The 72,089-nt window shown below is 32.6% G+C and overlaps 2 protein-coding genes across 4 annotated transcripts in view; one reads left to right on the top strand and one right to left on the bottom strand.

Annotated features, from left to right (window-relative positions):
• Positions 1-31,434: 31,434 nt before the first annotated feature.
• Positions 31,435-53,568, bottom strand: Kl-3 (dynein heavy chain 8, axonemal kl-3). Its single transcript, XM_072903834.1, has 66 exons — positions 53,440-53,568; positions 52,914-53,136; positions 52,646-52,797; positions 52,280-52,478; positions 52,020-52,183; positions 51,773-51,949; positions 51,301-51,522; positions 50,999-51,100; positions 50,755-50,901; positions 50,387-50,661; positions 49,957-50,296; positions 49,498-49,724; positions 48,920-49,410; positions 48,679-48,838; positions 48,331-48,542; positions 47,970-48,097; positions 47,710-47,890; positions 47,207-47,544; positions 46,903-47,066; positions 46,471-46,725; positions 46,156-46,396; positions 45,863-46,062; positions 45,458-45,629; positions 45,240-45,385; positions 45,026-45,164; positions 44,594-44,824; positions 44,213-44,418; positions 43,893-44,113; positions 43,522-43,807; positions 43,227-43,365; positions 42,833-43,053; positions 42,558-42,741; positions 42,250-42,390; positions 41,812-42,159; positions 41,540-41,729; positions 41,092-41,237; positions 40,807-41,005; positions 40,540-40,658; positions 40,106-40,442; positions 39,765-40,035; positions 39,495-39,695; positions 39,173-39,418; positions 38,614-38,932; positions 38,263-38,489; positions 37,957-38,179; positions 37,691-37,867; positions 37,428-37,595; positions 37,109-37,324; positions 36,751-36,888; positions 36,385-36,681; positions 36,140-36,295; positions 35,849-36,004; positions 35,647-35,782; positions 35,332-35,483; positions 34,992-35,245; positions 34,417-34,845; positions 33,912-34,188; positions 33,627-33,813; positions 33,261-33,522; positions 32,945-33,184; positions 32,671-32,838; positions 32,356-32,497; positions 32,088-32,277; positions 31,890-32,008; positions 31,648-31,809; positions 31,435-31,560 (listed from the first exon to the last, which is right to left on the bottom strand). The coding sequence occupies exons 1-66, from the start codon at positions 53,566-53,568 to the stop codon at positions 31,435-31,437; spliced, it is 13,791 nt and encodes a 4,596-aa protein (XP_072759935.1).
• Positions 53,569-58,113: 4,545 nt separating this feature from the next.
• Positions 58,114-72,089, top strand: part of Vps13b (vacuolar protein sorting 13B) — a 16,330-nt gene continuing 2,354 nt past the window's right edge. Inside the window, exons 1-33 of one of the 3 annotated variants that reach the window (XM_072903028.1) lie at positions 58,114-58,333; positions 58,856-59,150; positions 59,452-59,629; positions 59,711-59,789; positions 59,925-60,100; positions 60,205-60,308; positions 60,400-60,649; positions 60,724-60,911; positions 61,000-61,209; positions 61,283-61,421; positions 61,502-61,619; positions 61,692-61,834; positions 61,997-62,169; positions 62,251-62,427; positions 62,500-62,788; positions 62,874-63,032; positions 63,141-63,520; positions 63,709-63,844; positions 63,922-64,089; positions 64,196-64,413; positions 64,502-64,718; positions 64,829-65,033; positions 65,159-65,336; positions 65,445-65,771; positions 65,852-66,055; positions 66,206-66,321; positions 66,394-66,742; positions 66,825-66,947; positions 67,031-67,150; positions 67,262-67,525; positions 67,601-68,224; positions 68,291-68,386; positions 68,463-72,027. In XM_072903028.1, the coding sequence (XP_072759129.1) occupies positions 59,064-59,150; positions 59,452-59,629; positions 59,711-59,789; positions 59,925-60,100; positions 60,205-60,308; positions 60,400-60,649; positions 60,724-60,911; positions 61,000-61,209; positions 61,283-61,421; positions 61,502-61,619; positions 61,692-61,834; positions 61,997-62,169; positions 62,251-62,427; positions 62,500-62,788; positions 62,874-63,032; positions 63,141-63,520; positions 63,709-63,844; positions 63,922-64,089; positions 64,196-64,413; positions 64,502-64,718; positions 64,829-65,033; positions 65,159-65,336; positions 65,445-65,771; positions 65,852-66,055; positions 66,206-66,321; positions 66,394-66,742; positions 66,825-66,947; positions 67,031-67,150; positions 67,262-67,525; positions 67,601-68,224; positions 68,291-68,386; positions 68,463-72,027 (9,760 nt within the window). In that variant the 5' untranslated portion in view covers positions 58,114-58,333; positions 58,856-59,063. Of the gene's footprint in view, positions 58,334-58,855; positions 59,151-59,451; positions 59,630-59,710; positions 59,790-59,924; positions 60,101-60,204; positions 60,309-60,399; positions 60,650-60,723; positions 60,912-60,999; positions 61,210-61,282; positions 61,422-61,501; positions 61,620-61,691; positions 61,835-61,996; positions 62,170-62,250; positions 62,428-62,499; positions 62,789-62,873; positions 63,037-63,132; positions 63,521-63,708; positions 63,845-63,921; positions 64,090-64,195; positions 64,414-64,501; positions 64,719-64,828; positions 65,034-65,158; positions 65,337-65,444; positions 65,772-65,851; positions 66,056-66,205; positions 66,322-66,393; positions 66,743-66,824; positions 66,948-67,030; positions 67,151-67,261; positions 67,526-67,600; positions 68,225-68,290; positions 68,387-68,462; positions 72,028-72,089 lie in introns of all 3 variants that reach the window. The other 2 variants (XM_072903027.1, XM_072903026.1) reach the window with 2 other exon arrangements.

Below are 72,089 nucleotides of genomic sequence, written 5' to 3'. Positions count from 1 at the left end.
CGCACTATTTTTTTAAGCGAAATGTCGATACTTATTGGAAAACCTACAGCGGATTCCGGATTTCCGCAAGGCATTTACAACCTAAGAAATATAAGAATAAAAATACCTTTGAGAGATCTCTACGGAAATATATTAAATAAATTGAAAATATATATTTTCAAAGATATAGCAAAATTTGAATTATTAATGCAATAATAATAAATTATAAATTTAATGTAACATTTAACATAATATAAAATTGAATAATAAATTTTATGTAAAATCGTATAGCAAATAAGAGTCGGTGGATAAAATTTGCAACAATAATTTATTAAAACAATCCTCTCAAAATTTTCTATTTGAAAATTTGATAAACCGCTTACGAATCTCTTTTCCGAAATTACTTCTTTAACTATGTGCGCATAATTCTTTTCAATCGAGAAAGAAAACAGTTATATGACCGAAAAGATAAATTGCACCATCGGGTAGGATTTTAAGGTCCTTGTAAGAACTCACTTCGAAATCTATGTCCAATCTTTATCCCAGTCGTTACCATCAAAATGTCGCGGTCAACAATGAAGAGGATGAGTCAATAAAGTGAGAGAACAAATAGATGGTAACAAAGGACTTTCTTGAAAGACAAATAACTTTGGTAATGAAATAGCGGCTCGTAACGTGAAGAGCCATCTACCTACAAAGAATTCGCGTGTACTTGAATTGGCAGAGAAGAACGCGGGACAAAAGAGTAAAAGTATCTTAAGATATTGGATATAGTTGGAGAGCAGACGCAAACATCATTTTTCAGATGTGCTACACTAAACGCGACATATGAATTGAAAATTTTATGTATTAAAAAAGTAAAATAATGTACAATCTACCTGGTGTATTGTAAGTCACGCTCCCATCTCTGGTGAATGAATTGACGAAGTCAAAAATAACTCGAAAATAAAGAATGACGAAATTTGTTACGTTTAAAGTTTCTTTAAAAAATTACAATCAAATGGTCAAAAAATTTATTTAATTTATTATTTTAATAACAATAAGTTGAGAATAATTAAGATTAATTAACTAACAGGTAGAAAGTAACATTGGAATTGCAGGTGTTAAAAAATACGTATTATTTAAAACGCATTATTTTGACTTTCGTCAATTCATTCTCCAGAGATGGACCGTGACTTACAGTACATCCTGTATGATGTAACAGACGGGATAACGTCAATATTTCGCAATAAAGTTTATGTTTAGATAATCTCTTTTCCAGAGAACCTGTTTCTTATTTTTTGTACAACCCGTGCAAAATAAATAACGGAAAGTACCCACTATTGAAAATTTTTTTAGATATCCTTTCGCATAGAGAGATTGTCACGATCCTGTACCTCGATTAAAATAAATTGAATCCATTGAATCAACGAGCGGGTGGACAATTTGCGTAGACAATGCAATTGGCGGGACAAAAGCGCGTTGAGAAAGAAACGAAATCGCGACGCAGGCATGTTATTAAAAGCGAAACGATATGGTATTCCTGAATTTCCATTGAATCAAACGTGTAATTTTTATTCCTTTTACGTAAATCCGTCAGTCGAGTGTCCACATTGTAGTTCGTTGAAACAGAACGAGGACGGAAATTATTCTATCAATGTGCTATTCTTTCGCGAACTCTTCCTCTTTCACAATAACCTCAATTTCCATATTTTTCTTGTCAAGCTCGATCCACGTTCATTTGCAACAACACGAATAATAATTTTAAACTTCTTGCTCAAACGTAGTCTATATTAATCAGCTATAGTTGACTGTAATATTTTTTTCTAATACATTAGGTATAAAACATCAAATGTTTTCGAAAAACAATCGACTATAACAAACTCATGTTTATTCCTTTTTCATAAGAACAACTTATGGAAAAGTCATAAGAGTTAATGGTGAAATCATACACGGTAAAAAATTTTGTGTTAAATTTAACACATTTCTCGTGTTCCAATTTATCCACTCTAATTTTAATGTTAATTTAACAGAAGGCAAATATGTAAACAAATAACACAAATAATATGTAAAAAATTAACACAAAAACGTGAATTAGTGTAAGATTTACTTGTTAATTGTATTGTTTTAACTCTTAGAAACGGTGAATATTAACTCAATGCAGAAAAGTTAAAATAACATAACGACAGTATGTTTATTATCGTGTAAGAATCATAAGAATTCACTATAAAATATTTAAAAAATACATGAAATAAGTAATATATTAAATTTCTAAATAAATCCACGAAATAATACTCTTAAATCAATTCTATAATTTAGATGAAAAATTAATGAAGAGGATATACATCTTGTGCAAATGTATAAATCTTAGGATAATACAATCGATGCCGTCTTGGCATCGATTGTATTATCCTAAGGATTGTATTATCCTGGTTCTAACGTGCTAGGTATACGTTTCCAGTCGCGACAATTACCATCGTTATCGCGACATAAACAACGGCTTTACGGTCGAAGTGCGAGAACAATAGCATATTCGAGATTTAATGGGACGTATATCATCGTGTCAAGACCCATTAGAGCGATCGATACATGCGCTTCGAATCGCTGATAAATATTCCCGACAATTGCTCAAATTGCTTGGACAATTCGACGAGACGTATGTCGCTATATTCTGAAAAATTCCAGCTGACAGCGCTAAAACGGACCGGTCGAGAAGACAAACGAGAATGGGGAATCTTTGCGCCAATGCTAGTAGAATGACTGCTTCATTATTGCGCTTACGTTTTATCGCGACGACTACTCGTCCTACTACGTCGAACATCGAGAGAGAGAGAGAGAGAGAGAGAGAACGTCTCCTTTCGGCCTCCTTAAACTTAAACTACGCTCCTTCCATCGTTGCAAGTCGAGTTAAAGCTGTTTATAGCGTTTAGCAGCAGATGCTACGCTAGTAACAGCTTGCAAATGAAAACAATTCCGTTTCGCTTCTCGGCCTATACCTTTACCTCGGGGCCCTTGCGAAAATGCCCTTTAGCGCGAATCGCGCGCATAATCCCTTTTATTTACCATAGCCTCGCCCGCAATTACGATGGTTCTCATGCCCTTTTACCATTCCTCCTTTCCCTTTTCATCCTCTCTCCCTATCTCATTAGCTTCTCTTGCTTTACCTTCTTCCTTCGCGTACGCAAATTTAAACCATCGCCGATTAACTCCGCGTGTAAGGCCGCTAAGGTCATTATCGTGTCGTGCTCTCCGCCGGGAAATTGTTTCACGATCGTCGCGCTAAAATGATACGGTGCTTCCGCACCGACGGTTGATGAGATAAGAACTCAATTAAGGGAAATCACTCGGCGGCGAGTGTTGATATTAAAACGTATAAATGCGCGCGATGAAATATGTATATATGTTTAAATATATTTTAGAAATCCTGATGCACAGCCAGTCAAGGCGTAATTAAAAACGCATTGTCCCTCCTAATTTGCATGCGTACAGTTTGCAAAAGGAAATTTCTGCAACTGTTACGTAACTAACATCACTGAGAGGGCAAATCCTTTTTGCCATAAACTACCATGATTAATTGCGTTTTATAAGGTACGAGTCTCTTTGTTAATTCTTTAATGTTTCATTTCAAAATACATTTACCATGATACGCGGGACTAATGTAAGATAATGTTAAAAAGAGATGTTAAAAGCATGTTGTAATATGCAGCAAAATATGCGGCATTTAAACTAGCTTCCTTATCGATCGTGGGCTATGGGTCCGACGAAATTTATCGTAAGTTTATCCACTAATTTATCGCGGTCCGCAATTTTATGTATACGCGCGCGTACACAACTTAAAAATATCGACGCTATTTTATCGGGAGTAGAATATTTCATTGGAATATAATTAGATGCGTATCGGAGGCTGTATCGTTCGTGTTTTATGCAAATGCGCAAATAAATCGGCTATTTGTTTCTGCATTTTAGTAAAAGCGTCCACGAAACACGACGTAATTCGCATTGTAATTGCGCGACGAATGTGCGTAACGTTATAGTATCGCGAACTAATCCACCTAGGTTTTCTCGCAGACAGCCAACGGAAAAAGTGATATTTTTATATACATAATTTCCTTTTTTATTTTATCTCGCTTTAAAACCGAAAGAATAAACCGCTGGCGAGACTGCAAACTAAATAATGGAGAGGTGCAAACACATTTAAATCTTCTTAAACCGAGTTAAAAAAAAAAAAAAAAAAAAAAAAGAGACCAAAAAATCTAGTTAGACTAACTTTCGCGAAATAAACTCTTAAAGGCGGCCTCCCTTTCCCTCCTTTTTGACCAAGTAGGTGCATATCTCATAGAAGCATATTTCCGGCGATAATATATTTTATGGAAAATTCCGAAAATACGCTTCTCCGCTAAGGCGGCTCGAAGGCAATCGCGAAATGTCGACTGGTACTTCGCGGTACGAAACAAAAAAGTAATAAAAACTTGGCGGAATGTTTAATGACTCCTAGTACAGCTTGGTATTCGTTTAATTTGTTCGAAACTTCCGTTAAGTGTTTAATTAGTTAACTTTACGTACTGTGCAGGCAGGTACGCAAACACTTAGTAGGTAAATTACAGGTCAAGCCCATTCCATAACTTTCCAGGATCTCCGCAAGTAGGTATATTGTCTCACTTCATGTGTACAGGACAGTTAATAATATGCCGAGGCTTCGAGACACTAAATGAAAATCCCCTAAATTTTTCACTTCTTTCTACCGAACATTTTCGAAATTTATCTCTCTACGAATTAAGAGCAGTCACTTTTTAGTGTCGTCATTTTGTTTAATCCAGAAAGATTCTATGGAAATATACGTTATATAATATTTATAAAATAATTTACGTCATTAATAATTAAAACTGAAATAATGTATTGTGAGCTTAAAGCGAACCAGTCATAAATTCGCAATTAGTCATAATTCAATCCTAATTTCTTTTGTTGCCATCGACACATTACACGTTAATGCAGAATACATTTGCGTACACAAAGTAATACATCGATTAATTAACTTTTTAACTGCGCACGCACACACTTTCTCCTTTGTAATCCTTTATCATTTAACTTTACGCTCTCATTTTATATCAAAAGGAGCTTTATATACTGCTATCTATGGTAAAACTTTGTTATGCCTCGTATAACGTTTACGTGAACTGCATTACTGGATAGTTATTATCCAGTTATTATAACAAGATACTTAAATAAAAACTCATTAAGGTTAAACAGTTTCAATATATCACTGTTTTAATTCTATTTATTTTTGAAAAAGTTACTCAACTAATCTAATATTTGATAATATAATTCCGTGCTACAAAGTAGTATTATAAAAATGACAAATGCTCTCATGTAAAATAATCAATATTAAAACAAATATTAATATTACAAATAACTATACATTTTCAAACTGTTTACACTTATATCTTACGATATTCAACTATACCGCTGCCGTGGACCTAACTTTTCACAATCCATAAACGCGTTTTATCCAGTCACGTTCCGCATTCCTACCATCGAGTATTGTCAGCCCTAAATGTCAACCCTATTGTCTCAAAACTCATTTATCTTGAAAAGCCATCGCCAGACGACAATACCTGCTCGAGAACGAGGCGGGTAATAGAAAAGTGAGGAGCAGGCCGCGCGGTATTATGGAGATCCGTTATCTAGCCTCAATAAAACAGATCCGGACGCGTCCGTCAATGCGGCATTCTCAACATCGTTCGATTGTAAGCTATGTGCAAACCTAGCCATAAGCTTGACAATATAAGACATATGTCTGTTTTTCATCGTCTAGACTAGGCAGAAAATCCTTGTCCCTATAACCAAAATGTGTGTCCTATATTCTTCTCTCCTAAGACTTGAAAAAATTATTTTTACAAAGAAAGAAACATTTTCTAAATTGAACGTATCTCTTGTGAAATATATATTAATTTATAATTTTGATAATAAAAAAGACATTTGAAAATGTTTAACCCCAAGTTTATTAAGTAGCGCATATATCTAGACTTTATGTCTTAAAGGAAAAGTTGTTTCAAAGAAAATTTGAATTTTTATTTTTGCATTTTATTCAAGTTGCGATTCTTCTACTGTGCTAAACTTCTTTAACGTATAATTCAGATTATTATCACAACTTTTATAATAATAATAATAATGATATTATATTTTGATATACTTTTATAAAAATGTTTCTTAAATGTCTATTGTAAAGTCTATGCGATTGCAAAAATTTTTAATATTTTATTATATTAAACATATTAAAATATATTAAATATACTTGTAAAATTTAAAAATCTATTAAAAGTTTTATACTTCGTCCACACCTGCACGAATCCTTATAATCGAAAAATATGTGTTTCTATATTCTGTGTCTCAAGACATGAAAAATTATATTTATAGACAAAGAAAGTTTTCTAAATCGGATGTATTTCTTGTGAAATATATTATTTTTGTTTTGCGTTTTATTCATGCTTCAATTCTTCGACTGTGATAAACTTCTTAACGTATAATTCAGATTATTGTCTCAACTTTTATATTAATAATAATAATACTATATCTTGATGTACTTTTATAAAAATGTTTCTTGAATGCCTGTTTGTAAAGTTATGCTATTGGAGAAACTCTTATTTTATTAAATATGTACATTAAATATATTTGTGTGTTTAACTCTTGAAAATCTATTAAAAGTTTTATACTTTGGATGCGTGTACAATATGATTAATGTTTAGAGTAGGATGTGCGCATTTATGTCGATTCATCGTTTGTGTGTGTTCGAGATCGTTCTGTTGCGTGTATCAGTGACAGTAGTAAAGCTCGAGCACAAGTGCACCTCGAGGGGAGTCGAGGAAGTCAAGAACATCGCAAATTGCCGACGTGCAACTCTTGGAAACTGGATTCGCTCTCCCTCGAGGTGCAACGCATCCGCAGCTAAAATAACAAGCAGCGAGTTAATACGTTAAATAACTTCCGCGATTCTCCGCCGTGACAGCGGCACGGTGTCGTCCAATTTTGTGATGGAACCGGGCGCTGCTCTGCTACCCTGTCTGGATTAGATCGTGTCACATCCGCTCCGCGAACTTGCTATAACATCTGCCGCTACTCGTTTGCCTCTTCGATCGATAAACAGTATTAGATGATGGAAACGTCATGTTTACACGATGCAGCAGAGTTCCAATCTTTTTTTTAATAAAAAAAAATCGTATACAATACACAAATGTTATCATTTCTTTGAGCGAAAACTTAATGATTAATTCAGAATTTGCACCTAATTCAAATTATTAATACTGATATCATAAAAAAAAAAAAACTCAGTAAGAAAGTTAACGTTTCTCATTAAATATTTTTCTGAAAATTCTTTAAAATATAAAACTATTATTTTTACTTGGACGAAAGATTCAATTATTTGGAGTATACGTGAATTCCCACCATACTTTTTAATTACAAGTATTAATCAAATTTTTCTTCAATTTTGTTCTACGATGGAAAAAATTACTTACAAAAGAAACAAGAATCGAATTAAAGTCGAATAATAATTAATGTTAAACAGAGACTTTGCAATTTAATCCGGCGAATCGAAATCGATCGAAATTTCTAAAACGCAACTCGTTGAATAATCGGTACATATAGGTTCGAGATCAATAATCTCCATTTGTATGAATTCTAGAAGATTTCTCGTTCAACAAGGAAGTTTACTACCAAATAGGGTAGCATTAATTAACTAGTACTTCCGCAAGGAAGTCACTGTCTCCACATACAATAAACACCTACATCAAATTTGCATATTGCATAACATCTCCTAATTTGATAGTACTAACCGTATCGTATGTACACGTGTACGCGATTTGATTGAAAAATTGTTTTGACATTTCAAGTAATATATAACACATGTACATTTTCAAAGTTATAACTTGTATTGTTGAAGTAATACATTAAAATGTTAAAACAAATTTCCTTCATAATTTACAATATTTACTTGCATCTGGTATGGAATGTATCCAAATAATTTTAATTAAAATCTTTATCATATGAAACAGATTTCCTGAATTTTAATATATATCGAGCAGTTGGCAATCAGATCAATAAACATTTTTTAAAAATTAATTTCGTATAGTATACATATTATGCAGTATTTACATTAAAAAGGAAAAGGATTTATTTGAGAAGAGAGAAAAGATTACGGTTTAATAAGCATTGAAGGTAGCGTGAATAATTTTCTTTTTCTATATATCTTTCACTGATTACGCCACAGTCGACAATCAGTATTAACAAATTCAATAATTAATTATCTCAACAAGATATCAATGTGGCAACGTGCAAGCAATGTAAAATAAGGATTTCGGCAACGTTTGTATCGTTGGATCGGAATATATACCGTCACATTGCACCTAAACCATACCATCTAAGCTGTTGACAGACGATTAATTACACAAATGCGATGTTAATTAAAACGGAAATTAGTACCAACCGTGATACGTGTTCCGTCAGTTTAACCTCTAAGCAAGCATGCGTGTTAACAGCCATCCTATATAATGATCAATCTTAATTTATTCACATCAATCCTCATCTTTTGATTTTCAAATGCATGAATGTTTGCCACGGGCTTGATTTGAGTGATATCATTAAATGTGACAGAGTCGAGTCGTAAAAAGAGTAAAAAAATATTCAATTGCGAATACAAGAGGATAAAAACTACGATTTAAACTCGTCACGACCTCGTTCCAATTTGAAATTTTTGGGTATGCTTTACAGGTCTCTGAAAATTTACCGTTGTGTTACGCATTGTACGCAATCAGTAAACAAATAGCGCAGATATTCTATCGAAATACATCATGACTGCATACTTTTTGTCATAATTAAAGTAACAATCTCTCTATAAAAGCAGAAAAATAACTTAATAAAAAATTAAGAAACTATTGTGTACTGCATGTGATAAAATATTACAGAATTATATGCTATTATACATAAAAGATAATAATTACATAATTTTCACTATTTGCTGACGCATAATAATTATTATTTAATAGATTATTTTTAATAGCTTAAACGTGGCAATTAATTATCAATATAAATATAGAGATATATTTTTCATTCTCTCCTATGTAAAAAATACTATTTATACCAGAAATTGTAATATTTAATTAATTTAATTACTCTCTAATCGCTAATTACCTATTATCCTAATTACATAATTACATAAAGAGAACTATGACTTATCTACACATATTGTTGGCTTATTGTTAATAATAGCATTTATATATTTCATAAGCCAATAGATGCTAAATTCACATGTTGCACATATTTGTTATAGATCTCCTATGTCACGGAGATTATCCTCATTAATTAATAATAACTATATGTAGTCAACAGTTGGATAATTAATCTCATTAATAATAATTATAATAATAATAATTATAAAGGTAAAAAAGGAGAACAGATCTCTTTGTTAAGAAAAAAAATTTATATTTCCGAGAGAAATATGAGAATAATTTCCAAGAAAAAAATAGAAAAAGAGAGAAATGCCACATATGTACCTTATATATTGTTAAATTATCTTTTTTTTTTAAATATTATTATCATTTGATGCTATAAAATATATTTAATGCATGACGTTACTCTCAATGCGGATACGATAGTTGCTACATCATCACGAGATATTTCCTGACTTTCTACGTTCAAGCTAACCGTTAGAGGCAAGTCGCAGAATGCGATGTCGCATTAACCGACCGTTAAAAGTTAACGGCATCCTTCCTGCATGGGAATGAAATAAGGCTGAATACGGAAACGCGCACTGTGGCGCTCCGAGCGTCGCGCGAACTCGCGCGATCGATCGTCATAAAATGTGAATACGTCGCGTCGGTTCCAGACACAAAACGTGATTCACAGTCCTATGAAAATCCGTGGCTTTCGCAAAATCGGTCTGTTATTTTTGTCCGGCAAAAATATCTCGTACAGAAATTAAACTACAGACTCGCGAGAATGCGGTTTATTTTCGCTTAATTGCGAATACACTTTAAAAGGAAATTTTGTTATCAAAATACATAGATTGCAAAAATAGCGGCATAAAATAGATAAATAATTTGTAATCATTACACATTTCTCATGCATTATTTTATTCTGACAAAGAAACTTGATTTATTGAATAAAAATATATTCAAATTATATTTTTCGATATTCAATTCTACTCTCGCTGTATTTCAACAAAATGTACAAATAATCGTTATATGCATGAAAAAGTTTAGCAAATAATAGATAAATAAAAGATAAATTTACATATGCTTGCTCACTCATGTCTGAAATTATTCTAATTTTATGATGTGATGTAATTTGACGGAAATAAAAATCTCGATAAAATGCCATCTTTCACATTTTATAGAGATAAAAATCATGTAGGTAATTATACCAGCAAACCAACTATTCGAATATATGTAATAGTTTTAAAATCAAGTGATCATTTATAAGACATATTCTTTTATGTATAATGTATGTTCAAAGAGATAAAGAATTATAAATTTCAATTTATAAAAAAAAATTGTTTTCAGAAAAATTTATATTTAAATATTAAAATATTAAAATACATTTGCTTTTTATGCTCTAATGTTATATTTTAAATATTAATTAGATATTTAACTTATAGATAATTAAATAGGCAAAATCTCAAGTAATGAAATATCTGTAAGAAATCATTTTTCAATTAATTATAAATTTTTGCGTTTGTACAAAATTTTGCATATCGTTGATAGAGAATCTCATCTTAATTGAACACGCTTGGTTGGATTATCCCTTAAAATATGCAATTACATATATTCGCGAAATCCCATACGGATAATCAGCAAGAGATATGATGTTTAAAAGAGAATGGTTTATAGCGTTTCCAAGAGATATCTTTTCTCCGATTATTGCACTTTACGATTTCCGAAATACGACCTCAAAGTACTAAAAACGCTAAGTATTACGAAAATAAAAGGATTTCGATGGCTTTATTAGCGAACCAGCCGATTAATGGCTTTCCAGCCGTCGCGTGTATTTTACCGATAGCGAGTACGATACGCATCCAACAAATCGCAACATTGAATCTCCGATATGCTACTTAAGGAGCAAAAAATACCACGATGCAATATAAAGGCGCTGTCAGTGTCGCACGATAGCTAACGCAGCGCGAAAGGCTTGTGAATGGCAAGGACATAAATCGCGTACTGACGTGTCCTAATAAACTGGAGCTGCAAAAATGTCGATCTAAAGACCAGGACTTTTACCTTGCGCTACGTAATCAAAACAGAAAATATTGGAAAAGAAATTCGATATCGGAAATTTTTATGCAAGTCCGATGACGAATTTTATTATCGTCGCATTTATAAAAAGAATTGAAATAAAAGATTATAATCTCGCGACACTCATGATGTAATTTCGATATTACTCTGAGAGAAAATTCTAAGTGAAAATTAATCTAATTTAAATCGTTCCATTGATTTAATGGTAAATATATTAAATCTAATTCTCATTTTTATCGTATTCATCTCTGATCGTATCATATAAACGTGACAGAAAATTATTCGGAGCCAAATGCTTCGAATATCGTACATTGCAACGCGCGTAGACAATATTATTATTAAAATTTTACAAAAAGAAAATAACATGGTATAGAATCCTTGTATAGAATCTTGTCTACTAGTAGTTTCAGAAAATAATTAAGTGTCTAATCAGGAAGAATCCCAAAGAATGCAGTATATCGTCTCGCGTAAAAACACCACTTTATACTCGCAAAATGAAATCTGAAGTTTACCGTGATATTCACGATCAGGCCTCTCGGCCGTTTAAAGAGTCGCTTTGACTTTTATAGAATGTTTATGCTAATCGCTCTGGTTTAATCTCGCGAGAAGTATACAGACTGGATCTGGGGCAATAGCGCCGAGAAGTCGTGAGCGAATCGCTGGAGCGATGAATAAAAGACCGTATGCAATTGAGGTGCAAATTTCTCTCGAATATGGCCGAGAGGACGAAGTGGTCGCGCTTGACCCATCGTTAAAATGATTAAACGGAGTGGATATCCGAACTACGCTATACCAGTCGTATTAAGTATTGAAAGCAATTTAGGTACTTTAGACGGCTGTTAATCGTATTTTCCAAGTCGGATCGAGTTTCGCGAAACTTATTACATGTATAATCGTTTACTTGTCGATCTCTTATGTACACGAAACTGTGCTTAAGTAACGAAAAGTTTTCTTATGGAGAACGGAAAGCGCAAACGCTATAAATATTTTCACGCTCTAATCAGAATTGATATTCTTAGATTAGATTTGCAGTCAGTTGCAAGCATTAATAAAAGATTATCAAGTACAAACGTTACTTGAAAAAGCATTGCTTCTTCTATTTTGATTCCGCTTTTTTATGTGTGTGTGTGTGTGTGTGTGTGTGTGTGTGTGTGTGTATGTGAGAGAGACAAGTACAATACAAATGTGGACGGCAAACAGTTTAATTTCGTAGCTGATTCATGTATAAAACAAAGATAAGACGGAGAGAGAGAGAGAGAGAGAGAGAGATAGTTGGATCCGACTTTAATAAAACCATCACGAAGGTGAAAAGAAAATTTTATCCTTAGAACTTAATGATGAAAAGTGTTTATAACAAGAGTTATTATAAGAGAGTTATCCAAGTAAGTAAGGTAAAGTAAGACAATAATGGCAAAAGTTAGATGCATATAATAAGACGTTCAGGAGAACAAATGTGGTAACAGTAAAAGAGAAGAAACTAAATAATTTATAGCTAAAACCGGACATATATTTTAATTATAATTTCCAAATTATAAGACTTGTAAATAACTAAATATTGAATATATTATATTAATATGGAAATTATTCTACAATTTATCAATAAATAGTCAAAATAATGCTGTATAAAGTGTTCCTGTATTTAATGAAACAATTTAGATAGCTCTCTCCTTTATTCCAGAATATTCAATCGCAATTATATTTTCACGATTATCCTCATTCTCCATTAGGAAAATCTACTTTAATATTATTTGCCGCGATGTATTCTCATCTATGACGATAAATTCCCGCCTGCGAGTTTAGTTCGCGTCAGCTTTGAAAACTGGAATTAACCGCCGAACAAAAAGGCAAGCATAATTGCAGTACGAGTTGCTCTCTGTTTCTCACCGTTCCGCGCTTTTTCACAGCATCTCGAAGTTTTGTGTGGCTTGCAGTTTTCTCCGCTTTGCCGATATATACCCCCGTAAGCGCTTACGCCGCTGAACGTTCGGCATGTCGCGTTTTGTGCTGACAATTACTCAGCACAAGTGTGAAATGAATACTGTGTGTTGCGGAAAATAATCCTAATATATTTAATTCTAATTTATTTTAATGGAAACACACGGTGTACAATATAACACATCTTTCCTAACAAAGATTACTTGTTTTAAAGTGTAAAGACACTCATAACTTTAAAAAGTATTTTGGTATTGGTATAAAATGTTTTGTAGTCTTATAAAATAATACGCTACACTCAAAAAAATATTTCGCTAATGTAGAAAGATTTCTAGATGTCTCAATTAATTTGTTGTTACTTTTTGTATCTGTTAGAATATTGTTTGTCACGTATAGAATTTATAACAGCAATATTCAGCAATACCTCTAGAAAATTTAGATCCCATTGCTAATAAATATTAATCATAAATATAATTGTCCTCGACAATAGACCTTAAAGATAGGCATCACAGAAAAATTTTCTGTCTAAATTACACTAATAGTACATATATAAATTCAGTCTCTGTCATTTAAATGGATTAAGTGCAAAATGTATGTAGTATCGCAGTATTTGCTAATAATTTATCTGTTTCAGTTAATTTTTTACACCTAGAAAATTTTTGTTAAAGTTGTAAGATAATTTTTTTGAGTGTATGATATTAATTACTTGATTTCTACAAATGTTGCAAAATACAAAATTATATATTTTTTTGTCACATTTTTATTAAATTTACAGATTTTTCAATCAATGTCAAACAAGAGAGAAGAAACACATGAGTTAAAAAAGAACGATTTGGATGATGGCCTGCGGAACAACCATCTCAAAAAGATAACTGAGCGAAAGCTCTCTGAATATCAAAAACGGTATGGTGATTACTATGCAACTTGTATATATCGAGGTCGAAGAGACTGCCAACAGAATGCGAAAGAGCGCACAATCAAGACGCGCTGTTTACTTGTGGAACCGCCAATGCTCTCTCTCTCTCGCTCTTCCTTTTCGTTTTCCAATCTCTTTCTCACGCGGTGCATCGCTCGAGTGAAGTCTACGGCGTGCATCGAACGGCTTGCATTGTCGGCACGTCACGTAAGATCCAAACGACGACTTTCCTTGGCTGCTGTTTGCTCCGGAAAAATAGGAGCGCATTAAAGCTCGGTTTGTGCCCGTATGGTCTTCTTATTACGATCGGGATAAAGTGTAAAGAATGCGATTGCGCTGAATGATTGAGACAGATTTTGCAATAACATTTATTCGTCTAATGCAAAAGCGCTGTTACATATATCCCTAAAGATTAAAGGGTGGAAACGCGTGTAAAGATGAAATGTGAAAACATATCACATGGGAAAAAGAAAAGAAAGACAGAAGAAAATATAGTGCAAGGCCGAGAGCATGAGAAGAGAAATTGAGAGGGTGAATTGCCAAGCCGCGAGAGGGGATGAGGTCAAGGGAGATATGGCGAGAGAGGGCAGTGGTATGCCAACGAGAAGCTGAGACTAAAGTGGCATTAAGTTGACGTACAAAGAAGAACGGACTTAACATCTGATAAGCTGACGAGCAAACATGCTTTTTGTTATTCGCGATACAAAGCCGAGTATAATATGTTAATGTGCCGTGAAATATGTCGCGTGAGATAAATGTACGTGCGGCGGCGGCGCGTGTACTACTTGCACACGCGACCCACGCGTCGAGATACGCGCGTTTTCCGCGACTGTAAACCGAGCAAGAAGATCCAGCTCGCCAGCCCTGTAGGGGTGAAAGTTAAAAATGGAATCCGAGTCGGTCGAGAAACGGTTTTACTCGCGATGGCTCAAGGCACCCGTTGGATCAAAACCTGGCGCAATCTCGTAATAGAATTCTACCGCGGCTTTGGTTCCCGGAAAGCCCTAACGCTTTCGAGTTTCAAGCGAGCTCAGCGGATGAAGCGCGGATATTTCTTGCACTGAAAATGATTTTACGGCCTGGATTATTTTTGTCTTTAAAGCTAGAAATATGACTGCGAAAGTAAAGCAGATGACGTGAAATATGTTGAATAAAGTTTGATGCGAAATTTATAAAGGCAAGCGGTGAAATTTTGAGACTTGTCAAATAAGGAAGAAGTTTGGTTTGCACGACTGTGAGTTATGAATATAATTACTTGGAAATTATAATAATAATTACAAACGTCCGGTTACGCAAATTTAACAAGAAACGAGCCTCAGAAGGCACGCTAATCTATCTAGGATGGTTAGAGCACGTGCCAGCGATTCCCGCGACGACGCTCGCTAATGCGTTCGAGCGCGCCACTCGCAAATTCAGATTTCTCGATGTACTACACGCTAATTGGCACGATAGTCTCGCATCTTACGCCAAGACTGGTTGTGAAAGATCTTGTGGCGTGATAAACGCGCTCGCACCCAGTTTCAGTCAGCTTTCTTGTTGGAATTATCGAGGTGCGAGATTTAATTATAACGAATTAAATGATACGTAAATTAAGAACTACGATTAATTTCAATGATAAAGCAGCATCTTTACATTAGTGAATGTATGCCACCAAAATTTCAACTAAACAATTATATAAATCATTTTTCTATAATAAATCGATAATATAAAACATCGATACTATTAATTTATTGATATTATTAATAAATAATATGGACTCTATGGTCCATATTATTTAGACATTCATTACTAATGTTCTGAAAGATATATTTACGAGTTATTTTCATAAATCAACATAAATTAATCAATTATAATCAATTGTTACGATAATCATAAGGCAACATAATAAATCTCATAAGTCAAACATTTTTAATGATTAGTCGATTAATCGATTTTATTAAAGTTTTGTTTTGCACACATAACACGACCGATATTAGATTCTGCCAATTGTCGAAAGCGTTGGAATTCTCGTATCGAAAGCAGTATATAAAGAAAATTGTCATTGGCGTCCGTACTTCGACGTCAGGATAGATACATCAATAGATCGTTGTAAAAAAAAAAAAAAACTTAATCACGATTCTCTCTTCCATTGTGCGCGAATGCTTTCGCCGATCTACACGCAGTTGTCGTCAACAATTTTATTACTTGGGTTTTACGTCTAAACGAATCACCGGAGCGTGCATTCATCTCTGTACCCGATGAGAATATACGTGCATCGCATGGGCCGCCCTCGGCATATTACTCGGACAGGATGATAAATACGCGACGCAAGGAAGGAGGAATGTTTATGGGTTATTGTAGCAAAAGACACCTAATTCACTGTCATCCGCACAATTCCGTAAGAGCAAGGACGCATTTCTCACGGGTCATAACCCGCGCTCCTTCATCCTTCGCGTTTTGTTCAGTTAAATAAACAATAAATCGGATAATCATTATCACGTACATCGTACAATTTGAATTGTATTACATCGTTTATCTTATATTGTTTCTCACAATTATCAATACGAAATGTTTCGCAATTCAAATACCTCACGAGTGTACAATATTTGCATAAATATTTATAAGCTCTCTTAATAGATTTTCTTAATGAATCAACATATTTTCTTCTTTATGTGATTTTTCTTGGAATATTTTTTTTACTTATAAATTAAGTTCTAAATATTAATAACATCCCATTCAATATATTCATATATTAAGAATATCTAATTGTGAGACTACTGTATTTTTAGAGACTTATTCTTGTATACTATATGTAAAAGTATCCTTCGGCACTTGTTTAAAGATAAAAGATATTATAAAATAAATGAAATATTCTTAAAATAAATATATTTTTTTCAGTAATATTATTAAAAATAACAACAATTTAAGTAATGCTTTTCTGAGAAGAACGACATGTTACAGCTTTATGCATAATAATAAAGACTAATCCATTTTTTTAACAAGGGGGAAAAAGCAAAAATAGTTACTTTTCTCTTTAATTAATTAATACTTTTGGATTATAATTTTACTGATTTTAATCTGAAAGTTACAAATCACTCGAATTTAATCGATATAATAGAGAAATTTCTTCAAATATTCTTTCCCTTATTTTTCAGATATTGTCACAGATTACTGCAACGGAGATTATGCAATTTATGCGCGATTTATACCATAAGTCGTCGAGATGAAAACTGGGATAAAGACTGGTCGCGCGCGATTAACGATGTCATCGGGAAACATAATGACGATTGATATTTCCCGGCTAATTCAAAAGTAGAACTGACCATCTCGAATTGCTGCGCCTTAAAGGTCATAAATTCACGGCCGCAGGAAAGAGTTCGCCATTTGATACGGAAATCGGAGCTCGGCCCGGAAGTCTCACGCCAAGCAGCTTCCAGGTTGCGTTACCATAACGATAAATTCCAAGAGGGGAAGATAGCGCACGCGACCTCGGATTTGCGATGCTGATATTTTCGATTTCACGAATTGCACAGAACTGCCGTGGGATATCGCAGATGGCGTACAACCGGTTTGAATCTTGCAAAAGCAAGATGCTAATAACTTACCTCGCGGCATAAATAAAAATATTGCTCTCAAGACACAATTGAACTTTTTTATAGCGAACACTTGATATGACAAGGGAAGCTTACATTACGAAAAGGCTGAGCAAATTCGAAATGTTGCTCGGTTTTGCTTTAGTCTTGCTCTTAAAGATAAACAAAGTTTACGAATATTTTAAGATTGTGATAAAGTTGTATCATTTCTTTACACATTTTATATCAATATTAGTGTTGAATCAATATCAAGAGAGTACAAAATTAATATTATTTGAAGAATGTAATATAGCTATACATAGATATAATGTGTATAGTTATAATTCATCAACTTTCCCGTTTACTTTTTTTCTGAAAACTTGAAATTGTTATTAACAAATAAGTCTAACTGGTTATATAAGTTTAATTTTGATTTTACAACTTGGTTTCATACTGTTCTGTAATATTCCTAACCACAATCTCGAAAGCTAAAATCTCCAAGGTGCAGAAACTCAAAAGGCATTATCTTCAAACCACAGATCTCAAGGGAAGATTAGGATTTCAGAATTTACAACGTTGATAGGAAATTCATGGCGCTACATAGCAGTGCTATGTATCAAGTAAGTTATCATGCACAAAACTTTATCGAATAATATTTTTCCGGCATTTATTCAAATAAATTCTTTCGAATAAAATTTAGTTTTATTAATTTTTCTGCAAAATTTGCGATATCTATTTTTAAACTATCAAATTTTTCTGTCTAAAAAGTCTCAAAAAAATTTTCAAGTTAAAATTGCAAACCTTGTAACACGATATATTACATTATTAAATGCTCAAAAATACCATACATATTTTTAGAGACAAGTATTAACGTCATCTTTCGTGAAAAAAATAATAGTAATGATTTTTCTAATAAAACGCGTCCTTAGAGTCTTCAATTTGATAGCTATACCCGTAAAACTATTTCGTCTGTCAATAAGGTGGAAACAGGATGATAATAAAATTGCGATCCGCGTACGATTTAAATGCATACTCGTTCGATCGCGATTTAAAAGAAGGAAATATCCGAAGAAGGTCTCTCGGAACGATTTCAATTTTCATTCCGTGCGTGAACAACGTCTCTCTGTCGACTAAAGAACCAGACCTCTCGATTCCCCTCACCTCCCTCTCTCTCTCTCTCTCTCTGTTCCCCAATATCCTTTCATTTCCGTTCGGACTGACATAACAAGCACCGTAACGGCGCGTTATATTATCGCAGAGGCCGTCATGGAAATTGCACGTTTTGTCACAACAACCGCAGGCACGAAGGACAGTTTAGGGGACGCGCGTACGGCGATCAACGATCATTTCCAGCGGCTCTTCGCCAGTGACGAATGCTACCCGCACACGCACCATGCGTGGGCGAAGCGGGAAAGAGAATGAGAGAGAGAGAGAGAGAGAGAGAGAGAGAGAGAGAGAGAGAGAGAGAGAGAGAGAGAGAGAGAGAGAGAAAGATAGAGGGTGAAAGGAGAGCGAAACCTGCACGCGTGACGTTATATAGTGTCCCCCGAGCCGAGCAAAATTCCAAAACAAACTCCTTTATTCCGCGAGTATAGGCGGCGGTGCGCATCGCGCGAAACCACAATCCCCGCACATGTATCAAGCTGTCCGCGACCCGCGCTCTAATTTGCATTTCAACGCTTGCCTCTCGTCCATTATTACCAACGGAACAGCTTGGTTGAATTTCACAGACGCATACCGCGCCCTTGCCCCACATCCTCCCTCGCCCTCTCAGCACCGTCTCGGCTTTATGCCTTTATAGCGTTACGTCCGTACCGCCCTCTCTCTCTCTCCCTCTCTGTTTCTCTTTAGCTATTCGAGTTATTTGTCTCTCGCTCGCGTTTTGTCCCACAACCCTGATGTCCTGCTCAAAAAATCGCGGGCAGATATAGGAATGGAAGTTTTAATTACATTATGTATACAAAGGGTGTATATATAACCCCCGAGCGTTGCGCATAATTTCTCTTAATGCTATTAAACATTGGAATTATCGTTTACCGTTGAATAATTGTCACTTAATTTTTATTTCTAACTCGAGCCTCTCGTCAGAGCAATCTTATTTCTTCAACATTATATTTTCCGACTCTTATAATAAGATATAAAGTATATACAAAGATATAATATAGTCAGATGTCTACTCAAATCTTGTAAAAAAAAATCCCTGAAAATTCCCTGATTTTGCAGGTATTTTTGTTTAAAATTCCAAGTAAAGAAAATATATTCAAGATTTTTTAATACAGTTTTCTCTAAAATAAATTTTTTTATTACATGGTTTTTTTAATATTTTTAATTTACACAGTAGAACAATGCAAAGGGTTTTAATTTGCAAAAGTTTCAAGTGTCAAATGCTTTGTAAATGTACTAAAAAAATTGAATAACTTTCATAAAATAAACATTTCATAAGTGTATATATATATATATTTAATATAATGTATTTTAAACGCATCATTTGTTTGACTGGTTGGCTAGTATGTGGTCTCAATTCGTGGAAGCTAATTGTTAAGAGTTCTGGCTCTTTAATAGTTCTGAAATATTTTTACAAATTAAGCAAATAATTTTGGCCATTAAATCTCTCAAGTGCTTAAAATCGAGTAAGAAATACTTAAAAAATTGTCGATAGACAAAGTAAGACGCAGCATGAATTTGGCATCTCAGTTTGTCCCGAATTTTTCCTGAAAAATTCTTTTTGACAGGAAAATGACAGGCGCTATTTATTTAAACTGAATCAAGATTTCTAGATTTATTAAAAATAAAGTCAAAACTCTCAACAATTAATGAGTTTCCACAAAGTGAGACACCAGTTTCACGCACACACCCAAATAAAATTACGAAATATACTATGCGTTAATCAGGACAAAAAAATTAATTCTGCGAATAATATGTGAAAAATTACCTGATATGTAATTGGCTGATTATTCCTACAAAACTCGATGTCATCCCAGATCTGCTCATCTCCTGGTCCTTCGTTGATGCATCTTCGAAAGCACTCACTCGCGTGACATTTTGTACGACACTCCCGATACATACAAAAAATTCGGTGTGTACTTTTTCGCGAATTAATAGACATGTATAACGAAACGAACGTTCATCTTTCAAAATTGAAACTTTCCTGATTTTTCCAGAAAAATCCTTAAGACTTCTAGGTTTTTCGAGTTTTTCCAGGAAGTAGACATCTTGATAATGGAAATATAATTTTCCAAAAAAAAGATTTTCAGAAATAACTAATTGATCGGGCATTGCCGTTCACTTTAAAGACATATTTTATATCACGTATTAATGATGTAGAGAATTTCTATTCGAAATTTCGAAGTAGGAATATAAGAAAAAACGTTTGCTTTACATTATCTCGCTTATCTTTCGAAAGAATAAATGTGATACGATATTTTGGAACTTTTGTATGTTAACGCTTATCCTTATCAAGCGATTCCCTAAATTTAAAGTGTCTCATGGTGGTATCACATATTGAAATTTAATTCTCGTCATCCACGTTTCGTCTTTCGAGCTCGGTAAGGCCTTTCACGCGCTGTTATCGTAAAATCCTCTATTAAATTTCTTTCGATCCCGAGCTGTCGAGTTTGTCATCTTGTTGAAGCAATTTAATGGAGGCGAAGGACTAACGATATTTTGTCGTGTTAAAGCGGCACTATTATCGCAACCGCCTTCGAGTGATTTGCGAGACCACGATGGTATGCTGCAAAAGCACTTAGACTGCCATCACCAATGTTTTTCTCGAAGGTGTCTCATCGAGTTATGTTATTAAACTCACGCACACACATATATTTTAATATAACAAAATAATGATGAGATGACGAAAAAGTCTATTAAAAATTCTACTTGTCAACGTCATGCAAAAATGAATAATAAAATTTATTTCAACCAAAGATAAAAAAAACAATTATTATAGCACAAAATTTTTCCTATTCTTATTCAAACGAATAATAATAAATTCTAATAATTTTTTAGTTTATTATACTTTATATATATTTAATTATTTATATTTATTTATATTTATATATATATATATATTTCGTTAATCATAATGATTTCGTTTGTACGGGATATTATTTCTACAAGATTATTGAGCAAATTAATGTCAAACCATCCGCTAATAGAAAAAATTTACGACGTATTCGCAGGGATAAGTTTCCTTCCGCAGCCCTTATGACAACTCTTTTTATTCCACGGAGGAACTTCCCTTTGCTTCCCTTCGTTCCCCAGAGAGTTCCGAGAAATTATTGTCTTGTCCGGTTTCAGGAGTGCAATTTCACTCCTATCCTCGCTGACCTCGCGGCCAACGATTGCCTAAGTCCGCTGAGGTAATTCAACGAAGAAAAAAACGAGCGCAAAATCCATGGTGGTAAACCAATCTTAGAAAAGAAGAGATTGCAAACGGAGATTGTATACGCGACAGATATCGAAAATACGATACGATAAGATATCCCTTTACGGTAAGATAATATTTGTTTTTAAAAACACAAACGTATAAATTTTACAAACGAAAATCATGAAAACGAGGATTCGCGCCACAATGTCCGTACAACAAGCGGCCGAATCAAACGAGCAAAACTGAGTATTGCAACCAAAAGCGGCACGGTCGATCGAGCGTAAAAATATTCCGATAAAGCGCGCGCGTCCTCGTAAAAAATATCTCCGTTTGTAATCCCCCGTTTTAAATTTCATGAAAACGGGGCCGTTCGTGCGAGCGCCAGGCCGCGTCACAGGATTTACGGTTGATTCGTCGCTGCTCGTAATCCGCGCTCGTAATTTCGAGCGTCGCGGAGCGCTCTATTGATTAATCAAGAACGAATGCCGGGGAGGAAGGTGGAAAAGAGAGAGAGAGAGAGAGAGAGAGGGGGAGGGGAGCGCGAACTTCATCGAAGGGTATAGCGCTCTCACCACGTGGTCTCTCACCTCTCACCACCTGTTTCCATTACGATTATTAAACGGAGAGGTAGGTAAATGCAAAACTTTGCGCACACGACCAACATCGCAGGCAGAACAATAGCGAGATGTGCATCGTGACGCGGTGACACTCGCCCTACCCTCGATCGATGGACGCGAAAACGAAATTTTGACGAAAGTGTCGACGATCGCCGATCCATTGGCGTGTACATATAACGCGGTCACACGCACAAAGGATCGATTGCGTCCTCGGTACCCCCTGTTCGTAGATCAAAGGGAGAGACATGACTTCATGCCCGGGATATGTCGATGTCACGTAAAGTGTGTGCGCTTGTAAATTAATTGGCCACCTGTGGATGTAGGTGTCATGGCGTACTACCTGCCGTTTTCATTATCCATCGTCCAAATCGGATATTAATCAGATTAGTTAGCGCCCGCGCGAACCCGGTAGAAGAGTGTACGAGATGGTAGCGGCAATGAGTTCTGACGCAATTTTCGCGCCTTCCAGCCGTCACGAGGCCGATAAAATAATAGAATTCGAAGCACCGTCGATTCGTATTATGCTCGGAAATCGGTCTGAAGTGGAAGCGATCGTCGATCACGATGTATATGGAAAATGTCACATAGATTCCATGAAATAAAAATGCGTACGTTTTCACATAAAATACATAATTCGCAACTAGCGCATGAAATGTTTCGGCTAACTTTTTTTTATTTCAGTTTGAGAGAAATATAAAACATAATTGTTAGTAACTGTGAAATTATAAACAATTAGAAATAAAGCTCTCTTCGGGAATTAATTTTTAGAAGTGCGAAAAGATACAAGAACCTAATCTTTATTTAATTACGTTGTACGTGCAATAATGGAATTCTAATTTTAAGTTTAATTTAAAAAAAAAAATTAATATTTAATGTAAAAAATTGTAATAAAAAATTATCTCTTTCAATAACTTTTTATAAGAATTTTTCGTACACAATAAATATTGTGCAAATTATATTGTGATAAAATACGTGCAAAATAAAAGAGATATATATTTTATTCATAAAAAATAAATTGCATGGTATTATTGCATTAACAAATCCATACAATATCAATGCGGACAGGCATTTCGAAAAATATAGCAGACAATCACACGAGCGAATTTCATAAAAGATTCTGAAAAATATTTCAATTTGCTATGTGACAAGTTTATATTCGAAGGACCAATTGCATAAAGCGGCTTTAAAAAATATACCTGTGTTAACAACCACGCGACGTGGTGCCTCTGGAAACTTGCTATTCGTATATGTATTTTTATCATGCGATATATAATAGACTGTTCGTTTGCCGTACGCATACCAGAGGAGGATCGCAAATGTATTCTGCTAATGGCGTACGTCATAGACAATATACGTTTTGTCGCGTATATCTTTTCGTGTCGGAGTGCAGATGCGTTCACTTGCACATCTCCCTATTCGCAGATTTTTCCTTGTGATGAGAATCCTGACGACAACGACAAAGTCAGCCGCGTCACACCGTTGATGTCGCTCACCCTTTCAAAGGTTATTCTGTAGCTTGCAAAAATAACCCCGCGGGCGATGTGCCCATTAATTTTTTGAAAGCGCAAGCGGAAAAATATGGATTTTTAAGCCAAAGCCGTCACTTACGCGTGTAGCAAAAAGTAACAAGTTTCCAAAAAAAAAATAAAAAACAAAAAACTAGAATCATTTCTAAAGCCACTAAGCTATGTAATAAAAAAATAGAATTGACTTTTATATGAAAAAAATTTGTTTAACTGAAAAAAAATAGAATTACTTGATTGTGATTTAATTAAAACATTACAAAGGAATTTTTATACGCTTGCACAATCGAGATAATATTATTAGATTAGTGATTTACTTTTAAAAGATTGCGTGACAAAAAAAAAGAAAGAGATAGCCTTTCTGTATTTTTAACGTTATTTAATTTTATTTAAACTTTCCCAAGATCAACATTTTATATTTGTTTGTAATTTATCGTGTTTCAAAGAGAACGCGCGATTTCCAATGGTACAATTTTTCTTCAGATACGAGAAAAAGATAGAGAAAGAGGGAAAGAAGGTTTTCCGTTGCATCGGCGATGTAAATATCTAGGCAACAAAAATGTCGGAAGTATTTTTCGGCACGCAAGCAAGCGTTGCGCACGCTGTCGGAACTTCAATTGAAAGAGCTGGGTTCTCTCCTCCTGCCTCCTCAACGTAACAAGGAAAAATTTCGATAAGCCGCGCATTGTCGATACGGTGTTATCGAGAAAGAATTTTGGGTCGGACGATTTCCGTAGGACGAAACCGTGCACGCATCTTTTTCTCTCTCTCTCTCTCTCTCTCTCTCTCTCTCTTTCCTTTTTTCTCTAGCACAGACGAATCAATAGCGGAAATTTGTTTGTTTCGGGATACGCAAATCGAGCGAGATTTACATCGCAGAAACATTGACGAAATGGATTCGGTCATCCAGATTTTTGGAAAAAAAAACATGCTGAATACCTTTACACCCCTAAATTGCAGCGCCGACAAATTTTAAGCGCTTTGTATGCGAACACACCCCTTCTTCGCGCGTCTCGCTGCCCAATTAGAGTCGTCTGCCCAGAGAGAGAAGAAAGAAAAAAAAGTTACAACCGCATCCTTTACCTGCGGTCTTTCTTGCAAATTTTCGCAGTCCAACCAGCCAGCCATCCGGCGGACGCGCTGCGGTGGGATAAAGGTACATTCGTTAGCATAATAATTGCTGCGGAAACTCCGTGCTACGTGGAACCAGCGAGTAAACGGCCTCGGTTTAAGAGATGCGACGATGTCGAAGTACAAATTGCTGTTCAAGAAACTAGCATTTCTCCTTTCTGTCTCTTCTCTTTGCCTACGATTGTAAAATTTTGTTCCGATTCTCCCTCAAAGATTTTTTCGCTAAGAATTATCTCGTTCTGAAAGGCAAAGCGATATAATATTTTATCCATACCATAGTGTTTTACTTTCTTTCTTTCAACGCCACTTCACCGGAAAATACTGCGATCAACTCTATAGATTTATATTTCACAAAATCATGAGGCGGGTTGCGGCATCGCTGGCAGGAAGCGAGAGAAAATACTTGCATACCGAAGTCAGAAAATGTCTATATACGAGAGAAGCATACACGATGTTCTACCGGTAACTATATAGACTAGTATCCCGGAATATGCTGTAAACGCTAGCAAGTACACAACCGCGAGAGACTGAGGAGATAGAGAGAGAGAGAGAATGAGAGAGAGAGAAAGAAAAAAAGAGAGAGAGAGAGAGAGAGACAGTGAGAAAGAGAGAGAGATGGCAGGGGAAGAAGGACATGACACGTGACGATTTCTGTGCAAAGGAGATGCACGTTGGCTGGCAGCGGACGTTGTCGTGCGGTGCATATATGCACAATGTTTGCGCATCCTCGACGGTACGATTATTGTCCCGAGCATACCAGCGGGATCACTGCGAGATGCGTTTACCGTCCCGAGACATGCACATACGCGGCTAACGTGTTTGGTGACCGCGCATACCACGAAAACTGGAGAAGCCTCTCTATCTCTCTCTCTCTCTCTATCTCTCTCTCTCTCTCTCTCTCTCTCTCTCTCTCTCTTATATTCTCCTTCTTGCTCCTTCCACAACTCTCGAGTCTCTCGAGTTAGCTCGGAGACCGCGCTAGAGATGGTGGTCAGAACAGAAAGCTGGCCTCAAGGGTGACGCGGCGGACTCGAAACAAGAGGGTTGTAGCACGACCGGACTCGTCCCGCATACGTAACACTAGTTCAACCGCCTCTCTCGCACTGAGATTTATGGCAAACGCGTCTGGACCGACCACGAAGAAGATAAGATTCGCCTGCGATCGGGCTAACGAGCGAAGACTCCCTCTTCCGGACAAAGAGTCGTAGGGAGAATCTATCCGAAAGAAAGATCTATTGTGGCTACGTGCGATACAATTAGAGCGCGATTGGTGCAACCCAACGTATCAATACCAAAATATCTAAATAAAGATAAATATATATAAGGTATAATTTATTTATTTTTGACAAATGTTGATGATTATTAAATTTATAATTATTATTTTTCAATCACAAATTTATTAATTTACCCAAAATTAGTTTGATTGTAAAATCAATTTTCATTGACTTTTTCTCAACAAAGACTTGACAGAAATACTATCATTTTTTGCATTAAAATCTTTTCTTTTAAATAAAATTTATTTTAAATAATAAACTTATTTATAGCTTTGATATTTCAATATTAAAATGGATATAAAATATATTTCAGTGTTTCTTAAAATAGCGCAAATATTTCCTATTAGCTCATTTTTATCATTTATATATAATAAGTAATTAAGATTCGCTCTTGTAGAGTCTTATCAAGTGTCACGCAAAAGGAGATTCGAGTGCGCAATCGCAACGGTTACAGAGTGTGAGGCACCATCTCGGTAAACTAGTCTAATCCGAGAGCAGGTCTCGGAACCGTTGCGGCTTCTTCATCTTCGCGGCACCAACTTTCGCGAGAACATTCTCTCGACGGCCTTCAGACCAGTCATTTAGTTATATTAAGGAAAAGTTGCCGCGATCTTCGCTAGAGAAGTAAATGCGACGGAGTTGGGCGGCGGAGAAAAGAAACTTCCGAGTCTGTGAGCCGACCGGCGATTAAGAGGAGTAGAAAACTTCTCCCAGACGCTCATGTGTCCTGTGCGAGATAACAAATGTCATCTCGGCTATACTATGCTTTGCGTCGACAGAATTATGGCCACCGCCATGTTCGCGTCGTCGTAGACCTTTGCGTAAAAATATGAGATCCAACGCTAAATATTATATTGCCTTGACAATTTTCTTTTACTGCACATTGTGTTAGAGCTAACGCTATTTAAGTTAGTATTGCATCCAATTTTTAAATTGGTATGCGTTAAATCAAATTGCAACATTAAATAACTTTTCTTAAATTAAAAATATTAGTGATAGTTTCTTTTTTTTTTCAAAAATATCTCGACCTACAAATGTGTAACTTTCATTGGTATTACTACTACTAATGCAGAGATTATCATATTAAAATATTTAAAAGCGATAAAGCAATACATAAAATAAACTAAATCGATGCAAAGAAAAATGATAAAATTAACAAATTCTAATTGTTAAATGTAATGAAAAATTGTAACTATATGTATATGAAGACAGGAAAGACACAAATTATTTTATTACAGTGATAAATGTTAATCCATGTGAATGCTCAGAAATAAGATTGAATTTCTTGCTTAATAACATAAAAACGGTTTTGTGGGAAAAGTAGAATTTAGAAATCTTTATATTGGAGTATATTTTATATTATTCTTAATATTATAGAGAGCAGAAAATCTCTTGGGTGTTACTGTCTTGACGCGCTATTAGCTTCAATCAGTCTATTGTATTTGTTCTGTTAAACTCAATCAGTGAATTTACGAAACAAAAAGAATTGGCCAAAGACGTGTTCAAAATGAAAAAAAGTATCAGAAGTAAATATATAATGTATATATATATATATTATATATACATAAACAATAATATTCTTAGTATTTTCTTGGTAACACATAATTAAAATTTACATATTGAAATTTTTTTCAAGCAATATAAAGAAATAGTAATAGTAAAATTTGCAAAATGTTAATTTAGATTAAAATTAGTAATAGTTAAACATAATTTGAAAAGCAAACACATGCTTTAATAACAATTTAAAATATTATAGTTTATATATATAATTATAAAGAATTTACAATTGTGCAAATTTATTCGTATAATTATTTCAGTAAAATTTTAATAAAACTTCGTAGATAAATAGAGGATAATAAAATAAATATAGAAGTTATAATTATACAAAATTATTGTTATAATTTTTTGCATTGCATTTTATTTTGTATTTGTTGAAAGAATTTTAATATTTACGTTTATATTTACGTTAATATTTACGTTTTAATTAGTACAAGTCTTAATTATTGTTAAATAAATACCAAGAACATTTTCATTTACTTTGCACATTTTATAAGATTCTGTATAAAAAAATTGCTAATAATAAGTGTCAAAAATTCAAAAACATGAAGAAGGAATTTCAAATAGATTGTTTAAAAACTTAAATTAGAAAAATTGATGTCTGTTGCAAAATTTTATTTATAGAATAAAAAATATTTTATAACGCAAAATTTAAATTTTAGTTAAATTTTTAAAATTTTTTACTCTACAAATATGTAAATATATTGATTCTACAAATATGTATTTTTATAAATTAAATAAAATAAAAAAGATTAGCTGGAGTTTATTTTGTTCAGTTTTTAATTTTTGAAATTAAAGAATTGCGGTTGATAATTTCTCACCTTTAAAATTTAAACGAATACTATGTTTAATAATAATGAAGCTATTTGCAACCACAGTCAAATTATGCTGCTTTCGCATTGAGCAAGACAAAGACGATCAGCAATTGAAGTCATGGACGACAATTACCACGAGGGTGATTCGGTACTATCGAAAATTAACTGCGCTGACTCGGACCAATGTGATCCCTTGGCAATAGTACATTATTGTACTAGGCTCTAGCACACGTGCAAGATGCATATATGTTGAACTAGACCTATATTCGTAGTCTGCGTTCAAATCTCTATTATCACAATGATTCTCAATCACAATAAATTAGATAAAAATTATTTTTAAAATTTTATTAAAGTTTTATGACAAAGAGAAAAAAAATTATATTATATCCCAGCAACGGCATACGTATGTCGCGTATTTTATACACGCAAACCTAAAATTCTCATAAAATGGCAGAAATATTTTGAACGCGATGACGTGAAAAGTATATGCTAAAATTGTATTATAAAAATATGTCACACAAAAGCTGTTCACTCTGCGTAGAATGTTTGCAGCATCATTGTGCATTACGTAAAATGAACTGAAAAATATTGAAAATCAAAGCTTTTTCGTCATGCATAATATTATTCATTGTACGAATATTTTGCGAATTAATATAATATTTATTTACGCGCGAAAAAAGTGTGTATATATTGAAAAAAAAGGAAAAAAAGTAAATACATATTCCGACAAAGAGAGATGTGGTATTGTTTTGGAATATATCAATAATACTCGTTGCATTTCGTAATTCGGTGTATGGCGCGATATATGTATATGCGCATTTTGCATATTTTAGGCAGAATATCAATTTTGTGAATCAATACGAGCACTGCCGCGCACCAAGATATTCCAGGTAACAAAAGCAATTTGGACTATTCCCCGTGGCAAATGAGGCGCCTCTGATTAACACACATTGGCTCAATTACACGGGTTAGCCGAGGGAACACGAAATTGCCTGCTATTAACGGCGCAAGGGTGGATAGACATACGAGATATATCAACCGGATAACACGACGATACGTTGAAAGCCATAGAACGTAATGGGATACTGCAGAACAAAATGTTTCGCTATTTTCTTTCTTTGCGTTAATTTAGGCCACCGACGTGTTTGCGCACGCAATTATTCGCAGAGGTAAACGGCCAAATTAACGAAGGGTGAAAGTAACTGTGCTTTTAACAGCCTTGGCAAAATACTTTATAAACGTCAATTTTAAAAGAATTTAGAATGAATAATTTTCAAGACAAGACATTTCTTTCTTAAAGAAATCATAATCCGTCATAAAAGATATAAATGCTCGTTATAATTTCAATAATTATTCCTAATCATAAATGATATATGTTGTATTTTTTCAGAATATCAAAATATAATAGTTAATATTCTATAGAATCTTAATTTGAAAAAGTAAGCCTTTCCTTTTACAAAAGAATTGTTAAAGATTTTAAACAAATTGCCACACTTACGATAAAGTATGAGAAACACGTAAGTATAGGAAACGTGTAATTTCTCTTAAAACACAGTGGAACATGGCGCATAAATATTAAAACACATAACAAATAGTATAACAAAAAAGAAGAGAAATGACATACCGTTCCGTCGTATACGTGTAAATTGGAAAATTTGAAAAAATTATTATGCCGCTCCTGTTGTAACTGACCGTGTTCCTTATCACTCTGAAACGATAATACAAACATTTATTACAAGAATGCATTAAATTATACATTTTCTTTAAATAGGCAAAAAATACATATTTAAACATACGTCAAAATAAATTATTATTTAATGTTCAAACATATAAACATGCACGTATAAGTTGTTACTATATTTATTTTAAAAACTCAATTACGTCATGTGTACAATTTTTTATACTTTCTTTAGTATCATAACTTTAACATTCTTCAAAAAGAAAGCAGAAAAGATTGTGCAAATAAAATATAATAAAATAATGGAAGGTTAACCCAATAAACGCAACTTTATCCGCAACGCATCTAGTGTATGATAATGTATGAAATAACATAATAATTATATTACTTACATTGTCAACAAAGTTATTACAACATCGATTGCTGTTTGCGTAATTAATTTGCGTTTGATTGCAATGGATAAAAGGGAACGAATTTCACAAAAGCACTCATTTCGCATTACGTCGCGCACAATTCAATTCGATTTGAATTATGCAAACATCGCTCTAGATAGTATGTGCGCTCTACAACAGAGTGCACCACTTTATGAATTGGACGATAATGCAGGTCCGACATATCGATAATGTAGGTTCCGTAAAATTATCGTTTACCACAAAATATAATTCGATAAATAAGACTTACTAATAATTGATTTATTTCGCTTTTTCTTTATATTCTATCTGATATTTTATTTAAGACACGCTAACACACAACTTTAAATTCAATGCACAAATTTCGTAAAGATAAAGATGCAATAAAGAATTTAAAAGCAATTTTATTTTTATTTATAATAGAAAATTATTTATTATCACATAACAAAGCGACTCCACGTAATATCCAATAATCAGGACTTTTTATAGTTTGCAGCCAAAGCGGTGTTATTAACATTATGTAGGTTCTTTGAGGCTTTTTATATACGGGACACTGCAAAAAATATTTATTATATACTTTATTATGTATGAAATTTTAACTAAACGTTTTAAAATCTATTCGTCATATTTTCACACTTACCTGATACAATTTCGGACTCTTATCTGGAGTATTATGCAAAACAAAAATATGTATTACTGGCATTAATACGTAAAGGACTTTATTTGCCGATTCACACAAACGGCTGTTTCTTCTATCCCAGCCGGCACCTTCCAGAAATAGTCCATAAACGTAAACACCTTCCTATTTAGCGAACATGAGGATTATTAATTTTTACGCACAATACGTTGTATGTAACACATTTACTAATTATTATTGCGTACAGGTGGCGGAGCCTTGATCTCCTCTGCAATCTTCTGCAAAACTTCATTATGAAGCGTAACGTTATCCAAAGCCCATTTATGAGCCCGCGTTATTTCCTGTTTCATTGCCGTTAAAAATCCTATAAATCCAGTTTTTAATGAGTTTTATATTTTTATAAAATTACATGGAGAATTCAGTTTAACATAAAAATTATTTACCTTGTGGATTAAAAAATCCGGTCATCCAAAACTTTGTCGGTCTGCCGCTCTGCAACCAGGTCGAAAATTGTTGATTTCTCTCTAATAGTTCCGTAAACCAAAAGCCCAAAGTAGCGGACTCCCATGATCGAGCTTTCCAGATTTTTGGTATTTTCGCGTCGTATATATTATCGAGAGCATCTCGCAATTCCTTTAATGTATTCACATTTATTCGCTTTGTAAAACTGCATTTTAATAACCGTATAATTAGAATTCTAAGTAAAATTACCTCGCTCATTATAATAACGCCTTCTATAGCCAGTAAAAGCTCCTTGAGTGTAACGCGGACCAATTTTATAACTACTTGTATTCTGTCGATCTCTTGCTTTAAAAAAATATTCATCGGAGCAGCATGATTCATTGCACGTAATCTACAAAAATTTCGTAAATTAATTATTTTAGTTAATTAATTCTTTATTTATTTTTATCGAATGCAAGAAAATAGATTATTATCGTTTGTATTATTAATTGAATTAATTTTATTATTAATCAAAAAAATAGTAATTACAGTTTAAAACGACAACACACACAAATTGACGCAAACCTGTCTTTAACTTGAAACATATTGTATAGTGCTGGAACCTTTTCTAGCATTTCCTTTGCCTGTCTTGTAACAACCACTTCTCGGGATTCTGCTCCAACAGCACCCGCTTCTTTTGGCTGTACAGATATTATGGTATCTAGTACAGTCTGCGTAGAGTTACTCTGATATCTGCAATACAATGCACAAATAATTTTTCAATTATTTTACGAAATTCTGCTTAGTCTTATATATATATATATATCCATATCTTTCCTTTCTCTTAAAAAGATCTTACGTAATATCTGCATTTGGATGTAAACCATATACTTGCGGTGAATCTATGGTACTCATGGCATCTATCGCCTTTAAGTAATCGCTTATTTGCTTAAATATCAAGAGGAGATAACCCTTGTAAAAAACAAAACCTTCCGTAAAAAGGGCATCTGTAAACCATACTTTCGCGAAAGTATTTAACAGTCTTTTATCGTAATCGTCTGTAACACGTCCGCCGTATTGAACTTCACCAATCATATAACTGTAAATATGTAATAGAAAGTATTGACAACGTTTGCTGAGAGAAAGAAAGACAATAGGTGGAATCACTCATTTACCGTATAATCTGCCAATTTAAACCGCGCTTCACATCGTAATTGTTCAAATGATTATTTATAAACATGCAGGACGCCAACCAGTCCGACGAATTAAATTCGTAAGGTATATTCCATCCCAGAGGACCAAATTTTCGTCTTTCCTGAACGATCGTGTGTAGAAAGGACACAGTGTATATTAGCGGTATATATTGCACAGCATCGCATTGATCCAGCATTTCCTGATTCATGCCGCTATACGTCGCCAACAAACCGGCGCGTATACCTATAAAACGCAGAAAAATCATATTTCGACTATTTCTATGCTTTCACCATTTTCTTATATATATAAGACGCTACATTTTTATTCAAAGAAGTAAAAATAGATACCTTGCGGTGGTTCATATGTATATTTTATAGACATTTGCAGCAAGGAAACGGGAAAGTCTTTGTGCGGTTCCGTCGTGATCCATACGCGGAAATCCGGATGAGGTGCCTCCATCTCCAAGAGAAAATTCCCCAGTTCCGTCATGTATTCCAAGCCTAAATGACAATTCTGGCATAACGCCCAAAAACCCTGTAAATTGTTCCAATTGAAATTAAAAAAAAAAACAAAAAAATTCATATACTGAAGAAGAAATAATTCTTTTCTGTACCGTGTGTTGTGTCTAATACCTCAGTTTTCGCGCTATTGAGTAATCGGCGAGCATGAACTTCTTGACCCTGTCCCATCGATACGCTTCTACAAACGATCTCCATCTTCTTCGCGAGTTGCTCGATACTAGGCGTAGGATCCGATCCCATACTTAAAAAGCAGATCATTGGCGTGTTTGGCCTTGATTCACTATGCATCACGTCCAGAAGCGTAATCACGGGCTCTGCGTATTTCGCGCCTAAGGAAGACGCTATATATTTCCTAGATTGCGACAACCCTCTGTCCATGCACCAAGCTCTATAAAACAAATTATTTCGCTTAAGTGCGTAAAAGCCACGAGATATTTGAGGTTTTTTATTTTCAATTAAATTTCCGAGAAAACAATCTATCGACATTTTAAATCTTTGATTTGAAATGCTTAAACTTTTCAAAATATTTTATATACAGTTTATACATGAAACAAGTTTTTATACACGATATGTTGCTCTTGACTTTTAATGACATGAGAATATGTTAGGAGATTACCTAATTAAGAGCAATCGACGAAACGTATCCAAACCGTTGTAACCATCTGGTATAATTTCCTCTTCTGGTGCATCTTTGTCGAACCAATGTTTCCAAGCTTTCTCAGAAGCGGGTACTTGAGATACAATGTACTGAAATTGTCGCAGCGACGAGAGTGCAATCAGATTAAGCCACGTCACATCCGTAATCCATTTGCAAGGTTTCGGCTCGACTGTTTTCAAGTCCAACGCCGCGCCGCCTTTAATAAGATACTGAAACTCCTCGTGCGTGATACTGCCTCGTTGTAGATCAATTTTTAATGTCATCAACAAAATGAACATATATTTGTGTATCTCGTAAAGTCCACGTGCTTTGTACTTGAATATATCATACGTCAGATACTCGTTTATGTAATTTATCCTTCTTTGATTGACTGGACTCTTTTCAGACCTAATAAAAAAATTATTCAATACACATATCTCGATAAAAAAAGGATTGTATTTATATTATTAATAATGTTATTTATATTATTTATTAAAAATATATCTGTCCCACAACGCATTGCAAATTATTACTCGAAAATTATCCGTATTTACCTCTCCATTGAGATATCAAATCGTTCTAAGAATTGAGCGAGGGATGTTTGGTACATGCAATTGACGTGCGGCATGTCACATATCAAAAAATATAAAACGCTACCACGCGTTGCAATCGGTCGGAATTCTTCGCGTGCTGTATCGATTTTTAATTCTGTATCCTTCGCGATATTCAGCTTTTCACTTACTTCCTCCGCCGTCTGCTTCGTGGTATTTAATACCGACATTAATTCAACATCTTCTATTAAAGGACCCTTTAGTATGAAAAATATCATAAAAATGATATTATTAATTTGTATATTTCACAGTTATTCTATTAACACATCAAAAAAGCGCATACCTGTACAGTTCCCAATCTATGTAGAAGACTCTCTTCTAATTCTTTAATCTTTCTGTTATTTGCGGTTACATCGGCGATTAATTGCGTTTTTTCTTTCTCCAATTCCTTCTTCTCTGTTAAAATGACTCTTCCTAAAAGTTGATCTTCCAAGCCTGTAAACGTAAAACAATTCAAGTGTAAAAAATTAAATAAATAAATTTATCATTATAATTAAATATAATTATATATGTATATAATCTTAATTTATATATATTATATATTTATAATTAAACAAAATTTATAAAACATTACATAAAGAGTGTAATATAATTTTACCTTTCATTGTAACAGTAAAATCGATTATAGATGCGCGAGCAAATATTTCGGGAGTATAAGAAGGATTTGGTAACTTTGTTGTGATATAAAGTCTAAAATCCTTGTTAATGTCCACTTCTTTGTCGCCTAATTTAACCTATTACGATAAATTATGTCAAATATGAAATTACAGAGAAAAAAAATACAATAAATATTTTCTTACCTTTAAGGAACTTCCTATTTTTATAAAATTCTTTTCCAGTAAATTATCTAATACTGGATCTAACTCTTCTCCTACATCTTGGATCAACAATGGTCGTCCTAACGATATAGAATCTTCTAGATGATTTCTGAAGTATTTGTGGGAAAACCATGTTATCTTGAAAATAAATTAAAATTTAATATATATCTTTTAATATATTATTATATATATTATATATTTTATATATTACATATATGTAACATTAAATTACTGCTCTTATATTGCATTTCACATTTTTGCTTTATTATGTACTTGTAAATCAAAATCCACTTCTTTATTTTTAATCCATGTTTTGCCTTGCAATTGTGGATCAATCAAAAGAGGATATCTCGATGCTTTGGTTACAATGATTCCATTTTGAATGGATAATTCATCGGTCGGCAGGCCTTGCAAACTCCAATCGCCGATCTGTATAACAAAAATTAAATTAAATATTTTTTTAATTTATAATTATAATAGTAAAAATTATAATTATATTTCTTATAGCACGTGCTAACCGTAGCTGTATCTGTCAATAAATTAACAATATTTATATTAACAGAAATTGGAATTTTTCTGTCTTGTATAAAGTTAAACCACTTCTTTTGCAAAAGAACTCGAAATTCTTGATTAAATGGCCCGCAGTAGGAAAGAAATCCAGTCAATACTAATGCATCTCCGACAAGACGTTCTGCTTCTGATTTAAATATGTCTACTTGTTCCGTCCATCTTATTCTTTCCCCGGATAATCCTTCAATCATAGCGGCCGCGGTATCCATTTTCGCTTGACAAACCGCAGCTTGATCAATGATTATCTAATAATGAATATAAGAAATATGTACATTGTATTATTATTTATTGTATCATTATTACTGATATCATACTTGTCGTTCTTGCATCACTAAATCAAATTCACTTTGCACGATTTTTAAAGCGTCGTCTTTTTCTTTTAACAGTCCCTCCGCTTCAAGCAAATTTCTGTTGGCTTTTCTATATTTACTTTCTTGTACAACAAGATTTGCCTACAAATTTTTCTTTTCTGATTATATACTTTTTAACACTATGTATTTTATTAATATTATAATTAATAATTAATGTTATTAATTAGACTTGACAAGTAAAGAAAAAGAAGGAGAGAAAATATATATTATTTAAATAAAAATTTTCCCTCTAGTTACAAATTAGTAATTGACAATGACTATTTGTATACTGTATTAATGTTTATTAATCGAGACATTATACCTTTAAAGGCAGCACGTCTTTATTTATTCCATAAAAAGCAACCATAGAGATAGTCCATTGTATAAGACCTGCTACGTTTCCGCAAGCTTGTTTCGCGGCTTCGTAAGTATACATGTGATAATTTAAGTACGGCATCAATAAATCAACAGTTTCAGCATTGATATTGTCCTTTGGAAAGTTTTGTAAATTATACAAAAATCTGGTATCAGCCATGACCTGCAAGAAATGCAAATAATACATAGCTTAAAAAATAAAAAAAAGCTTGTTACTTTATTTTAACATTTTATCAATTAATAAAAATAGATATCAATTGATTCACCTTTAATGATTCTGCCCACGAAGGTGTTAGAAATTGATGTTCGTAATCAGGTTTGACTGGTTCTAGCTTTCTTCCAAATAGAATCAAAACGCAGTCCATTATGAGTGTAATTAAGTACGGCGGTTTAGCCAATTTACGAACAGTAGATATATCCGCTGCTTTTATAATCTAAAGTATATGTATTGTTTGCAATAAACATTTATTTTATAACAAAGGTGCTTGATATCAATAGCGTTAATTATTATTTTATTACAATGCATCACCTGTAAAGCAGCTTCAGCTTCTAACAAGGCAGGTTCGGCGGCTTTCAATTTTTGTTCTGCCACGGCCTTATCTTTCGCTATCACTTGCAGAATCGCTTCCGCCTCATCTTTTGACACTTGCACTTTTGCTTTCACACTCTCAGCTTCTCTCTTTTTCTCGTTCACAGTAACGAGAATCTAAAAATGTTATATAATTAAATAGAAAAAGAGGGAAAATCGCAGAATTTATTAAAAGTGATATTTTATGAAAATGTTTTCATACTTACCGCTTCCACTTGCACATTTTTTACTGCAATCTCTTCTTGATTTTTTTCCAATTCTTTCCGTAATAAATCAACCTGAGCTGCAGCGTCAATTAATTTGCTCAAACCACTAGTCATACGAGAAGCAAGCGTATTAATGTTATCTAAACGTTGCTTATACAACTTTTTATAGCTGTCGAGAAATGTTAAAAATGATTTTGGAGTCACGTATACCTGACGTCGGAACCTGGTCGGTGCGTTTATTAAAATTAAATTAGTTTACATATTTTCATACACAAACATTGAAATAAAAGACAAATAAAGTCCTACCTGTCAAAATATTCTATGCAAGTGTCGCTTACGTCATCTTGAATATCACCTACAACTTGCATTAATTGTTGCTTTACTTCTGGGCTACAAATAATTTTATATTTCTCTAAGAAATGTTCACCGACTTCATATAGTGCGTCCCTTGGCCATCTTAAGAACCAATTTATTGTGCAACCAGATATAAGGGCAGGAAATTTTAACGCTCGAGATCTGAACTTTCCACCGACCTATATAAATATTTATTAGCTTTATTAACTTCAATTAATTAACTAAATTAACTTTATTTAACAATTCCAAATAAAAGGTTCAAGAAACACGAATATCTTTAAGAACGATCATAAAGGAGCTCACTGGTGAAAAACATAAAACGACGTGCAAATTATTTCTCGCTCGCGATATAAAATAATCATAAAGATTGTCTTGTGTCGGTGGTCGTCGAGGATCGTCCTTTTTCATTAGTGGCGTGACAGTTGTCAAAATATCATCTAACTCGTCCTTTGGGAAAAGATTGGCCACTTCGCCGACGCTTAGCACATTATTTATGTATTCTAAAAATGCTTCGTCTTTTACTTCATTGTCGGTGAAAATAAATGTGAGGCCTCTGCTACCAATACCAGCGGTGCGATATAATTTTCGTAAATCGTCCATCAAACTGGCTACATTATAAATTCTAAAAAAATAATTACACATATTATTTTTTTCTCGCATTTTCACTCATACATTGTATATATTTAGTATTAAAAATATTCGTGCAATATTTTTATAAACATATATACATATACAAAGTAAAGATTTCAATATAGTTCAAAAATAAAATCAAAATTTATTTAAATTTTATAATATTTCTAGTAATTATTTTCCACTTTCATGATTCCCGCAATTAAATGATTAGTAAAATTATAATACTTGCCTTGTTAAAATTATTTGAAAGAAGTTAAATCCCGCAATAAAGGACGCTAGTCGTGTCAGACTTTGCTTGCCGGAGCCTCCGATACCCACTAGCAATGCATTGCCTCTGGGAACTCCAAGTATTCTCGATATTCGTATCAAATGCACCAGAGCATCGTGGAAGAAGACCAAATCAAGACGCATGCCGCGCATGTATTCATTAAATTGTTCCATATTTTGTTGAACTACATCGATAACGATATCGTAGCTAGCGAGAGACGTGGATATTAATGTAAATCTGCTTTTAAATCGATCAGATAAAAATCTGACATCGGAAGCTATACCTCGGCATCTCCTCGTAAATCTTAGGTGCTTCAAATACAAAATCTTCCGGCTCGTCACCTGTCGGTTCTGGTGGTTCACGCAAAAAGTCAACAAAATACGTCTCGACCGGAGAATAATATTGGAAATCTGGACCTAATATCTTCTCCGTAGTCCGCCTTAATGTATTTTGAAACCATTCTTTATCGTCATTGGAAATGAAGCTAAAAAAGAATCAGCGGTTTATTATTGCCACGATAATTAAGCAAAAATATCTCATAAGAGTAACGAACCGATCCGCTATCACGCGCGTGCATTCGTGTTCCCATAATTTCAGCAGTGTCATTATAGACTCGCATTCGGCACTTTCTATTCTGAGTATTCCCTCCCAAATACGGGACAGATCACGCAAGTTAAAAACGTAATGGAATTTCGCTGGAGTCGGTAACATTTTCACTTTGGTTTGCTGCCATAGTATTCGTGTCAATGGTATGAGTTTTGGCAAAAAATTCACGATAGTTTCGGAGAATCTCGTGGTGCAAAAATATCCTTGCCCGATAACGCCTGCGATTGTTATAAATTGAAAAAAAACTTTTTCACTGTTTTTATGGTGTTTCGTTAAACGTTTCCTTACTGAAAATTGTATCCATAGATTTATTGGACGGTAATGTGCAATTAAAAATATTGAATTGCCGTTTCAATCTTGATGGGATATCATTTCGTCCTCCACCCGGATGATGCATCGCGGCAAGTAACATAATATCTTGCATCGTGCAAAAGTCGCCTGGTTTATCCAGGGAATAAAATCCTTTGTATTCCATTAACTGACGGACAACCTCGTTTGTAATTTGATCGCCCCATTCGTTTATGGCTGGCATATTTATGTCGTCGATAAAAATGCTCATTTTCCGTCCACCAGGGGGACCGTAAGTAGTACCCACTCGCTTTTCGACGTAACTCTCAAATACGCGCTGGAAAAAAAGTTTTGTAATAAAATAATTTAGAACATAATCGCGTATAAATCTTGAAAATTTGAATTAAAAGTTTATTTACACTCGCAGTTATTACCTGAACCATGTTAGGCGTGGATGCTGAAGAAAAGTTAAAAAACTTATTCAAATGATATTCGGGATCATGCTTAGACATGTAGCTTTTCATCATTACGCTTTTTGCGGTACCCGCTTCGCCTATTATGCAATTAATTTATATCATGTACAAACAATTAATATTACAATTAATAAATTAATATTAAAATTCATATTAAGCACATGCAATTAAAATATAGTGATTAATATTTAATTAAGCTAATCATCGAAAATATATTAATTCATTTACCTATTAAAAGTACTGCCTTTTCTCGTTTGGCTATAATATCAATTAAATATAACGTTCTTGTATTATCGATATTAGGCACAAGAATAGTATGGTATTCCAAAACACGGTCTGGAGGGTATTCGAATTCTGATACTATTTTACTCCAATGTATCCATTTTCCGTCGTCTGATACTAGGTACTCAAAAATAGTTTCATCTTCCTATTGTATATTTATAGATCGTAAAGAGGTGCTACCTTATTTCGGCAATTTAAATAGTGTGTCATAAAATTATATATCATACGAACTGTATAACTTGGCCAGTTACAATTTGATTCATGATTTACAAGATACTCTTGTAATGCAAGTCTCCCGTCAAGCTCTAATACAGCACCAAGACTCCACATGAGAGAGAACAAAAAGAGTTTCTCGATATGACGCTCAGGCAATATTTCTATAAATTACGATTTTAATTAAATATTTAATAAATATTTTATCTATCATTAAAATTCAGTTATAAATCCTAACTGATTAATTAATATCCTAATGCTGTTACTGTAGATTATACGTCATATTATTAGAAATACTAACAACATATTCAGAAATAAGGGAATATTATAAATTTCCCATCTAAAAAGAGAAATAGTGAGACAAATATGATCCGATAAAATGCTCGCTGTTTATAATGCTGATATTGCATAGCCATTTCTAGTAAATAAATATTTGAATACAGAAGGGAGAATATCACATATTTACTGGTTGGATCAGAATTTCCGATATTCAAACCTTCCAATAGGTCAATACATTGCCGTATATAAAGCGCTTCTAAGAGCGTCATTTTAGTATGAAGCTTTGTTTGAACAAACGTATGCGCATCGCCGTATATTTTATGAAACAACATTCGTAACACTTCTGCTTCATTGGTGGAACATTTTTTAAACCAACCCTATAAAAAGTATTGCTACATCGAAATGGGTTTTCCGCGCGTAAAGTATCACGGTATCACGGAAACTCCGGATCCATATTACCTCTAAAATTGATTTCCATTTTAGCACAGAAGCACTAACAAAGACCATTCCCATGCGCGATATGGTCGCCGGAGATGCGTTATCCACATTGTCAGGTTCGAACACTAATTTTGTATTCGATGCCATTACAATGCGATCTCCATTTGCTAATGTCAACGTTTTATTGTCATCCAGAACGGAATTTAAATTTTCAATCCATACTGCATCGACAGGGCCGTCCAGTACGATCCATAAATTCTCTGTTTTCTTCGTTTGCATAGACCTTCGCCATATAGTAGAAAATATACCGTCCGTCCAATCATTCGTTGCAACATCGAGTTTTCCAAACATTTGAGATGCAGTTACTGCCTATCGATATTTTTTTATATATTAAGTCAGTGAAAAGTTATTTCTATATTGCAATGCTTGATATAATATTTAATTAACAAATATACCAACTTTTGGATTCATTCTAATTTCCTTATGCGGCATACCCATCTCTGTTAGAGCTCTCATCAACGCCCACATGCATCGCGTTTTACCCGATCCCGTTGGTCCCAAAACCATTAAACCGTGGCGAACGAGCGATGTCTCGTATAACTAAAGATAAATATTATCATAATTTATCCTTCTTCAATAATAATATAATTTATGCTAATTTGGTGTAATTTTATGTATCCGATATACTTAAATGCACTTAAAAAATTTTTTTTTCTTTAGAAAAAATGAATATATATACATACATGCGTTAAAAATATCAAATATACCTGTACGGTTTTTAAATTCCATTCGCTATGATTCATTATGTCAAGGGCAACCGTAGCGCTGGCAATCGCTTTTTGTAATTCTTTATATATTTGTGTTGTTAGTTTAATACCCGAAAACATATCCTCGACAAGCGACATAAAGAGAGACTCATCTTCATCCACCAATTTAGATAAATTCATATCTCTAAAAAAATTAACGTAAGAGTATGTTATCTTCTTCTGTATTCAAATAATTTTTCAACACAAGATTATAACAATTGCATGTGCTTTTGTACCGTAATACTCTCATAAGTGTGGTCTCTTCGGAATCGGTGGGATTCGCACGTTTTTCAGCACCGAGCGTGCGTAAACACGATAAAATGTTTCTTAATCCAAAATCATAATGCACTTGTTTGCTGAGCTGCTCCTCGCATAATTTATATAACGTGAAAAATTTCCGTGATAATAATATGTTCTCTTTGAAGCCGCATGCCGCAAGTTTTACTCGCATTATGATCTGTGCAAACGAAATTAAATTAAATTCACGCAATGTAGCTATTATATTTCTCTCTCGTTCTCAAGTTTTATGCAAATTTTATGAATTATAAATCCAGTGCTTGTCTATATCTGGAAGTGTAGCTGTAATAATTTAATGTAGAAAAGAGAACAATAATAATAATTTCATTATACTTGTCTGTCAGGAACCATCATAGCCACGCTTCTGAACTGTATTTTCAAATTTTCCGGTAATTCTTGTCGACCAGCATATCCGGGATTCATTGTAATAAATATTCCAAATTCATAGTTGAGCTTATACGTTTCACCATCGCTGTAAATGAAGCTTGTATCAGTTTATTAACAATTGGATAATTCACAATTAAAATAAGCAAATGATAAAACTTTGTACAAAGACTTAAATTTTTAATGTAAAATAAAAATAATTTTACAAAATAGATAACTATATGTTGGAAATTTGTCTTTGCACCTAAACAAGAAGCTCATTTTTCGTTCTTTCCGCGCATTAAGCACGATGGCAATTTGTTGCGCAGCAACAGATAATACTGGTAGATCAATACGATTAAATTCATCAAAGCATCCCCAAGTACCGGATTGTGCTAGTCCCTTAAATATCCTGCCTAAACCTCGAAAATCCATTTGATCGGAGCAATTAAACACAACAACGTATTTTCCTAGCGCTTTCCCCATGTCTTTCGTTGTTTCCGTTTTGCCCGTGCCAGCAGGGCCCGCGGGAGCTCCACCGAAATTCATCCCTAAGAGAAATATTTGTAGGGATGATAATAAATGACGCAACGTAAATAACGGTATAAACGCCATCACACTCTTCACATATCATACCCACAGCCTGCGCTAGAGTTATGTAACATCTGTCTGTAAGCGGTGTAATCGCCAAACGATCTGTACAACCCAAAAATTCATTTTGATAAATAAATTCCACATCGGTTATTTTGATTATGACCTCCTCTGACTCGTCGTTGTAATAGAACCGACACTGCTTTAACCATTCGAAATCGTGTATATTCCGAATTTTGAGACGACACAGATCGTCAAATATGTCTCTGAAAGATTTATTTACGACTTAAATTTCTTTAAAAAATTCTTATTATGTTGTAATTTGTAATTATCGTATACTAAAAACGTATATTCAAAAGCAATACCTTTGATGTACATGTATTGTTATCAAACATTCGTACTTTACTCTAGAATATTTGGTAAGATCCTTAACCGTTACTTCTATAAGGCTGTTTAACAAATCTAGAAACCACTGATTAGTCCTTTTCATTATCATCTTGTCACGTTTGGCTGTTGTAACTGCTATTTCGGAATTGCGTGTCCACAAAACTTGTAACGCTAATAAACCCACCTGCGGAAAATAAAAATATGATTAAAATTGCATATTAAATTTGCGCGCAACTTTTTATTTTAATTGTGCACATATATAAAATAATCTTTGTTCTAATTACATATATATATATATATATATATATATATATATATATATATATATAATATACATATTTGTATGCACATCGTCTTACTTGTAAAACAGAGTTTTCTATTAACGACAAGATGTCAAATTCAGGCGCATAAAATGATTGCAATCCTAACGAAATTACGGCGCCAACGGATTGTTGATGGACCGTTAAAAAAGTATTTATCCAATTTTCTACGCCTCCTATACATGCGACTTCCTTTTCTAACACTATTTGTTCATTTTCCCGCGAATACATTGCTACAATTTTTTCATATTCCTTTTCGGAAAACTTCAACTATAAAATATAATAATGTAATAATATAATATAATACATAGTATGTGACTCTCTGTCACATGCATACTATATAAGACAACAGAGAAATTATTAATTAAAATAATTAAATTAATTAAAAATTATTTTTGCAAAGTACAAGGCAAGATTATTTTATCTCATAATTATTTTATTTTACCGATTTATTAGATTTTATCTTATTACCTTTGCTATATTATCGAAAAATCCATCAAGATAATTTTGTATTGTGTGACAATCCGCTGCTTGTCCAAGTATCTCCAACATTGTAGGATCTGATATAAAGCAGAATCTCGGGAAAATAGCTCGTTTGGTTTCCAGATAGCTAGAATTTGTTAATTAAATTTGACAATTTAATCTGACAAGTATAATTACTTTATTTTGCTGATAGTATGTGTACCCGCTAAGAGATTTCTGGCATGATTCTAATTGTTCTAATAAATGAGGTAAAAATGTGCTCATAGTTTCATCTCCAGTACATGTTTCCACCGCGTTCAATTTCTCGTGAGCGCGAAGCATTAGCTTAACCCAAGCTTTGTCAATGGTCTAAATAATAATATTAAATATTTAGATTATTTTTAATTGACAAAATCGCAATCTTTTCATAGTCTTTTTTACGTTAAAACGCTTCGCTTCAGTAGGCAGTTGCTTTGATATGTCACCGCCGATAAATACTGCTTCCAGATAAGCCCATAGATTCTGCACCGTTAACCATTTCGCTAATATTTCTGATGTATTACTAAGTTTAGTCTGCCATAATTGAATCTCTTTCTTAAACGGTACGTTGTAACTGTATAACATTTAATCAATATATAGGGGATGTTTTATTTTTAATATAAAAATAATATAGGGAATATTATTTTTAAATCAAATATGATGTCAGTTAAATATTTATTATATTAATTTATTTATTATATTATATTATATTAATTTATATTAAATTTTATTATTATATTAATTTATGTATTTATTATATGAATTATTTAATATCTATTTATTATTATATATATTAATTTATTATACCGATTTGCCAGCAAGGAACTTATAATCATTAAACTGTCTTCAAGTTGTGCTATTATTTCAGCCGTTTCGGTACCTTTTAACAATAGTTCGCCTCTTTGCTTGAAACTAGTAAATTGCAGATTCACAACCACCCAATCTGCAATTACCTGCTTCAATTTGAATTCGATATCTTGTTCTTTAACTGCACTAATACATATGTCCTAAAATATACAAAACGCCATGCTTTGTAGAAAAAATATAATTTAAACAGTAATTAACAGAATTATTAAAATTTGCAAACTACTTAGATATACCTCCACATCATCTTTGTATTTTAACAATGGTGCTTGCATAACGTTTGCCAAGGTAAAAGTTTCAGATTCCACATCAAAAAAATATTGACACAGCTTAGACAATTTCTCCCAATGTCGATCTTTCATAGCTTTATTAGCCATCATCTCTAATAATGGGCACATTTCGTTGAAGTCGTCGATCTTCTTTTTTAGATCAATATATGCGGGCCAATCTCTCATAGCTTTCGGTAACCTTCGGCATCTAAAAATTATATTGTAATATTTTATAACAAGAATTTTATATATAAATTTTATTATAAGTAAAGCAACTTTTACCTGCTTTGGAAATCGGCCAATTCAGTTACAATTGCCTCGATATCAATTTCGGACCATGGGATATCATAATAGCTGTCAATAGTACGCATAACTTGTAAATACAATGTGTACAACTTTTGCAATAAATTAATCTCTCTTTTTCTCTGCTGCAGAGCTGGATACTCCGTTATTTCTATGCCGAATAAGCTTTCACCGCTGCTGTAGGTTTCATATCTCTCGTATAATTCTTCAAAGCGTGCTTGGAACAGGATAAGTCTTGAAATGTAACGCACGAAAAATAAAATGGTATTATCAACATATATTGTTTTACAAGCTTCAAAAAAATTTTTTTTTATTAGAATTAAATCTTCTTTTAATATCAACATATGTAGACTAAGCTCTTAATATAATTTAAATAAACTAATAAAATTAAATAATAATTAAACATTATACCGTTCGCTGGCTTCTTTTGCTGGTATTCCTTCAACCATTGGGCCACTAATTTCGAAATCACTGTCAAATTGAGTCACCTTCTGTTTAAGAACTGCAACGCCATCAATAAGTTCCTTTTTCAGTGGCTCTTGCATCTCGCATATAACTGTTTGAACTTGTTTCACCTACAAAAATATAGATGTTATTCATGGCGGAGATAAAAAAATTACGTAATTTTAAAGCATAGTTTCTATTAATGTAAGCAATGTAAAAATGTATGGCGAGATATATTAAATAGAATTAAGTAAAAATAACAAATTCATACCATATTAAGCATGTTGCTAAAATTATATCTCAATCCATCTACTATATCTTGATCTTCCTTCAATATATCTATATCAAATTTTGCCATCAACGTGTAAGTCTCTTCAATCAAAATCAATTCCATATCTAATAATATAAAATCGTCTCGTACTTCCCCCAAGCATTTCATTGCAACTCTAACATCCTCTAAATCCTTAATATGCCTGGAGAGAACTTTGGTCTTATCAGATATATATTCTGTTATATTTAGCAATTTTTTCTTGTAGCTATTTAATAACATAGTACCCAACGATCTCTTCCATGCATTGGCTTCGACGAGGAATGCTAATTTTAATTTATCTATAAAATAATTACTTTAGAAGTTTTGAAAACAATTTCTTTAATATATTTAAATTGAATATTAATATAATTATCATTGTGTTATTTTAATGAAATGAGCGTACGTAAAATGTGCTTAATAAAAAGAGGTAACATTTCGAGAAATATAATATTACTCTTACGTACTCATATTGATTTGAAGAGGACCAAGTAGGTGTCGGTCAGGTAAATTTTTTATTTCTGTCATTAGATCTTCATATTCGATAAACTTCTCTTTGATTTCTTGTATAAAAGGTTTGGAATCAACAAACGCTTGTATTATCTCATTTCTATTCTCTGCCCATATGTAAGAATATCGTAAATATGACTAAAAAATGAATAATTATATTTAATATGAATTATCTATAAAATGTAACTAAATTACACGTTATATTAATTTTCCATACATTGCTAACTTTAGAGACATCATCTCTCAACATTAATATTAAACCCTGTAAACTCATTGTGCTCCGTATTATATCTTTGTGATCTAATACAACTTGAAAACAGGTATCGAGCATATCTTCTTTATCTGCTTGAAATATAAAAAAAATTACAATAAATAATCAAAGATACGTTACATAAATATTTACTTTCTTTATCAGGTATGAAATAATAAAAAGATCTATTTAAAAAGTTTTGTGTTATAATATATATTGATGAAAAATGTATCGATCTTTCTCTCTCTTTTTTTAATAATATGTTTGTCAGATATATTTATTTAACATTTAATTCGAATATTTTATACAATATTATAATTTACCTTACCAAGCGCTTTAGCGTGCATAGGTACAGAATATCGTTGTCCCCACATAAACACTTTCTTATGCGTTTCTATAATACTCGTTATAACTTTGCCGAAGTAATTCTGTAATTCTTCTATCGATGGGATGATTACAATATTTGGTATTTGTAAAACAAAATATGTCAACATAATCGGAGTTTCTTGCTTTTCTATTTCAAGATCTTCAACTAACACGCTAAAGTATAATCCAAATAAATTAATAATGTTATTATTAACATAAAACTACAAAATATAAATATATAATACAGATAAACTAAATATATAAATATAAATATATAAAAATATATAAAAATACGCAAATATTAAAATACCTCATAATGGTTGCTTTCTTCTTTAATAAGTCTAAGGAATTCTTCGTACACTTTACTAAGGCTTCTATCAATTTATTATTGAAATGTGCAAAGAGTTCTATGCAATCATTATGCACTTGATTTATTTTAACTTTATTCGTTCTTTCGATGTGACCAAAGCCTATATTTGATTAAGTCGTTTCTTAATCGTAACACAAAATAATACACAACGTCATAATTACACTTTGAGAAAATATAATACCGGGTTCAAAAGGTCCTTTAGGTATTAATTTGCTCTCGAGTCCCATTTGTTTTTTAATTTTTTCAGGATCCATCCATTCATATTTAATATCTTGCACGGTAGGATCAGTTACACGATCCATAAATTTATTAATAATCGTGAAAACAGCTTTCTCCGCTGCCGAAGATTTTACCTCAAAGTCAATTGCTGTTTTATCTCGATAAGCTGTGTTATCAGTTAAAAGTTGTTCCGGACTTTTCGGTTGCTCATCTAATTGAAATAACATTGTTTCTGCAATAGACTCAAATACTTCATCCACTCTCGCTTCTTTCATATCTTTCACTTCCTTCAAAAAAATCTCTGTATTTTGAATCTCTTCCTCTATAGTAGCGCATATTTTAGGGATCTTTAGCGAGGACCACGAAATTACTGATAGGCAAGGATAAAAAGCAATCTCGAGGTTGACGAGTGCAATCTTCATTAAATTTAAAAATATTATCGGAATGGAACGTCTGCACGCACATAATGAATAAATTTAAATATATATACACACACAGAAAAAAAGCTTAGATCAATATTTATAAAGTGAATTTATGTACCTAAGGGAATCATTTCTCTTAAGTAATTTTTTTACTCTTTCATAAGATAAAAATATATTCTCTTTGCAAAAGATTAAAATTTGTATAAAATCCGGTACTTCTAATTCAAATTTAGACATATGCTCTGATTCTCGTATCACTTCGTATATGTAAGAATCGAAATTTAAACAGTATTTATTTGTTTTGGGATGACGCACAAGCATAGGTGATGATAATGCAAGACGAACCTAGTAAATTAAAAATTATATCTCTAAATCTAAATTTTAAAACAATAATTTTCAAGTTTTCAAATTTTATCTTTAAAAGTTTGCTTTTTTAAATTTTTCATGCAGCAAAATACTAAATTGTTTAGATCTATTTTTTCCTAAAAATAATATAAAAAAATTTATTTAATTCTAAATTGCAAATAGTTTAGGAATTCTTGATTAATATCCTAATTAGTTGCAGTAATAAACTTACAATCTTAGCTGAATCATACCACGCTTTGTGATATATTAACTCGTAATGAATAAACGCACTGACGAGTGCATTATATATTTTAATGCATTTCTGCATAGAATCATGGGTAATTACTCTTTGTTGCGATCTAAACATATTCATAGGAATTTCAACACGTTTATACAATTGTCGAATCCATAGGATTCTACCAGTGATGGGTGGAATATTCCTTGGTACAGGTGGATCGGATCTGTTCTCATTATATGCATCGCGAATATTTTCAACCTCTCGTTCATACATTGCAACGAGTTCTAAACACTTTCTGTCAATCCTCAGTCGCTTGAGATTTAATTTTTGAAATCTAGGAGAGAGCATATAATGTATTACATGTAGAATACATTCTTTTAATGACCAGATAACACGAAAAAATAATTTACACATATTATATTACCTAGCTATCAATTCTAAACTCTGTGTTATATTTGGTGCCAGAGAAACACAATTGTAAAAGAAGGTTTTAAGCTCTATATCCAGCTCCGCTACGCTCTTTTTAAATTTATCGTAATCAGAATCAAAATATGGTTTTCTGTGATCCAAAGGATCATACTTCTGCGATGAGATACGTTTAAAATAATTTGTATACTTTTGCGCGTATGTGTCAATTCCTTCTATGGTCGAACTATACAGAATGGAATACATTCGTGTTGTTTCAAGGATATCCATGATCTATCATACATCGCAAATAAAAGTTATTATAATAACGTGACTCTACATATAGATATTATGACTTACTTTTACTTTTACTTATTACTTACTCACTTTTATTATTCTCGTCTTAAAAGTGCCAAACTTTCCAAAAACATACATTTCGGATACCTCAAAAGGTTTCTCATCTGAGGATTCTTCGACCTTTTTGCACATGTCGTCGTAACACTTATGATATGTTTCACATAGCTTAATACAATCCTGCATAACATAATTCTCTGATTTTATTGTTTTAATTGTAAGATTAATTAAGGAAAAAAGGATGAAAGACATTAATGTTATTTTATTTGTTCTTTACCTTTATCTTAGATATCATAATATGTTTTGATTCATCCCAAATGCTCAATTTTCCATTCTCCGTCAAATATGCTTTACATGCCAATATCATTTGGTTTGTTATCTGAATAAAGATTATAAATCAACGCAATTAAACAAACAATAAAGAGCTTATAATTTGCTTGATTATAATAATATATTATAATTATAATTTTTTTTATAATCTTCAAAAAATAATAAATTAGCGGAAATGTAATTAATTTTTTGCAATTATTTTACTAGAAAAGTAATTTAAACATTAATTATTAATTTTACAAAAAATACCTTTACATATACTGCGGTTACCATCTTCCTCGTATTAAAAAATCGCGAGGCAGCATAAATCATTCTTATTGCATACATGAGAGCGGGTAAATAATCTCCAATTTTCGTTGGATCTAATCTGTACAACGGCTGTGTAAATTTTTCTAACGCGTATAAATATTTTACGTTATCTTGTGACAGAATATGTATTTTTGTCACATGATCTTCTAATATCTTCCACTTCTATATATAAAATTTGATCAATTAAAATTAATTATATATATATGTTGCTATTATATATTTATAGTTTATTAATTATTTTTCTTTTTTAACATTAATAATATTTCTTTAATAGTAATATTCAATAATTCATAATATTTAATTTTGAAATTACTTGTAAATATTATTCATTTTTCTTGCTACCTAACAATATATTTGTATTTCATATATTATTTAACATTTAGTTCAATATACATATATTATTTATAAGTACCTTAATAAGTTTTGATTTTGCCTCTGTTAACAATTGTATAAATGATTGAGTATAAGGAGATTTTATGTAATTTATTATCGATGAAAATTGAGCAAATAATCTCCTCCAATATGCAAGTTCCGCGGACGGTCCTACAGTTTCAGTTTCCCTACGCAATTGTTGACTCTCGACAATGGCCTGCGAGAAATTATTTAAAAAAAAACAAAATATCCTTAAAACATTAAGAGATATGGTAAAAATCACACACCCGTTCTATCAATTTCTTCCATATTTTAACATTAGTTTCCACTGCTTTGATAACATCCAATTTCCGGATGTTTTCTCTAATATTTTCAGACGGTGCCAAATATTTTTCATAAAGATCCCAATTAATTGGAAAACATATAATATTTTCCAAATCTAACTTCGTCACTATAGAAAGAAAGAAAAAAAAATTATTTCGCATCTAAAGAAGGTACATCAAAAATTACAATAATTAAAAAACAAATTGAATTGTAAATTACTTACTATTAAGAAATTCACAAAAATCTTTGAAATCGCCTATAAAATCGTCCTTTATCTTTTCGCCAGCTTCGCTTTTCGACAATTCTCCCCATTGCACATTAGCAATTAATGTTCGTGCATGTAAACGGGAAATTAAATCAGATATACCTGCCAGTGCACTGTGTGATGTATGATCTACTTCAGCATATGCGTAATACGTTTCCTATATAGAAAATAAAATAAAGAGCAGCATGAGAAATTAAAATAAAATTTAAGAAAAAGAAAGGATATATACATATATTTTTCATGAATATATATTGCTATCAATAAAAAAATATGATGTAAATTCAATTTCAGTTTAGAGAGCATTAGCTTTTAATCGATATTTACATCAAGTAGCTGCTTGATTCCAAATTCAAGATTTGACTTTAATCGATAAATTATGACGCATTTGCCGGAAAACTCCTCAGTAGTACCATCTGTTATGCAGCAACGTGTAACTTGCTGTCCTTCGCTAAATTGCGGAATCCATCGCCCAGATTCTGTGATCACAAAAGTCTCATGTACAACGTAAATTATTGCAATTAATGTCATATTAATTTAATTTAATTTAATTTAAATATCGCCATCAATGTCATATTAAATAATCGTTTTGTACCAAATGCCGGGGGACTCATAGGTTGAAAATAGACAATAATAGCTTGTTTTCCACTTTCGGCGAAGAAACTACTAAATACATTTACATAGTCATCTTTGTCGAGAATTCCTTCTTCCAGCACATCAGCATCTGTATTCAAAATATATGCTACTATCTCCAAGACATGTCGATGTGTAACTTTTAGTAAGCCTTGCCTGGCGTTACGAATCTCCTTAAATTTTGCCTAAAAAATAAAATGATTTATGTATATTTGAAACTATAAATTTATTTTTATATTTATTTTATATTTATTTTATATTTATTTTATATCAATTTACTTATATTATCTATTTTATATATTTATATTCACTTTTTTAATTATTTCTTCGTTATTTGATAAACTTTAACAAGCATTTCTAAAATGCTTTTATGTGTTTGGTTACATTAAATAATATTTGTAATAATATTCGAGGAAAACATATGTACGATATGTAAGTATGTTGAGACTACTTAAAACAAATATTAAATCCACAAAAGTCGTATTTACAAGTCGTTCCTTTGTACTTTCCGTGGGCAAATCTTCTCGTGCACCAATTCTTCTTTTCACTAATTGAGCGATTCGTTGGTCGATAGCCGGTTTCGTGTAATCTCGCGATGCAAGATACGCGTTTGCCATTATTACAAGAAAAATAAATTGTAGATATTGCAATGATATCAGTAAAGAAACTTTGAGGAAGTTAGAAAAAAGTATAACTGTAACTACATATACGTTTGACATTGACAATTCTTTATGCATCGGTCGGAAATTATGCGTATAAAACAGGATGAATAAACAAATGAATGTTACTTAAAATACTTTTTTACAATGCTTTTTATTAAAATCACTAGCATACATCGCGGATTACGTATGCCATTCGTATATTTTAATTGTTTCTTTCATTTTAAATATTAATTATTATTATGATCAGAATTGATCGTCCAACGCACCACTTAAGTTTGCATGTATAAAAGCCACAAGTAAAAATATATTCTGCAGTTTTAAAACAAAAAAATTCATTAATACAATATATGCCTGAAAATACGAAGTACAATAATCAAAATCACATTTTTGCCTATCAATTTGCTTTGAAAATACCAAGTGAAAATTATTCTCTTATTATGAATTTCACTAGTTTTTTAAATAATAACAAAAAAAGTTTCTTCAAAATTTTCTATACAAACGATAAAAGAGATAAAACGTGAGTAAATGTTAAGTACGTTAGTAATGTTGAAAACATATGTATTATTATTAAGTATAAACATTATTAATTACTTTATAAATCTTTATAAATCTTATACTTTATTTATCTTTATAACTCATTTCTTTCAAAACTTACAACTTATCGGATTTTTATTATTGCGTAATACTAATATTTTTTTTCGTAGTAAATTTTTTTTACGTTTTTTTTTAAGATTTAGCTACTACAATTTGAAAGGTATATGTTTATGTGATAGAGAAAATTACAGATATTAAAATTTTAATATCTAAAGAATGTTAATTATATATTGTAAAAATTACATATTTTAGAGCTAATTTTACTTAAATATGTTGCAATAGTAGTTGGTCTTCAACATAATAACATAGAAAAATGGGGTCTCACTTTTTACCGGTAATACAAATAAGTAGAGTAAAAGATAATAATCTATTAAAAAAGAAAATTATTTTTGAAATTCAACTAAAAATTTTCGAAAGAAAATAATATGTACATTTATATTTATATATTTTTTAATAAGATTAATAAATAATAATATTATATTAATAAATAATAACGTAAGATATATTTTATTATATATTTGTTATATCAAGTTATTAATTTTATATGAAAATAACGTTCTCACATTCAGATGACATTAAATTATGATTTTTAAAATATATTCTTTCTTTTTATTTTCCTTTTTTGTTTATATACTTTTTATATTATTTAGTCAAACTAAAAAAAAAACAGAAAAAATTTTTAACTGTCAGTATTTTGTCAATATTTCTTGTGGTCGATTTTCTAGGATTTTCTAAGGTTTTGTATTTTCTAACAACTTGGTCGTCGCATCATTGGCTGAACGAGGGTATTGCTACGTTGCTCAGAATGGATATTGTTGTTAAGGTTTTTTTTATATATGTTTGCGTTATCTTGTTTATGCAGTTAAAAAAGGCCTGCTTATATAATAAAAAAGAATTTAGCTTTTTATTAGTCTGTAAATAATGACGATTTATATTTTTATAACTCATCTAAAGTATACGAAATTATTTAGAATACATATTTTAAATCAAATATAGGAAAAACTCGTAAAATTTCTTCTCAAGTGATTTCAATGATATCCAATCTTAATATAAATGTTATTAATAAAAATAGTAGCAATCGTAGTAATATATATGAAACAAAATAATATACAAACAACATTTTTCTTTGATTAAAAATTCTTCGATCATCCGATTACAATAAATCTTTTTTTTTATTACTAGAATTTTGCAGATTTTCGTGCATCGAATCTATTCGTAGTGCAGATGCAACAAGAATCTCTCTGTTTAGATTTTAGATCATTATTCCATTATGGGGCCTCTTATATCAGACAACAACAAATCCTCTGAAATCAATTCACTTTTCTCTTTTTCATATTACATTAAGGGTAAGATTAAATAAATAATAAATGTAAAAAATTAAATAAATAATAATGTTGTTCAAAAAATTTTAAACGTAAATCTCATGCAATAATAAAAAAAATTAATATTAAACCAAGTTTGCTTTCTAGAAGCTTACATATATGTACAAATCTTGTTACAGAAAAGCGTAAGAAAAAATATGTAAAACTTAAAACTATATTTTTTAAACAAAAGATCAAATATGTAGAGTATGACAAATTTATATGCATGCTGAAATAGATTTAATGTAAACGTACGTAATTTATCCATTTTATAAAGTGATTTCTTTTTGTTACAGGACCTGTTATATTGCACATATTGCAACATGTTCTTACTGATGAAATATTTAGAAAAGGCACTGAGAAATTTCACAAGACACAGTAAGTAATGCAAAAATTAATATATATTACAGAAATAGAAATAGATGTAACTTTAACAATGCAGTATAAAACGAGTACAGTAATGTTTTAATCAAAGCTAGGGAACAGAAAAGAGAAAGAGTAATCTTCAAAAAAGTTTAATTATCTTAATGTCTCTTTCCTATTTTGGATCATCAAGTCAAGTCAGTAAAAAAATCATGCTTTCTGACTTCTAAGGAGCTTTAACAATTTGCACTAGTGTAATGAATTTCCCATCGGTTTCAGCTATTAGGGAATGAGATTCACAAAAGCAGTAGTTTGAAAGCATTTTCCACTCCAGTTTACATTTTTAGTTATATTAACAAACATATATTTAAGTCGTTCTAACTGATGACTGCATTTTCGATTACTTTGAGCCTTTGCTTTCTGCAATTTTTTGCATTTTTATATAAATATCTTTTATAATGTTTTTGGCCATTTAAAAAATGGTTTAAAGTTTTTTTATGGTTTCAATCATGTTCTAATGATAATTTTATAATCACGTTTAAATTATTATATATAGAATTAAAAATTAACACGTTTTGTGTTGCGTATGTCACCGACGATTCACTAGATTATCCATTCAGACTATACTCACTAGTTTGGCACATTTTATAAACTCGGTCAACGGTGAATCCACGATAGCTACAGGGCTTTAAAAAGTTACATAAAACTACATAAAAAGTACATATAAAAGTAATGCAGTACAGAATCTGTTAATACACGTATGCATAACTTAAACAATAAAGCTGCATTTAATAAAAATAAAAAAGTCTGTTAGTGTATATCAACAAGATGTTAAATTTAGTATGTTTAGATCTGCAACTCTCGATTATTTTTACAATAATATGAAGACTGTCTACAGTACAAAAAAAAACTCCAATATAAAATCATTTATTATGAAAGATATGATGGATGGTTGGACAAAACAAAAATATTATTCTTTATTAAAATATGATAAAAAATATGATAGAAAATTACAACAACTTAGATCTAAAATATGATTGGTGGATACCTATAATCATAACTAATTGTGTAAGTAGACAGAACTCGATTTTAAAATATCCACACACTGCGCACTGGTATGATAAAGAATGGCTAAAAGTCTTACAATCAAAGTGTGAAAGTCAACATTTTAATCGTTATTTATCTCTCCAAAAAGATGAGTGATACATAATTAACTTACAATAAATTGGTAAATATTAATTACTTAGTAATTTTATTAAAATTATGTATTTATTACAAATAATTGATGTTTCATTCTATTTTTATATTGTATGTGTATGTGTATATTGTATTTGTACTTATTATTTATAAATTATATATATTCCAAGGTTTCTTAAATACTAAACATAATTGTGCGCAATAAAAAAGAGCAAAATCAATCACAAGTCACAATTAAATTTTGTATTACACTATTATTAGAATACTTATTTTAGAGTAAAATGTTTAAATTTTTCTCATTACGTTAAGTTCTTGCGAATAACTATTTTAAACTTTATAAAATTTTATTTTGTGCATTATAATACTTGTATGTGCAATATACTTTCTATTAAAAATGTAATAGTAGTTTTTTTATTATTTTATTTAAAAAGGAGATGGAACTCTACTTTCAAAATTTTTAGAAATAATCTTTTAAACTGATTGTAATACATTTTATGTTATAATTTACAATATATCGGTATGTATATATCTAAATATTATAATAATCATGATGAATATAAAAATAATATGAAAAAGTTAAATTATATAAAATTAAATAAAATAATTAATAAAATTATATATAATTATATAAAATAAATGTACTACACTGTAAATGTGCATTTTCATAGAGAGATTAATATTCATAGAGTATAATTTAATAAGAGATTTTACATTAACTATTATACTATTAACTGTGTATGTATTATATATTTTTAAAAATAACAATTAAAAATGTTATTTTATTTTTTGAATCAACAGTTTTTCGATTATTAAATTGAAAGAAAAGACACTGTATATTGAGTAGCTTGCAAGATCGTCTAATCTTTCCCTTCTGTTTGGATTTCTTTGTCATCTTTCAAATATTGTGCTTTTCTCACAAATCAAAGATGTCTATCGCAGCAGGTTTTTAATTCGCGCATGCGTCGTATATAGCTGCCTTCATGTGAGATGTAACAGCTGGTTGCAGTTTGTCGCGAAAAGAGGTTAACAGACGTCATCCTACAGAGGCAGATCATAAACCACGATCAAAATTGAAATTTTAAATTGAAAGTTATCGTCCGAGGACGAAATTGATGCTGCCGCTGCGTTTGTCATAATCGTGTGTCCATGTAACAGTTTCACGACGTGTTTTTTTTACCAAAGTCGCGTGGCTTCTCACTTGACAGGTGCGATCAGCTGTGATTCTATATTACAATATTTTATATTTAGGTTTTTTAAATTGTAATAAAATGTGAAGAAATGCGAGTAGCTAGAAAATCTGATAGCAAATAAATTTCTTTCCTTTGAAACTTTATGATAATTCTATTTATCCCATTTCTCTCCTTGGAGTAAGTCATATGAATAAATAATAAAATTAATAAAAATATATTATTTTAATAACGTGTATCTTAATCATGTGTATGCTCTGATATTTTTTAATTAATAATTATTAAAGTTTCCTGTTTTATTCATCTGATATATATAAAATTAATTTTATTATTAAAACAATATACATGTATATTTCTATCAATATTTTCATATCTATAATAATAGATATATAATTTGTTTGAATATATATTTATATTTATGTATATATTTTTTTTATTTTAGTTATTACATATTGGCACCAACTATGTCAAGTTGATCAAGTATCTAAACTAATTGCATATAAATTGAATTTATATAAAATTTATTTATATGATTTTCAGACAAGTCTATGCCTATCAAGATATATACTATTCATTCCAAATTGGGTACTATTTTGCTGTATAGAGATGGTATAAGTTATAAAATATATTATTTATTATTATGAAAAGAGAAGAAAGATTTCTGCTCTAAAAATAAGATAAGACTCTTGCTATTTTTAATGAAAGCAGTCTATGAAAATATGATAGATGTCTTGCGCTGCCAAACACAATGTTCAAATTGGAATCCTATATAACGCCAGTAATTCTCAGTTATGTAGAGAAATATGTAAAAAATTTTAAGCCAGAACAATCACAGGTAAGCACATAAGAGTTTTTGCATCTACATTTATTTGTGATAAAATGTTGTTAAATATTTTTGAATTTTCTAAAAATCTATATTTTATATTTCTCATTCATAATGTCAATAGTTTGGAAGAAGAAAAAGAAAGTAAATATATATAGAATATTGACATTGTTTTCTCGCTATAAAATTATATTAGTTGCTCTTGTTTAAAAGTATTAAATGAATTAATTATATATGGAATAAGTTTAATAACAATTTAAAATAAAATTAACAATTCTTCAAGATATTTTAGAAAAAGAAACATTTTTTTCAGGTATCCTTGTGGGGTGGAGATGCATCATTTCAAAATCTGGATCTACGATTAGAGGTATTAGAGGAACAACTTAATCTTCCATTTGTCTTTGTTAGCGGCCACATACATGAACTGTTAATACATGTTCCTTGGGTAAAAATTACCTCTGAACCAATAGTTGTTACTATTAATACTATAGGTAGATAAAAAGATAAACAATTCTGTTTAGTAAATATTATATTTTGAGATGAATAATTACACTGTTTATTTTCTTTTTCAGAGTGCATTTTAAAATTGAAAGATGAGAATACCACAGAAGCTAACACAACGACATTACAAAAGAAAAAGGAGGTGGTGCAGTAAGAATCACTTTTATAATCAGATATTATCATGAAATTTTATTAGCCTTTAGTATCCATTTGGTTACTTAGTATCTAAAAATAGTAAAATATATGTATATAGATAAAGTGAGATTTTTTAATTTTTCATTATAGAGAGGAAGCTCCACCTGGGTACATAAAAAGTATAGTCACAAAAGTTATTAATAATATTACTATTCACTGCAACAATCTCATTTTGAAATATGTAGAAGAGGATATTGTGCTTAGTGTAAATGTCAAATTATTAAGTATGCAAACTGTTGATAATAAATGGCAGCCAGCATTTACTGGTAGGTATTTTTATATACAATTACAGAACAAAATTTATTTGTTTTATTAAGTTTTAATATAGATTAAAAATATATTAATATATATAAAATATTAATGCTTACAGATGTCAACACTCAGGAAGTGATGCTTAGAAAAGTTATTACTATCCAGGACTTGACATTGTGCTTAGATAAAATGGATGCATCAGGAAAAATAGAAATATATCAGGTATTTATTTTGAGATATATTTTTTTAAATATGTAGAAAAAATATTGTAAAACGATCTAGGAAGAGAAACTAATTTGAATAATAAATATAGGATCCCGTTTTATACCGATGCTCAATGACAATCCGCATGATTATAAACTATCACAGCAACACCTCAAAGAGGGCATCTATCACAAGACTTGATCTTCATTGCGAAAAAATGGAGTTTAGCATGACTGAACAACAAGTGCCCATGCTCCTCAGACTAGCCGCCTTGGTGATGGCATTACAAACGAAGCAGTTTCCATTAAGCAAGGAAAAATCTTCCATTACTGTGGATGAGAGAGAGGATGTTATACAAGGTTCGCCATCGCAGCTCTTTCTTATCTTAAATATCTTTTTTTATATTTTAGGTATACATGATAATAATTTTCAGATGATACAAGTCAAGTAGTGGGGACTTCGACAGATGCGGTTGGATGGGGTGGGTGGGCTTGGGATATAGTGTCATCTGTTTTGCCTGTTGATTGGGACAATAATTGGTCTGCTGAACAACAAATGGCATATTCTGGTCATACTGTACACTTGGGTGTTTATATAGATGATGCTACTTTAACGTTTAAGGTAATGAATATAATTATCTTTCAAAGAAACATTTCTGTTACATACGATATTGGAAATAAATTGTTATATCTCAATTATTTTTTTGCAGACTGTTGAAAGTGTCAAAGAACAGTTATTTTACAAATCGCGGAAAATTAGATACAAATCGTTTTTATCACTTCGATTAAATGGAGTTGTGATGGATACTTTAATTCAAGGAATTGCAATGACAACGTTTCAAGTAGGAGTGGCATGCATACAACTCTATCCACGAGGAACGTGCAGTTGCGGACACGTAGAAGTTGTTGATGGTGTACAGGTAAAGCAATTAATCATTTTAGCCAGGTGAAAAATTAGATAGAGTATGTCTGAGAGGTAAATTATTATTATAGCCGCCTCTTTACGTAATAGCTGGGAGCTTGAATATTGATTATCTGAAAGATTCGTTATTTGACGAAGAAGCTGTGGAAAATAAAGGGAAGAAGAGAGATTACAAGCAAGGAATAGATTATCACTTAACGATAGCTTCGGGTATATATATTTATCTATTCTATTGAATATGCATAAATATTTTATAGATAATAATGGAAATTTATTAATTTTTTTTTCAGTTGAAAAATTATTAGAAAGATGTCCAGCATTTGTGATGGATTACGTTTATTGCGTGGAATTGCCAGACGACATAACGCCTGAAAGACTGCTCGAGCTCGGATCAAACTTTGAATACAGGTTTGAAAGATTTCGATAGCTATGTATTTGTGAAACAACAAAGAGTTTCTATTAACAACTCACTTTTTGCAGCAATTTTCAGGAACGCAGGATAATAAGATACTTATCTGGAGATCTGATAATCAGGTTATGCTCCGGTATTTTTCATCGTATTGACACTATCAAACAAGCTGCGGCGAAATATGATTATAATCCCTACATTGTAATAAAACCAGGTGAATATATGATGCTAGAAAAATATTTTTGTTAATAAGAAAATATTCTTATTATTTAATTTTTATTAATTAACAATTAATTTATTAATTACCATCAATTTCTTAGTTTAATGTTACACTAAATAAAAAAGAATGGAAATTACATATAAATATCTATTTTAGATCCCCTCATCGATGAACTACCTCCTGTTACATTGGAAGAATACGAAGCACTCAGAGAGAATGTATCAATGACGGAGACAAAGTTAATATTAAAAACAGCATCGCTGCAATTACAACTGGCAGATCATTGCGTCATGGGAGCCCCACGGCAACGTAAAATTGTCGAAACTCGAGTAAAAAATATCTCATATTTTTTAAATATATTTTAATAATTGCATTAATTATATTTATGAATACAACTTGTCTCTTTTCAGATTACTCCATTATCTCCAGCTCTTACAGATGATCCTTTTGTAACCATTGAATGCGATGAAGCAATTGCTACAATAGTTCAGCCTATGTATCCGTTTAGACTTGTGGCTTGTGCTTCAAAATTGACGGATTTACAACCGGAAATGTTCACCCAATGCCACGCGATTACTAATATACAAGTGAGCAGAGTGTTTATGCATAATCATTGAACATACCTTTAACAGACCTTTAATGTTAGAATGCTTATATAGATAACTGGAGCAAAAAGTCAACTCCATTTGACAAAAACTTGTGATACTTCAATAGTGATGCCTTACTCAGTGGAAGCGTCTTCAAAGATATTATTGTATCCTCAATATTGGCGAGACATAGACATGGTTCAAAAATCGTATTCTCTTCAATCAGATAGTGTCACTATCACAGGAACTAAAGCAAAGTTAATGGCTGCTGTATCTGTAGCAACTTCTATTTTTAATTCTGCAGATACAACAAATCCACTTATCTGTTCTACGCTTTTTAATGACGCCTGTCAAGAGAAATGTATGTTAATGATGTAAATCTTTTAATATGTTTTTATCTTATATATTTTTTAAATATAGTAATACATTTTTCTTGTTTGTTGCAGCACCAGTGTACTTAGAATTATACCTAGAAAATATAATGTGCAAAAATGTATCATCTTCGGTGATGATATCAAACGAGATGAATGTAAATTCTATAAAAATATTTGCTCTCAATGATCTGCAACAAGCCTTTATTCTTTCGGGTCCAGAAAATTATGACGGCAAGTTCGTATATACGTATACTACGTATATATTATTAATAACATGTGTTTACACGAAATTTTGAGACCTTTTGACTAATTAGACCTTTATTTTTTTTAGTGATACAGGAAATGTACCACTTTTATCTAGTATAATACAATTTCCTAAAAATGTCGAACTACATACACATCCATCGCTTGTTTTGTTTAAAATTGCCGAGAGCAGAGCTTCGTTGGATCCACTTTTCTTTGAATGGCTAAAATATCGTCCCACTTATCATAAATCGGGAAGCGTACACGTATTACGTTCGGATAGCCAACAGTTGATCACCGAAGGTACATCGTCCGATACAGGTACTCGAAAAAAAACATTTCCGAGTCTGTATGAAAGTGTGCATAGTTCATCGGACAAAGAGAAAAAGAGATCAGCTGTAACAGAAAAGTCGAAAACACTGCGATATGATGAAACGCAAAAGAAAACTGAATCTAAAGCAGAAGAGGAACAACAGGTATTAAAAAATTATATTAAATATATCGCAAATATATATAATATATATAATATAAATATATATAATAATCATAGAATGATTGTATCAATTAATTACTGTGCATTGCTTATGAAAACAAGAGGAGAAAATTGTTTTTAATATGACAATTACATTCATTATTAAAGATAGAAATAAATGATTTATGCTAGAATTTGCAGAAATCGGGAATATTGGTCAAATTAGCAGAGTCGTATTCGTGGTGGTGCAATCTTGTGTTAAACGGTTACATAGGACATATTATTATTTATATTCCATCTGATACGATGAGTGGCATTGGCGCTGATGGTAAATATTGAATATATTATTAAATAATAATAAATAATAAATATAACAATTAATAAAATGTATATATTATATATAAGACATAGAACAAGCCAAAGACAGAGCCTTAATAGAGAATCAAGATTTACAAATAATGATAATAAAATTACCAAGTCTTCTTATACACTCGTCTAATTTAAATGCTGAATCATTGAACCCGTATCTGCAAAATCTTCCTGTTAAATTGCCAGAATCTATGTGGACATGTCGTAAGTCTATTCATAATTCAGAAAAAAAACCCATTGCTATTTTATGTAAGATAAAATAAATTTAAAATACATATTTATATTTATTATTGTTGTTATATTATTTTAGGAGTACAGAGCTTTCCGTGGACGTTAAGTCTTATAGACTTTCATTGTTACACATTGCAACAGAGAACACAAAAAAGTTTTATAAAGAAAGTAACATTAAATGCTACAGTGGCTCTTACAACTAAGACAGCTGCAATTCAGTCAAATACACTTACTGCTTTAAGCATTTGTGTACATATTGATAATTCTCCTATTTTTATTTCACTTTCGGAGGAACAGGTATTAATTATGAATCTCTATTAATTATTATTTAAATAATATTGATATGATATAATATAAAAATGTAAATTTTGAAATGCATTTTCAGGTTGTTTTCATGAGCAATATAGTCTTAAATATCATAAAAATATTACAAACTTTATGTAGCTCTCAGGAAAGTAACACAGTTGTACGACAGATGAGCAATGAAATGCAAATTGTTCTCCCTGCCATACCTCAAACTCCGTCCACTCCGACGCAATTAATGTATCAAGAGGATACAACTAACTCAACTGTATCTACATCGAAAGAAGACCTAAGATATGGTAATTTGAGAATATATTTGACTCTTATATATTATGTTAATATTTGTTCTTGTGAAAATATTAATTATTATAATTATTTACATTAAAATATATATATATAATTTTTACAGAAAAAGATGGCTTAGCTGTAACAGCATGGATTCAATGGACCATAACAAAAATAGCAATTAAATTATACATTATGGAACAAGAAGACGAATCTTCTTTAAAGTTGATGTTGGAATTAGAAGATATTATAACATCTTTAGATTTAAAATCGGTCTATATGCAAATAAAAAGTAAAATCACAACAGCTACAATATTACATTACGTTAGGTAAATTAATATTTTTATAAAATTTATACACAAAAACATATTAGTCTTACAATTAGCAAAGATAGATTCTTTGTTATTATATGCAATATTTTTTTAATTTGTACATTCATATTATGATTTAATAGAAGTTCAAACGCATTAAATTGGGATGCTGGTGAATACGCCGGACTAATACTCTGCGGAAGAGAAGATAATTTAGAGAAAGGCGATGATTCGGGTTTTCTAAGTTTCACGCTTACTCGTGCAAAATCGGGAAATGTCTACACACGTTGGGGTACCCATAAACGTTACAAATCACAAAAGGTAATATATTGGTAATTTCATTTAAATTATAAGAAAGAATTCTATCAATCATGTTTATTTATGTGAATTAATAATAACTCTCTGTTATTTTCTTTTTCGAACATTTAGAAAGAAATGCTAATTGATTCGACGTTGTCTATGAACGGCTACATTTCTGAAATATTCATCAAAATGCAAATGGTCGATATAATCTTACCACTTAGTGTAATTGGCAAATATACTCAATTGGTGAAACCTTTTGCATGTTTCGGTTCATGTATCGAGCGAAGTGCGGAAGTCACTCGTGGTAAAAGTACATCAACGCCATTAACTGGTATAATCACTCTGAATAATGAATCATTACCATTGATACATTTGGAGTTCAAAGGTTTTCGACTCATGATGCCAGCCTTAAGTAATGCAAATAAATTACAACACGATTTATTGATGCTCCAGGTTTTGTAAAACGTTTTATTTTTTTTTAAACTTTTCACTTTCCTGATAATATGTTTAAATATTTTTTCTCTCTTTTATAGTTGGATGGAATTCGTATCACGCCGGATGCAGAAAATCCAATTTGCAGAACTCCATTGCGAACTGACATATATCAGCTGGCTGCTCAAGCAAATATATTAAATGTACCAGGTTCGGCTGTCGAAGATCGTCAGTATCAAATTAGCGTTAAAGGAGTGTGCGCATATACTACAACATGGAGGAATTATCAGCTAAGCATTAATAAGGTTTACTATTAAACAGAGACATTTTATAATTATATATTTTTTTTAGCTTCTTTTAAAAAATATTTCTTGAAATATATTAATATATATATATATATATATATGTACAAATATTTGATAATTATATAATCTTTGCGGATTGTATATTTTTAGAGGATGTCTCAATCATACCTGTATACAATGAATGAGAATCCTGCATTAGAATGGAATAAGCTTGGGAATGGTAGTAGTCTCGATCCATATTTCTCTACGTCTCCTGTATTAACAAAGTAATGTAATTAATACGTATATGTACAAAATCTATTGTATTTAGCTAATTAGACTTTTAATTTTAATTCTAGATTTGATCTCTGTTTGATCATTGCACCAGCTGTCACATTTAAAGGTGACACGATAGTTTGTGGAAGTGCCATAGAAGTGAATTGCATTACAGACATAGAGTTGACAATAAATTTGGATCAAATTAAGTTAATATCGATGCTCAATAATGAATTTATAAAACTATTGTCTGGAAGTTTTGAAAAGGTGGAAGAAAATAGTATTAATAATATAATTCAAAGATATCCTTCGAGCTCTCAAAACATTAAACCTATCAGTTGGTTGAAACAGACATTAGATGAACCAGATATCGATTTTACGAAAGACAGTGGTGTTGATTTTGAGATGTCCAGTGTACATTCGACAGTAATTGTAAGTTATCATTATTACATTCTTATAGAAATAATGCTTCACGAATTATATTAATTTGTTTTAAAAATAATAATTTCATCAGGGAAGACCTGCGGTTGCTGAAACTATGACACTCCCACCGTTTGAATTTTTAGTGAATTGTGGAAAGATAACGCTTATTTTGTATGAAGTTCAGAATGCATTTCTTGATTTAGAACATGATGCAGTAAGTAATAATTAATAATTATATAATTTACTTAATTATAATAAGTGTTTTAATTATTGTCAAAATATTAATTATTTTTTCAGGATATACACAAAACTGATTGTGAAGACGATAATGATAATATAAAACAGCCACTACTTTATCTAATGATCAATCAACCGAATATTTACTTTTCTCAGCAACATTTATCTAAAAAAATTCAAGTATGCATTTTTTTATCATTTAATTTTAAAAAGCAAAAATTAATATATTATTTGGCACTTAACTGCTTGAATAGATTTCTTGCTTCAATTAATATTATTGCGATTTTAAAGATATCCTGTTTTGATATAACAACGGCGCTTGGCGATGCCCAAAATCTAAACACGATACCGACTGAAAAGGATTTCAAAATTTTTATGATAGAAACGAAGCATGGAGATTTACATCCAGACACTGGTATTCCACCTTCTTTTGCTACAGTAAAATCTGAGATGTTTCTAAGCAAAAATCGACAATTTTTTGTCGAAATGGGACGGCCGACGAAAATACATCTTTCTTTATCTCGGCTCAATCAGTTTTATAATATACGGAATAAGGTATTCCATGAGAAAAAGAAAAATGCGTATGTATATGCATACATTTGTGACAATTCTATTTTATATGCGCTTCAGGTATTATCGTGTTTTATGGACGGCGATGTTACACAAGTACCAGGAAAGGAAAATGAGGTTGTGGACCCTGAAAATTTAGCAGCACCGACAAAATCGAGAAAATTCAGTGTACCTGATCTACATTTAAGTACAAAACAAATCGTATTATCTTTAAAGACTGATACCGGAGCAGAAATCATTATCAGTTTAGCATCGTTAAACGGGAATTTGTCAACACTTGTGAGACCAGACAGGATATATTCAAACTTATCCATAGATTCTTTTATTATATCTGCGATCTTAAACGGAAACATCAAAGTGTTATTAAATCCATGGTGTTGCAACATAACGAGTTGCTTACTTTGGGAATCTTCATACAATAGCGAAGTCATTCCGCAGATACAGGTACAGGCAGACAGTGAAAGTCTATATCTCGATTTTGGACCTGATCAGATTAAAATTATAAAAATGGTCATGCAAGATTGCCAGTTGCTTTTAAGCGAATTTGCCTCGTGCTCTACGAGCGAGAATAAAAATGAGAAGCAAATTGTATTATCGACCGAACAACATTACAAGGATGATTTAAAGGCTGGTGCATTCCAGTTTGTCGATGGCACTGCGGACGAGTTACCTTTTCCGTATCAAGTTAGTTAACGCAATTATATTAAATTAAGTAAAAATAAAGAAATTTAATTTATTACTTTCTTACAGGTAGTATTCTTTGCTTATCCCCAACAAGCGATGGCTTGGAGATATCCACAACCGCGCACATTAACGAGAATACATATATCTCCTGTTCCATTTGAAGTAAGTACTAAAACAATTCGTTACATTGAAATTAAAACCATCAATGTCGTCTTAAAGACAAAAGGATTCGTTACAGACAGTGGACGCCGATGGCAATTATATCGACAGAATTTCTTGCATCCTCGAATATTGGAGCGACAGTCACATGTCCTATCAACGTTACGCAGATTTTTACTTATCGGAAACGGATTCCTATCGATTGGATTTACCGGAGAGAGCGCCGGCACGTGCGGTGGCCTGCGTGTGGCGTGTGGTTATTTCGTCCAGCAACAAGCGGTCGCTTTCGAAAAGCATCGTTTCCGCGCGTGCTCTCGCGGCTTGTTTGCGCATTGATTCTTATTTTAATCCTCTGTTAATACCAAATGTGCAGATCGCCTTAAATATTGGCGTGCTTCACGTGTCTCTGTACAATCATATCGATACTACTGTGTACAATAATCTACCGCCACCGCTGGATAGGTATACGTTGAACGGGAGGATCCCCGAGATACAATGTTTTATGTCTGTGGAACAAAAAGGAGCAGTTCTGGTGCTTAACAAATGGGTAGACGATTCCACGTTGCTCGATATCGGCGGTACTTTGAGCGTACACGTATTAGACTACAGTCATTTGACCATGCAAGAGGTACTTGATTCCTTAGAAGGAAGATTACAATTATCATTGTCGGACAAGATAGACGTGTCATTCACGAGTAACCCGTTTACATTGAAATTGGGTCCGGCGATCACTCACACTCTTGCGGTCTCCACCCGTCTATGGCTGGCGTCTTTCGATGAGGAGGAGAAAAGTGTGATTGTCCTGACGCGTTATGTAATTGCCAACGATAGCAATGTATCTATCCGTTTTGGTCAAAGTGCCACTGGTGACAGTATACTTCTCGAGAGCAGGCAGTGTAATTTTTATTCGTGGCGACAAATTGGAAATCAGATGATACGAATATCGATCGAGGAGAACGCCTGGGTATGGAGCCGACCCTTTCCCGTCAACAAGGATGGAATCCACGTTATAGAATTTAATAATTCAATGACTAGCACGGTAGTTTTCGTAAATGTTACATCGCTTTCCGCTACGCAGAAACTCGTAACGTTCTCGGGACAGCTCGTAATTTCTAATCAATTGATGGATAATTTCGAGATGAGATTGGTCAAGTATGAAGGAGATGTCGGCTCTAAAGTAACGGTCTCGAAGGAGGTGTATCCCATTCCGGGTAAGAGCTTTCCGTCATCTATTATGCTTGAAAATAACCGAAAGATGGCTATGAGGCTACGTTTCACCAATTTGACGCACTTATCCTGGACCGGCGACATTCCTCTGCAACCAAATGTCAAATGGGGCCAGCCCTGGCTTGTAAAAGTACCGCTCCAAGAACGCGGTCAATTTTTTAGTATCTGGGTACGGATTGTAACACAGACGATACAGGACAAAGTGAAGATCCTCGCGGTACTGAGCCCGCTTTACATGATCAGATCGCATTTACCGGTGCCGGTTAGAGTCCAGATGGAAACTCCGTCCTTGAAGATGTCATCCAGCACGATGGTAAACGGTCGCGGCGAGTGTCAGCAACTGTACTGCCCCGGTACATTCGAGCACTTTCATCAACTAACGTTTCAACTGGAATCCGGTGTTTCCGCTTCGAATCCTTACGTGCCGCTCTCGTATAGTTCGGTAGATCAGCGAAAGTTCTTTAGAAGACCCGATGTCGAGGACATCGACAAAATTTTGCGAGATCTCAGAGCTCGAAAGGACGACGCGAAGTGGCCTTTTCAAGGGGACGACACAGGGGAAGAATGGATATCTGCAGAGCAGCCGCAGACACATGTACAGGTAAAATATCAAGACGCAGGACTGGTCTCTAGTACCTTATTGTTGGAACTACAACCCTGGTGCTTTGTAATGAATTCGCTGGGCTGTCACATCTCACTAGTGTCGGAGGATACAGAGTTGTGTCAGATTCCTCACTACGGCATAGTCACGCCGCCCAAGTTGGAGGGCACCTTTCACGTGGGCGTCGGAATCGGCGATACTTATTACACGTCGCAGACGTTGCAGCTGGCACGACCCGACTGGGGCCAGAGCTTTTACATGCCGCGAATCAACGGCATCGTACCGGTAGACGGGAATATCAAGACATTCGTGGACTGCGGCACAAGCGTGTCCATCTTGAGCATCGGTTCTTCCATGCACGAGGATATGCGCCTGGTACGGATCGCGAGCAGTCACGTTATTGCCAATCTGACGTCTCAGGAATTGTGCGTGGCTACGCTCGCAGTGCACGAGGAAGCGAGAGACCTGCAACTGCCGCACGATCTCACCCCTTGCAGCCTGAACGTCTCGCCGTCCGAAGATCAAAGACAGGGTACACCAATCGTACAATGGTACACACTGTACACGGAAAGCAATGTCGAGCCGCTCGTATTTTATCTATCTCTCAGTCTTGGTCATAGATGGTCCTGTCCGATCAGAGTGGACCAAGCGATGAGCCGCAGATCCATCGCTATCCCGAACGGTTCTTCTACCATGCCGGTTATCGTGACAACGCAAGAAGAGAAGGGTACCACGTTCATCGTGATACATAATGACGATCATCCGCAATTGTTGATCGAGAACGCTTGCGGCTTTAAGATCCTGCTGGGACAAGCCGATGAAAAAGGAAGCGAGATATTACCGGACAGCATCCACTTTACGTGGATGTGCGAAGTCGATAGCGGAGCAACGTTCAACTATTCCCTTCCCTGCGTCAGTAACAGGCTACCCGATACTGTCGTTCCGAGCACGTCGAACGTACTGTTATTTTCCACCGTGCAAAACGATCAGGTGATAGAAAAGGCCAATTTAAAATGGTCGAGAGGCGTGAATCTGTCCGTATTGTTGTCTACGCCGATGGATCAATATCTGCGATTGCCCTCGTACGGCGATGTTAAACTCATAATGCAGAATCGCTGTTACACCACTCACATCAGCATCGTGCCTATATCCCAGATTGAAATATCCGCTCAAGACATTAGAAGCAGATTATTACGAAAGAAAAATATGGCAAAGGATCGCGATACAATCGCGCCGATTCCGTTAAAAAGATCAGAAGAGGATAAACTATTGCAGTATGTACAGAGTTCAAGTAGCTCAACATCACTGACGAGCTTCTTTTCGGCTCAAGAGGACGCTTTGCCGGAAACAATGGTTGTCTCGTCATCGTCGAAGCAGTTGATTCCGGAAACGATGGAGAAAACTCTCGCTGAAAATCAATCGAGATCCTCCAACGATGCCACTTCGACGAATCCTAAAGAAGGCTCTTTAACAGTTTACCTACGCGCGTGTACCATCGCCATTCTTCACGACATCAATGAGAATGCGCAGAGAATTGAAGTCGCGAGTCTGTCTATGACGGATTTGGTAGTCACCGTAAATTCAAAGGCTAGATTTATCAATCTACATTGTTACATAGGCGACTTACAATTTGATAATCAATTATTCGATCAGGGAGGTTTCGACTTCCCTGTAGTATTGATAAATCAGAATCCATTGCCCAACAGAGAAATGGTATTTTATAGCAATAATTGTTTAATGACGAATATGGAGAAAATCAAACAAGATTCTTTAATAGCCATCGAGTATGTCTGGGAAGTAAACGGAACTATGATAGGTATGTATCTTATGAGAAGATATCTATCGAATATATATATATATATATATATATATATATAA

Source organism: Anoplolepis gracilipes, chromosome 12 (assembly GCF_047496725.1).
Source record: "Anoplolepis gracilipes chromosome 12, ASM4749672v1, whole genome shotgun sequence".
NCBI lineage: Eukaryota > Metazoa > Arthropoda > Insecta > Hymenoptera > Formicidae > Anoplolepis > Anoplolepis gracilipes.
Note: the sequence above shows the minus strand (reverse complement) of the source record. Positions and strands in the feature narration are given on the sequence as shown.

Bases quoted from the DNA above. Each gene is read 5' to 3' on its own strand.
- Kl-3 (XM_072903834.1), bottom strand. From the start codon at position 53,568: ATGGCAAACGCGTATCTTGCATCGCGAGATTACACGAAACCGGCTATC. The intron at 51,523-51,772 runs GTACTTATAAAT...TTTTATATATAG, and splicing joins CAAAATCAAAACTTATTAAG to AAGTGGAAGATATTAGAAGA. The intron at 46,397-46,470 runs GTAAAAGTTGCT...TATAATTTTTAG, and splicing joins TTGGCCGATTTCCAAAGCAG to ATGCCGAAGGTTACCGAAAG.